The sequence below is a fragment of the Rhinolophus sinicus genome, chromosome X (assembly GCF_036562045.2).
Source record: "Rhinolophus sinicus isolate RSC01 chromosome X, ASM3656204v1, whole genome shotgun sequence".
NCBI classification, from domain to species: Eukaryota; Metazoa; Chordata; class Mammalia; order Chiroptera; family Rhinolophidae; genus Rhinolophus; species Rhinolophus sinicus.
Window position 1 is genome coordinate 39,473,531 of NC_133768.1, and position 53,904 is coordinate 39,527,434.

The 53,904-nt window shown below is 43.9% G+C and overlaps 1 protein-coding gene, 1 long non-coding RNA gene and 1 other non-coding gene across 6 annotated transcripts; all 3 read left to right on the top strand.

Annotated features, from left to right (window-relative positions):
• Window positions 1-5,702: 5,702 nt before the first annotated feature.
• WDR13 (WD repeat domain 13) lies at window positions 5,703-12,499 on the top strand. 4 transcript variants are annotated; one of them, XM_019714307.2, is made up of 10 exons: window positions 5,703-5,843; window positions 6,172-6,251; window positions 6,923-7,129; window positions 7,748-7,857; window positions 7,981-8,111; window positions 8,831-9,138; window positions 9,934-10,114; window positions 10,213-10,354; window positions 11,679-11,797; window positions 12,227-12,499. In XM_019714307.2, the coding sequence occupies exons 3-10, from the start codon at window positions 7,124-7,126 to the stop codon at window positions 12,409-12,411; spliced, it is 1,182 nt and encodes a 393-aa protein (XP_019569866.1). In that variant the 5' UTR covers window positions 5,703-5,843; window positions 6,172-6,251; window positions 6,923-7,123; the 3' UTR covers window positions 12,412-12,499. The 4 variants fall into 4 exon arrangements, with proteins under 4 accessions (XP_019569866.1, XP_019569863.1, XP_074180351.1 ...); XM_019714304.2 differs by having other exon boundaries at window positions 5,706-5,843; window positions 6,061-6,251; window positions 6,889-7,129; XM_074324250.1 differs by having other exon boundaries at window positions 5,706-5,843; window positions 6,061-6,251.
• On the top strand, window positions 8,537-8,610 carry TRNAI-GAU (transfer RNA isoleucine (anticodon GAU)). Its single transcript has one exon. It is a non-coding gene; the product is annotated as a tRNA-Ile (tRNA).
• Window positions 12,500-23,331: 10,832 nt separating the features above from the next.
• LOC109436076 (uncharacterized) lies at window positions 23,332-42,189 on the top strand. Its single transcript, XR_002136047.2, has 5 exons — window positions 23,332-23,619; window positions 29,740-29,891; window positions 37,857-37,913; window positions 39,869-39,990; window positions 41,672-42,189. It is a non-coding gene; the product is annotated as an uncharacterized LOC109436076 (long non-coding RNA).
• Window positions 42,190-53,904: the final 11,715 nt, after the last annotated feature.

The following is a 53,904-nucleotide window of genomic DNA, read 5'->3' on the forward strand; positions in this document are numbered from 1 at the left end:
CCTATTCAATGAGTCAAGATACGGGAAACACGTAGAACAGTGTCTGGTAGTCAGAAGCAGTTAGAAATGTTGGCATTTGTCATGTGTGCCAAATAATAGGGACACAGCAAAGGATATATATGACAAACTTCTTTCCCTCAGGAATCATGTATTGATGGGGTCTACGGACAATAAAGTAGTAAACTGACGCACAATGTAATGTTAGGAAGTGGCAAGCGTTAAGGAAAAGTGATGGGATGTGCTATTTTACACAGCATGGTCAGGGAAGGCAGCTAGGAGGAGGTAACCCTATAACGGAAACCTGCAGATAGAGGGAAAGCAAGTGAGGAGGAGGGTATCTGGTGTTGGGGAGTGGTTCCACCATGGCACTGGCTGCCTTGCATGTCTCCACATAGGCCACATAGGCAAGCTGATCTAAGTATTGGCAGAACTACCGTGTTTCCCCGAAAGAAGCCCTAGCCAGCCAATCAGCTCTAATGCGTCTCTTGCAGCAAAAACTAATATAAGATCTGGTCTTATATTTTACTATATATTATGTAAGACCCGGTCTTATAGTAAAATAAGACCGGGTCTTACATTAATTTTTGCTCCAAAAGACACATTAGAGCTGATGGGCTGACTAGGGCTACTTTTCAGGGAAACACGGTACCTGTGATCCTGGGAACACAGCTTAAGAGGTTTTGGTGAGGTCTGAGGCTTTCTGTCCCTCCCCTCCCCATCTTAGGGATGCAGAACTTAGTGTGGAATTAGCTCCTCTGCAGCAGGGTGGCCTACACGCTGCAGTCCTCTGGCCCTTTTTGTTTCACTGTTATGCACACGAGGGACATGAGCTGGCATCTGTGTCTATTCTTGTTGTCTATGTAAGTAGCAAATACCTGAATCGAATGAGGGCTGTTTCTTTTTTCTTTTTTTTTAATTTATTGGGGTGACAATTGTTAGTAAAATTACATAGATTTCAGGTGTACAATTCTGTATTAACAAGGGCTGTTTCTTTACTGGCCAAATCTGTTCACCTTGCCTCTGGGAAAGGAGAATTACAGGCAGAAGGAAAAGCAAGCAAGTACAAAGGCCCTGAGGTGGGAGTTAGCTTGGTGTGTGTGAGGAATAGCAAGGTCAGTGCAGCAAGAGCAGAGAACCAGGGGGCAGGGGGGCAGGAGGTGAGGTCAGAATGGTGACAGGAGCCTGGTCCTATAGGGCCTCGCTGGCCATGGGGAGGACTTAGGCTTTTTTCCTGGGAGAGCTGGAGCCACAGCAGGGGTCTGAGCAGAGGAGAGCCTTGAGCTGACTTGCGTTGTAACGGGACCGTCTGGCGGCTGTGAGAACAGACCAGGGGGCGAGGGCAGAAACAGTGAGGAGACCACTGCATTGGTCCAGGCAGTGGCGGAAGTGGATGTGGAGAAGAGAGGTCAGATTCTGGATAAATTCTGAAGGTGAAACTGACAGATTTGCTGACAGATCAAATGAGGAGGGTGAAGAACAGAAAAGTATTTCTTATGAATCTGTATTGGAGAAGCTCAGAGGAATTTCGCAGTTGGTGTTAAACAGTGTAGTGGTGAAAAGCAAGGATTCTGGAGCCAGGTGGCCAGGGTGCAAGTCCAACTTCATCACTTACTGTCATTTCATCTCTTTGCCTCCATCTCCCCGTTTGTGACATGGGATAATAACTGTACCAGCTTCACAGGGTTGTTAGGAGGATTAAAGGTTTTCTATGCCTGTAAATGATTGGAACAGTACCTGGCCCAGTGTGCTTGGTGTTAGTAATAGTACTGTAGGGTGAGTTGGCACATTCACCACATGAGTGCACAGGAGAGAGTGTTCAGATCCCAGGAAAAGTTTGTGCAATTTTCAAAGGATGTGCAAGAAAGTTGATGTGGCTGGAACATACCCTGATCGAGGAAGAGCAACAAGGACTGAAGTTGGAGAGGAGGCCTAAGAAACCAGCTTCTCACAGCAGCTGGGAGCTGTTGTGGATTTCAGTCTGGATCTACCAGTGCAGGGCGTTGGAAGAGAGACAAAAGCAGAGATTTATTTGGGATTTATTGCAGGGGGACTCACAGAGAGAGGAGAGAAAGGGATGGCGCACTATTGTCAACACTGCTGGCTGGTTACCAAGTGGTTTCTGGTGTCCAGGATAAGAAACTTAGTCCAGTTCTTCTTCCTGCCTGGATCCAAATGCTAGTTCTAGTATTTTCTGCTTCTGTGGTCATGAGCAGTAAACCCCTTTAGGTTTCACTTTCCTCATCTTCAATGTGGAACTCAATGTTGCACTTACCTCATAAGGGTGGTTATGACTATTACATAAGATGGATGTAGTAAGAGCTCAGTAAATGCAGGCTGTCACCAAAACCAGGTCGGGCTTATCCCAGGAAAGCAAGGGTAGCTTAACATTTGAAGAGCAGTGAGATGTAGTTTAGCGTATTAGCAGAAAAGAAATGGGAAGAACCAAAGGCTGTGCACATTTAACTAGCTTGCTTGGGACTGAGGTACCAAATCCAGGGTCCAGTCTTTTCTGGCCCTAAAGCCCTCCCTAGGTAACAAAGAATTGAGATCTTAAGGGCAGAGCAGCCCCAGTTCTAGCCTGCGAAGTGATTTCTCCGTCTTGGAATTGATCACTGCCTAGCCTCACTGGCATTATCTGGTCATTCAGCGTCCAGAGCTTTGTATCTCTGGCTCCTTTTTGTTCAGGTTCCAATTTAAATCTGTTTCTCCTTCTTCCCCCTTCCCCCACAGCTCAGCAATGCTAAACAAACTACTACTTTAATGATAGTAGGTGCCAGTTTCTAAATGATCTTTATCGTTTATCTTTCCCGCTACAATGGCAGCTCCATCAGTGCGGGACCGTTTGTCTGAGTTCCTGCTGTTGCCCCAGTGCCTGGCGCCTAATGTGGGCTTGATCAATACGTGTTGGAAGGCTGGCTCGCTGTTGCAGCTTGCTGGGGGTGCTCAAGTGGTCTGTGAGGTCTTTCCCCACTGCAGGAATCTTGTTTCTGACTCAGACCATGGAGAATTATCACCATTAAGACTTTGAAGATTGTGAGAACTTTGGTTTCAGAGGCAAATATTTTCCCATCGGAAATGGTAAAATTTAAGTTATGACCTATGTCGCAACCTCCACTTGTCCCATTTAGGAAGAAACTTCAGGGGTGAGATAAGTGAATGAGGACTCAACGTCTGCGGTCCAGTTACACCTGAGCTCCATGTCTTCTTCCATTTCTGTCTCTCGCCTGGATTTTCAGCATATCCTTGTCACCCCAGGCTACCCAGGCTTTCCCTCAGATCATTTGTCCTTAAAGATGGGGCCCCACTCCGGGTTTCATTTCAGCCTGTGCTAGTAATGAAAAGCGAACACAGCCAGTGTGGTTCAGTGCTCGCCTTTGCATTTTTAAACTCTGGGAGCCAAATAGACAGGAGGCACATGAAGGAAGGAGGAATCCAGAACAGACATGGCCCTGCCTGTTTCTGCCACCATTTGAGTTGCTATTGTGATGTGTCATCTTCAAACAGCTCTAGCTTACCTGTCTTTTCTGTCCACATCTGTTTTTGTTTGTTCATTTGGCTAGGACCCTCAACCATCATTCTGATAGTATAATAGCCCTGATCCTGTTAGAGTGAATGGGACTTGTGGACGCTATGGGCTTGAGCTACTTTTCTAGATGTCATGATTGTAATCAAGGTCACTCATGACTTGATACCACGGGCTTGAGACCCTCCTTTCCCCCACCCACTTACCTGCTATTCATTCATGCTGATAAACTCTGCCCCTTTCTCTCCATGCTTTCAACAAACTGAAAATGCCTTCTGTCATCAGCTTGTTGTTCAAAACTCATTTTTAATCCAGTGAGGGTGTGTAAATGCTTAAGAACAAAAATTGAAAAAATGCAGAGCACATAACAAATGCAAGAGGCAGCTGTGGTCATTCTAATTCACATTATTTCTGTACCAGATCTACCTCTGGCAGATGAATCTGTTATTGGGGAAAGTTTTTAAAACAACTAATAGTACTAAAAAATTAGTGGGTATTTTCTCTGTTCCAGATGCTAAACTTTACAAGTATTAAATCACTTAGTCCTCACAATAACACTATGTGGCTGTATTTTCAGATGAGGAAACTGAGTTATAAAAGGGTTAAGTGACTTGCCCAAGAATACATAGCTCCTAGTTGGCAGAGCCTGTGGCAGTGGCCAAGTTAGACTGCCTTCTAAAAAGTACTATACTATCTCTCAAAATAATAGCCAATGTTCGTGCAACAGGTGTTGTGAACACTTGCTATGCATTAATTCATTTATACTTATAACAACCCTGTCATTAGGTTGTTTTAACTGGTATCTTATAGCCTCATAGAAATGAGGGTTTAAAAATAATTTTTAAAATTTTAATATATGAATATTATAAAAACAACAACAAAAGAATCAATGCCAGCCATGAGATAGTAAGTCTCCCTGGCATCTCTGACTCTCCTGTGATTTCTTCCCACCATATTTCTTTGGAAGCTGAGTGGTGGGATGAAAGGGCAGGGCTCTGTCCAGAGAGGGTCCAGGTGAAGAGGAAAGACATTGATCATAGCATCCTTTATGGCAAAATGAACATGGGAAAAAACCCAATGCTGGTCACAAATAGGGGACCAGTTCAATAAAATGTCACTCTTGAACTCCTTGGTCTTCAGATTTCATCATCTTTAAAATGGGGATAGTAATAGTACCCACAACATTCAGTTATTAGGATTAAATGGATTAATACATGTAAATCACCTTGAACAGTGTGCAGCATATTGTCCAATAAATGTTAGTGGTTACACATTTGTGCAGTGAAATAGTTTATTCTTCAGCAATCATGGACTGGAGGGGTATTTAGTATCCTGGAAAGACGCAGATAGCTTAGTTACATAGACAAGGGAGGTGCCAAGTCAATTCCAGTTTTGCTAGGACACAAAAAAAACAGCAATACGTTTTTGGATGTGTCTCCTCATTTCAGGTGACTTTAGAACATTGTTCAGATTATAGTATTTGTTATATACTAGTGTGAAAAGTACATTTGAGGATTGTGTCAGTTGATGTTAAGATCCAATAAGCTACTAAACCTTGTACTTCAGCTTTGTAAGTGTATATCCTGATCACATTAAGATGAATAGATAAGCAGCTTCCGTTGAAGTTGAAATAAGGATGATTCAGATAGGCTCCTGGGATCCAAACCCCAAAACTTGTTGTGCCTAATTATGTCTTCTGCCTTTAGAGACTCATTCCCAGACCAAGCTTTCTGGGAGCACCAAGCCCAAACCGTCCGCCCACACGCCTGCATCCTCCCCACAGAATGTACTCTTCTCTTGGGGGTATCCGGGGGCCCATTAGTCACTCTAAGAATTGGAAAACTTTCTTAGGGGCCTTTGCATGTGTGATTGTTTTGTTCTGTACTTCAAAACTTGCTTGGCCAACATTGTACTGCTAAAAAGCAACTTATATCACTCTTTTAAAAGAAAATCTTTTTTTTTTTTTGAAAGTCGTATTTCTGGTTTTTAGTGAGTGATTCGCATACTCGCCCCTATCCTGTGGCCCTTCGACATTTTTCTTGTGTATACAAAAAGTGCTGTCAGGGACCGGGGTGGATAGACCTTAAGGGGCGGAGCCTCCAGCCTTGTGCGGGAAGCTACTGTCCCTTAGTGCGCTTGCGTGGTTCTTCCACGCTCTGGAGAAGATTCCTATCCATTTGCTCTGCGCTTGGCAGCGCTTCCTGGTGGCAGGCGGCCATCTTGCTTGGAGCCTGAGAAAGGGAGAAGAGAGACAGAAGGAAAGGGCGACACTGGTCTCAGGGCCGCCTCGGGGCCTCAAGAGCCGGAGGCAGCCCCGGAGGTGGTCCCTGATCCCGGACCCTGATCTTGGACCCGAGAGGGGAAGGCGGGGGGCAAGATGGGTGGGGAAGGCCAAGGATTGCTAGGCTGGGGGAGGGGTGTTGCTATGGCGACCAGGGAGGGGCGGAGTCAGGTGTGAATCGCTGCCGTGAGTCATCTGGGCGCTGCCAGGGCAGGGCTGAGGTGACGAGCATGCTAACAGCCGGGTGGGATTTCAGGACATTCTGACGTGGAGAGACTCAGTGTCTGTGGCAACGATCGCCAGGCAGAAGGGACGGAACTAGACCCCTTCACTTGAGACCCTGACATTCCAGGCCCCTGTCCTGCAGGCGCCCGCGGGCGGACACGCCGGAAGAGGAGGCCGGGGAATGGCCGCGGTGTGGCAGCAGGTCTTAGCAGTAGACGCGAGGTGAGGCGTGGGATCGAAGCCCATGGGAGCGGAAGTTACGGTGGTGCATGCGCAATGGTGCTAAGTGAGGGTGGGCGGAGAACTTGCCTTATGCTGCTGCGTGGGCGTGCCGAAGTTGGGCATGCGCAGTAGCAAGGTTTGGGGGCTAACCCGCAAAGGGCTGGCCGGAGAGGGTCTTAAACAGCATGCTGGGAAAATGCAGTCCGATGTGGGCATGCGCAAAGAGGCTGTGTTACTAGAACCTTTGAGAGAGGGTGGTGGAACTCAGGCTGGTGACATGTCTGTTCTCTACCATTGCCCACCAGACTTACCCTACCACCATCATTTCTCCAGTCTGACCCCATCACCACCCTGTCATTGCTCCACATTAACCCCCATCACCATGTCAGACTGACCCCTACCAACTTCAGGAAAGCTACAGACTGCCTCCATTGTCCCCACACTGATCTCATCTCCATGCCGTTATTACTGTAGTAGATTCACCCTCATCACAGTACCAGAGGGACCACCCCCCCCATCACCACTGCTGATCACTTGCCATCCTGACCCCTCACACCTCATTCTGCTTCCCTATCCCCTGAGCTGATTGATTCCCTCTGTCCTGTGCCTGCCGCTCGCCTGCCTGCTGCCATCACAGGTACAACGCATATCGCACACCAACGTTTCCACAGTTTCGGACACAGTATATCCGACGGCGCAGCCAGCTACTGCGGGAGAATGCCAAGGCTGGGCACCCCCCAGCACTGCGTCGGCAGTACCTGAGGCTGCGTGGGCAGCTGTTGGGCCAGCGCTACGGGCCTCTCTCCGAGCCAGGCAGTGCTCGTGCCTATAGCAACAGCATCGTCCGCAGCAGCCGCACTACCCTTGACCGCATGGAGGTGAGTTCCCTCCACGCCGCCTGCCATGCATACTGCTTGCCTCCGTGTATATTCACTCGACAGACTTGTCAAGCCCCTGCTATGTGCGAGGCTCTGTTCCAGGCTCTTAGGATGAGCAGAGGGCAAAAATATATGAGAGAAGTCAATAGACAGTAAACAAGATAAATAGGTCAATAAACAGCAAACCAGATAAACAAGTCAGAAATTACCGTGGCTTATAGTGAGGTGTGCTAAGATGAAAAAACAAAGCAGATGAGGGGGCTAAAACAGTATTGGTATGGGGGACAGAGGGAAGCTATTTCTGTTGGGAATGATGAGGGAAGTCCTCTGAGGAGGGAAAAATTAAGCTGAAACGAATGAAGCAAGAGACTGAACTGAGTAGTTTTCAGGGGGGTGTTCATTTTTTGTTCAGAGAACATTTATTGAATATCTACTGAGCAGGGCAAGGGCAGGAGCAGGAGAACTAATGCCGAGGCCATCACAGTACAGCTGATGGTGGTGGCACTGGACTAGGTGAGAAGGAATCTGGTTCTGGGTATATTTTGAAGGCTCCAGACCTCACAGGTGGTTGAGGGCTGTTTTCACGATGTTCCCACCCCTGACCATTTCTGTTTGCAGGACTTTGAGGATGATCCTCGGGCCCTGGGGGCCCGTGGACACCGACGTTCCGTCAGCCGAGGCTCCTACCAGCTGCAGGCACAGATGAACCGCGCCGTCTATGAGGACAGGTAGTACCAGGGGCAGCTGAGGGCTGGGGGTTTGTGAGGAGGAGAGGAGCCATGCTACGGGGCAATGGCAGGCCAAACACTAGTACCTACCTCCTCTCACCCCCCACTCCTCTTGGGGCCCAGGCCCCCCGGCAGTGTGGTACCCACGTCAGCGGCAGAAGCAAGTCGAGCCATGGCTGGGGACACATCGCTGAGCGAGAACTATGCCTTTGCGGGCATGTACCATGTTTTTGACCAGCACGTGGATGAGGCAGGTGAGCCAGTAGATGGCAGGTCCCATCACTATGCATTTGCCCAAACTGTGACAGCCACCCAGTGCGACCATTTCTGGAATGCAGTGTCCAGCCCACCTCTGGAGGAATTGACATCCATAAAACCTTTCACAAGCCTAAAAGCCCTCTGCAAAGTGGTCTGCATAATGTCAGGTACTTTTTTACCACAAAGGGTCTCAGCAGCTTAAAAGAGCCCTTTAAAAGACTTCTGGGGTTGTCACTCACTTGGATGAATTGAAAGCCTTTGCTGCAGAGAAATTCCCTCGCAAAGGATAGAGTAACTTTTGTAAATTGCCCAGACCTTGGTAATTGTAAAGTGCTTGCTGAGATGTAGGGGCCTTTTCACATTGCAGAAGTCTTTTGCAATCTATAAAGTACTTGCTAAGATATAGGGAGCTTTGTGGGGCGGCTGGTTAGCTCAGTTGGTTAGAGCGTGGTGCTGATAACACCAAAGTTGCCGGTTCGATCCCCGCATTGGCCACTGTGAGCTGTGTCCTCCTTAAAAAAAAACAATACAGGGAGCTTTTGGCAGAGGGCTTTCTGGGGTTCCAGCTCCCTTTCTCAGTCAAGGAAAGCCCTTTGCTGAGGCCACTGTGCCTGGTGCAGTGGGTCCCAACCCCCAGCTCACATGTCAGAACTTGTTATAAACGGAAGCACCTGGTAGGTGTGCTGACTCCCACAAGTGACTCTTGGCATTGCAGTCCCAAGGGTGCGCTTCGCCAATGACGACCGGCACCGCCTGGCCTGTTGCTCACTCGATGGCAGCATCTCACTGTGCCAGCTGGTGCCTGCCCCGCCCTCCGTGCTGCGTGTGCTGCGGGGCCATACCCGTGGTGTCTCCGACTTCGCCTGGTCCCTCTCCAATGACATCCTTGTATCCACCTCACTTGATGCTACCATGCGCATCTGGGCCTCTGAGGACGGCCGCTGCATCCGGGAGATCCCTGACCCCGATGGCTCTGAATTGCTCTGCTGCACCTTCCAGCCCGTCAACAACAACCTCACTGTGGTCAGGCTCCAAGGCCAGGAGGGCTGCCCTGGGGCATCAGCATGGGGGGGGCCTCTAGTCCATTGCCACAGTCCTCCATGGTCAGACTCAGAGGGAAATGAGTCAGAATGGGGTAACACAGTGCTTGGTCTGGGATGGCCTCATAGAAGACTCCAGGGGGGACTGTTCAGGGGGTAGGGTGACAGGTCCGGCGCCCCTTCGGTCCCATCAGCAGTAGTCCTACCATTTGTCAACTGCAGTGGCTGTTGGTTGGGAAGCAGGATTACTAGTTGGAAACCTCGTCTGGTCTCAGTGGCAGTTCTACTGTGGTCTGACCCAAGGATAAAGAGTCAGAGGGTGGGGTGCAGTGAGGGAAGGAAATGCAAAGTCTGGCCTGGCCCTGAGCAGGAAGTAGGGGGAACTGGCCAGGTGGGCCTCTGCTCTGGGATAGTTGCAGCAGCAGCAGCCCCAGTATAGTCAGGGCTCCAGGAGAGACCAGTCAGAGAGCAGACGAGCTGTTCTCATGGGCCTGGGACAAGCCGAAGCTTTGCCCACCACGGGGCGTGGCCAAGGGGAAGCACTATGCATCTGCAACCCCTTTAGTGCCCAGAGCAGCTGTCTACTCTGGTCAGATTGTAAGAGGGGCTGGTTTGGGAGGATTATAAGCCTGGGTCGCCCCTAGTCTACCTCCCATGGCCCCACTGTGATTAGACTCCAGTAGGGAGCAGCAGGTCCCGTCAGCGGCAGCCCAGTGTGGTCAGACTCCAGGGGTGACTGGCTGGGAGCAGGATGACGGTGTGCGGCTGTTGCCTACAGGTGGGGAATGCCAAGCACAACGTGCATGTCGTGAACATCTCCACGGGCAAGAAAGTGAAGGGTGGCTCCAGCAAGCTGACAGGCCGTGTCCTCGCCCTGTCTTTCGATGCCCCCGGCCGGCTGCTCTGGGCCGGCGACGACCATGGCAGTGTTTTCTCCTTCCTCTTCGACATGGCCACAGGTAGGCAGGCCCCAGGTCTGCACCTGGGTACTCACACTCTCGCCCTCTTGACGTGTAGCCCTCACCGTTCCTTCTGCCACCTCGCTCCATTGTCATAGGGAAGCTGACCAAAGCCAAGCGTCTGGTGGTACATGAGGGTAGCCCTGTGACCAGCATCTCCGCCCGCTCCTGGGTCAGCCGTGAGGCCCGGGACCCCTCACTGCTCATCAATGCTTGCCTCAACAAGCTGCTGCTCTACAGGTGGGTCTCCCCTGTCCAGCCACCTGCAGATGGAGGGCCTGCCGGCTCCATCAGACTGGGGTGGGAGCCCTGTCTCCTCCATCAGGTTAACCAGTGAATAGGGAGATCTGGTCTCATCATCATCATCATCATCGTATAATGATGACCTCAATAGTAGCAGTAATAGTAATAGCAGTAGTTAGCACTTAGGTAGCAGTTGCTGGGACCGGTCCCTGTTGAAAGGACCTCATACGTATCACCTCATTTACTCCTCATAACAACCCGTAAGGTGGGTGATGTTATTGTGTACATTTTACAGATCAGCAAACTGAGGCATAAGATAGACTAGGACCCCCTTAGAGCAGTGGCCTGTTTTCCTGCCCCCTTTTCTTTTTCTTTGAGGTAGGGAGTTTACTGTCCCCACTCACATAATGTCATGTTGCCCAAATGCAGTTCTCAGCCTGGGCCACATGCTGGAATGATCTGAAAGGCTTCAGAAGTCACGGTCAGGCTGCACTCCAGGCCATGGATTTCAGAAGCTCTAAGGCAGGCTGGGCATTGGTATATTGAGAAGTTCCCCAAGTGATGGCCAGCCAAGCCTTAAAATGATTGCCCAACAGGATGCTTGCCATTTTACTATTTTATATTTCTTCTCCTTTGAAAAAATGTACACACACACTTACAATTCTTAATTTAAGTGTACTCCTAAGTTTTCTGACAGTTTCCCCAATTCTCTCCCTTCTCTCCTTGCTCCTGCCACCTTGGCTTCCCCCTGCCACAGTCAAGCATATTAACAACTTTGTATGTGCCGTTCCATACTTTGTTCCCTCTCCCATAGTCCTCGGCGCGCACACACACCCACACATTTCTGAGGGAGGGTCATTGTCTTACAGAAGTGGGCTCCTCCTACACCCTTTTCCACATCTCACTTTTCTCACCAGATGATACCTGTGGACATGCTGCAGGTCACCTGCAGCAGCTTTGCTTCATTCCTTTGAATGGCTGTGTGCTACCCACAGCACAGGGGTGCCGTGGCTTGGTCAGCCATTTCCTCTCTTTGCGCCCATCTGAATGCCAGGATCTCTCAGAAACCCTTAGGAAGTGAAACTAGTGAATTACACTGCAGAGGCTCCCCATTTCATATCAACAAACACAGTGTCTGAACTGTCACTAACCCCACCCCCACCCCAGCCCAGGCTTTACAGGTTTATGCAGTCGTCGCAAAACCGGATTTCATGAACCTTGAAAAGAACTCAGGTGCAGGGGTGGGGACATCGACTCACGCACCTGTTCATCCCCGTCCGGGGCTGAGGCTGCGCCCTGACCCCTCTCATCCTCCCCTCAGGGTGGTGGACAATGAGGGGACCCTGCAGCTGAAGAGAAGCTTCCCCATTGAGCAGAGTTCGCATCCGGTGCGCAGCATCTTCTGCCCGCTCATGTCCTTCCGCCAGGGGGCCTGTGTGGGTGAGTCCCATAGGGTTGGGGTGTCCAAGCCTCCAGGGAGGGCGGGCCCCAGGGCTGGTGCTGATCTCACTCAGGTGCCATGACACCTTGATGCCCTGACTTCTTGGGCCTTGCGATCTCTCAGTGCCCTGACAGACCCTCACTTTACACACTGAGCCCCAACCAGTGCAGAAGCCTTACAACATGAGACACAGACCCTCCCCCCAAAAAAGCTCAGAGACCTCACACTCTGGACACAGAACCAAAACACCTGGGTGACTTCCCATCTAGGGATGGTCCCTCCAGGCCCCCGCAAGGCACACTGGGACCTCACACCTTGAACATAAATCCCTCAACACCTGAGTCACCTCAGATAATTCACACCCGGGGCACCCCACTGCCGCCTCCTGTGACACTTCCTGATGGCCCCTCTCTCTCTCACTTGGGCAGTGACAGGCAGTGAGGACATGTGTGTGCACTTCTTTGACGTGGAGCGGGCAGCCAAGGCTGCTGTCAACAAGCTGCAGGGCCACAGCGCCCCTGTGCTGGACGTCAGCTTCAACTGTGATGAGAGCCTTCTGGCTTCCAGTGACGCCAGTGGCATGGTCATCGTCTGGAGGCGGGAGCAGAAGTAGGAGCCCCCCAGCCCTGCCATGGCCACCTTCCCACCTGGCCTGCGCTCCAGCCTTGTGTTTGTAAATAAAGTTCCTGTGGTTGTGTTGATGGCTGGATCCCACGGCTGCTGGGGGCGGGATGGGGGAGAAGGCAGCTCTAGGACCCAAATGGGATGGGGTTCACATACTGATGCATGCATGCACGCATTGATTTATGCACTCACTCAATAACCATTTTCTGAATGTCTGCCATGTCATAGGCACCACTTTTAAGTGTTTTAGAGTCCTGCGTTGGACAGACATTACTGAGGACCTACTCTGTGCCAGGACCTCTTCTAGGCTCTGGGAGTACAGCTGTAACCTAAACTGACAGAAATCCCTGCGTTTATGGGACTCATATTCTAGTGGGAAGCAGGTCAATAATGGGAAAAACTATACAATAGGTCAGCTAAGATGTTCCTGACAGCATGAAATTAAATACCTGAATGAAGTGGGAGAGGGAGCCATACAGAGTGTGTAGGAGAGAACATTCTAGGCAGAGAGAAAAGGCAGTGCAAAGGCACTGAGGCTGGAGTGTGCCAGGATTAGAGGCCAGTGGAGGAGGAGAGGACGAGATGAGGTTGGTCAAGTCTGATCCAGGAGGGCTTTGTGGGCCCTGATGAGGAATTGGGCTTTTTGTCTGAGACGGTGTTGAGCAGAGGAGGGATATGATCCAATTTGGTTGTAAAAGGATCCCTCTGGGCACTGTAAAGAGAACAGACTAGGAGACAAGGGCAGATGTAGAGGACCAGTCACGAGACCCTACCGTAGCAGAGGTGAGCATGATGGGGACTCAACGCCAGGGTGGTGGCAACAGAGGCCTTGAGGTGGCGAGTGTTGGCTTCTACCCCAGGGTTTTATCCTAAGTCTGCAGGGCTCTGCTGCCTCCTCAGGGAGGCCAAGGTGCCCCCCACCCCCAGGGCAGCCCCCAACCCCCAGGCCTGGGCCCCACACTTGTCGATGGGTTGTTGCACACAAGCAAGGAGCAGAGGTGTTCAGGACATGGACCGCACGCAGCTGTGGGAGCGACCATGGGCACTAAGGCTGAGCTAGTGGCTCTTGCTGGGGGTGTGTGTGGAGGGAATGGGGATTTGTTCCATCCCCAGGGAAACCCCAGACCACCCACCGCTCCTCCCATCCCCACCCAGGGCACAAAGCCAAAGTCTGAACAGCTCAGAGACCAGCAAGTGATGTTCAGTATTTGAGGGGATTCCTGAGTGAGGAGAGAAAGCCTGGGGTTTCAATAGGGGGAATAAATAACCAAAATCCCTTGTCAATAACCTGAGTCCCCAGGAAATGCAAAGAGCCTCTCGCTCTAGCTGTTCCCTTCCTCCCATCTCCATAGGCTGCCATGTCCAGAGACATCAGTGGAAAGTGTGGCTACCATCTTGAGACCTCAGGGTCAGTCCATAGTCACAGGAGACTCCAACCTGGCCCAACATTGTTGAACTGCTAACTAACGCCAGCAGTCTTGTTGAGGGAGGGACAGAACCTCCTGTCTTTTCAAGTCACTATTACTTGACAGTGTGGTTACTTGCAGCCAGAAGCATTTCTACCTGGTACAGCAGGTCCTTGAATGCAGCATTGATGAAATGCTGTAGGAACTTTTTTATTTATTTATTTATTTGTTTATTTATTTAAGGGTGTTTTTCCAGGACCCATCAGCTCCAAGTCAAGTAGTTGTCTCAATCTAGTTGTGGAGGGCGCAGCTCACAGTGGCCCATGTGGGGATCGAACCAGCAACCTGGTTAAGAGCACCACGTTCTAACCAACTGAGCTAACCAGCTGCCCCAGAACTTAATTCTTGTTTATATAAATTAGCCTGTGGTAAAAACTGATTTAACTATATGTCAATTTGCTTCAAGTTGCAGAATGTATCGTGGACATTAAGTGAGGACTTACTGTATGTACTTCCACCTGCCCTTAATGTAAATGGTGAGGAGATGGGGACAGCAGAGCTAGACTGTTCATGATCAAGATCATGTATGGGGACAACCAAGATGGCGCAGCAGGTAAACGCTGTGCTTACCTTCTCTCACAACCACATCAAAATTACAACTAATTTACAAAACAACCATTATTGAGAATCACGTAAAATCAAGCTGAACAGAAGCCTTTCAAATAAGGACGTGCAGAAGAGGCCCCCTCCAGACTGGCAGGAAGGTCAGAGACACGGAACAGGCTGGCCCCACACCCGCGTGTGAACATTAAAGATCGGGAGGGCTATTTCAGTTGTGGGGGTCCCTCCCCATCCCCTATAAGGGCAAGAGATCCCAGCCTAATGTTCCAGCGCTGGGGAGAGAAGTCCCCATAATTTATAGCTGTGAAAACCGTGTAGATTGTGACTGAGTGAGACTGAGTGCAGCTGCACTCAGGCGCTCCTCTTAAAGGGACTTACCGACCAACAGAATTGTTAGGCACGGCCGGAGGAATGAGTCATGGGAGACCAAAATTGGTCTATTAGAATTTATTTGGCGTGTTTGAGCTGCGGGAGTCAGGCTAGAAAAGACCATAACCTCCCCGAGCAAAAAGGGGTATGGAGTTCTTAGGAGGGGGTAAACGAGATTGTTCCCCCTTCAATGCTTCAGGGTTTTTTTGTTGTATTGTCTCCAGCAACAAAGCGTTTTGGGGCATGACCAAGCCCTCCTGCTCCACATCCTGGCTCCCAGGCATCCGTCCTACTGCCCAGGCCCACTGATCACAAGCCCCTAGGAGACAAAGTACAAAGCAAGACAGGGTAAGATGGTTTCTACATTCCAGGGGGCTTCTCCAGGCCTAAGGCAAACAGAAGCCGGAGGTGCGAGGTACAAAACAAGACAAGATGGCTTTTAAGATAAGAAGGTTCCTGTTCCTGGCCTAAATATGGCCTAGCAAGAATGACTCGCTCTGAGCTCCAGCGCTGGGTCAGCAGCTGAAAAGGCAGCTGGGACAAATGGTGGGGAATTGAGTTATCTAGCTTGGGACAGTGGCTGGAGAGGTGGCTTTCGGTGGGGGAACTAGTGGAGGCCATTGTTTCCTTGTCATGCTCTCCACCTTCCCGGCCTGCAAACACAGGCGACCGACATATCTGGGTCTCAGCCGTTTATTAGAGACCTGGCCCTGCCCAACTTTCAGGCACACCCAGGCTGTTTTCTGTGGCTTTTCCATGCAGACCACCTGCCTTGCTTGGCTCAAGCTACAGACTTTCCTAGGCTCTCAAAGATTCGCGGAACCCAGACAAGCAGCATCTGGCTTGAGTGTGTCCTGTACCTCTGGCTGAGCAGCCCTAAGCCAGCATTACTGGCAGCCAGCCTTGCTTCGTGGGTTGGCTTCTCAAGGTGCTTCCAAGCACAGCATGGGCAGCAGACATCTGTGGATTTCTTTCTGGCTCCTGCTGGGTGGCTCCAGGTGGGGTACAGGCTGTGACTGAAGCGGATCCCTTCCAAGGTGGGCCTGGGGCTGGCGCCCCCAGTTGCCAGCTTCAAAACAAGCCGGAGCATCACCCAGCTGCCTCTAAGGAAGACACACCCAAGGGAAGGATTGGGCAGGCACCAGAGTCCTGCTGAGGCAGATCCTGCTCAGTAGGGTCAGCCCCTGCGCGACAACCCTTCCACTGTAGTCAAGGCCAGTCCTCACAACCAGTGAGTCCAAGGGTCAGTCCCTCACACTGAGGTGCAGTTATCAACCAAGGCTCAACTACAAGAGCAGGGTACACACAACCCACACAAGGGACACACCTGGAGCATATAGCTCAGGTGACCAGAAAGCCTGTGTCACTGAACCCCACAGCACACCTACTACATAAGGCCATTCTACTGAGACGAAGACCTCTACCTAACACATAGAAACAAACACAAGGAGGCAGCCAAAATGGGGAGGCAAAGGAACATGTCCCAAATAAAAGAACAGAACAAAGCTCCAGAAAAAGAACTAAGTGAAACAGAGATAAGCAATCTATTAGATGCAGAGCTCCAAACACTGGTTATAAGAATGCTCAATGATCTCAGGGAGAACTTCAACAGAGAGATAGGAAGCATAAAAATGGAGATGAAAACCATAAAAAAGAACAAGTCACAAATAAAGAATACAATAATGGAAACGAAGAATATATTACAGGGAATCAACAGTAGATTATATGAAGCAGAGGATCCGACCAGTGATGTAGAAGATAAAGTAGTAGAAACCACGCAACCAGAACAGCAACAAGAGAAAAGAATCCAAAAAATTGAGAGTTTAAGGGGACTCTGGGACAATATCAAGCATACCAACATTCGCATTATAGGGGTACCAGAAGGAGAAGAGAGAAAGCAAGGGATTGAGAACATATTTGAAGAAATAATGACAGAAAACTTTCCTAACCTGGTGAAGGAAATAGACCTACAAGGCCAGGAAACACAGAGAGTCCCAAACAAGATGAACCCAAATAAGCGCACACCAAGACACATTAAAATTAAAATGCCAAAGGTTATATACAAAGTGAGAATCTTAAAAGCAGCAAGAGAAAAGCAGTTTAGTGACCTACAAGGGAGTCCCCATAAGACTGTCAGCTGATTTCTCAACAGAAACTTTGCAGGCAAGAAGAGAGTGGCAGAAAATATTCCAAGTGACAAAAAGCAATGACATATCAACCAAGATTGCTCTACCCAGCAAAGCTGTCATTTAGAATTGAAGGACAGATAAGGAGCTTCCCATACAAGAAAAAGCTGAAGGAGCTCATCACCACCAAACCAGTATCACAAGGAATCTTAGAGGGACTTCTTTAAGATGGGAGAGGGATTAAGGATGGGTGAAAGGGGAAGAGATTAAGAAGTACAAATTAGTTGTTATACAATAGTCATGGGAATGTAGGGTATAGCACAAGGAATGTAGTCCATAATATGGTAATAACTAGGCATGGTACCAGATAGGTACTAGATCTATCAGGGTGATAGATGGGAATGGGTTTGGTGGAGAGGGAAAAGGGTGAAGTCATTAAGAAATCCAAATTGGTAGTTAATACAGTATGGGGAATATAATCAACAATGTTTTAAAGATCTTGTAAGGTACCAGCTGGGCACTGGACTTATCCGGGGGATCACGTCATAGACTGTGTAGATGACTGACCAATGTGCTATACACCTGAAGCTGAAATAGAATATTATTGAAGGTCAACTATAACTAAATATATAGGTATATGTAGTCATGGGATGTGGAGTATAGCATAGGAAAGATAGTCAATGGTATTGTAACAGCTATATAAGAAGTCAGAGGGATAGTAGTGTGGGGGGTGGTTTATCACTTTATGAGGGGTTTAAATGTCTAACTATTACATAGCTTTGTACACCTGAAACTAATAAAAAAAATTAAATTAAAAAAAGATCATGTATGTATGTGTGTCGGAGGTCCTCAAGACCACCCAGACTCAAAGATTTGCTAGGAGGACTCAGTCTCAGCATATGGTTGTATACACGGCTGTGATTTCTTCCAGCAAAAAGATACAGAGATCAATCAGCAAAGGGAAAAGGTCCACAGGATGAAGTCCAGGGGAGACCAGGCACAAGCTTCCAGGGATCCTCTCCCACTGGTGTCACACAGGACTCATTCAATTCCCCCAGTCTTTCATTGTGACAACATGTGCAAAACGTTGCCAAGTGGAAGCTCATGAGAGACTCAGCACCCAGGGTTTTTATTGGAGGCTGATCACATAGGCAGCCCCTGCCTGGCACATACCCAACTTCCAGACTCCCAGAAGGGAAGTAGGTGCGTAGCATAAACCACAGTGCTTGTATGAACAGTTTAGGCACAGTGAGCTACTCTTAACATTTACAGAGTGATGAGAACCCTTTCAAAGTCTAAGTATCCAGATGCCAGCCAAGGGCCAGCCTTGAAGTAGTCCTTTCCAAGGAAAACAGTGCAGGCATACTTTGTTAAGTCTTTTGTGCACAGTTTGCAACACCAAAAGGATGCTCCAATTCAACAAAGGTCAGTGGATGGGCAAGATCATTTGGGAGAACCTCATTTTTCTCTTATACTTTCTTTTCTTCACACTCTCCATGTTCTTTATTGAGTCTGGATTCAAGATGGCTGACCATGGATGTTGTCATATATGATTTTGGAGGTTTCCTCCCTGTCAAATTTTGAGGAGGAAGAGTTGACATTCTGCTTTAAATTCATCTTCATGATACCTTTTCTTGATTTACAGACTAAGGTGAAATAAATAATGAACAAATAAAAAAATAATCTTATTAGTCAAAGTTGGGCCTCTGCAAACTTGTCCATTATCACGGTGCCTCTAGTTTAACCAGATCTGGAACTCTTAACCATTCCGCCATCAATGGCACTCTAGTGTTGCCTCAAATTCAGGCCTCCATTAACTGTTCCATACCCTTTGTCTGACTTTGCACTTGTGTGTTTAACTACTTCATCAAGAGCCTCTCTGATCTGAACTTGAATTGGGCCTTTGTTAATTAATACCCCATCAGTGTACTACTGGTCAATTTTCAAACCAGGGCCTCTGTGTAATATTCCACCAGCTACTGTCTTGTGATCTGACCTTGAATTTGGGATTCTGCTCATTGTGATCAATGCCTTTTAGCTCCATTCCAACCTTGGGGACCTCAGTCCTGACCTTGAATCTGGGCCTCTATTAATTATTTTATCATCAATGCCCTTATGGTGTCAATTCCAATCTGCACTTCTATATTGACAGTTGTACCATTAATGCCATTAAGTCCAGGCCTCTGTTAACTAGCTATTCTACAATCACGTCTCTTTGGTCTAACCTCAAATGTAGTCATCTCTTAACCTTTCTTCCACCAATGCCTTGCTAGTGTGACCTCAAACCCAGGCACTTTTAACTCTACCACTATCAGCATCCATCTAGTCCACCCTCAAACCTGGGCCTCTGTTAGTGCTTCTACCATCAAGACCTATGATTTTACTTTGAACCTGAGTCTTTTTAACTTTTCCACTATCTGTGTCATGGTGGTCTAAACTCCAAACTGTGATTCTACTTACGATTCCACCATCAATAAATCTTTGCCCTTGAATCCAGACCTCAGTTAACTCATTATCAATGCTCCTCTGTTCTGAAACTTGAACTTGAGCCTCTGTTAACTGTTCCACACTCGATGCTCCTCTGGCCTGATTTCAGTGAACTATTCCACTATCTGTACCCCTATGATCTTACCTCCAAACCTGGCCTCTATTTACTATTCCTCTATAACTACCCCTTTGATCTGATCTTGAACCTAGGGCACTGGTAATACTTGTAGCATTGATTCCCTCTGGGCAGACCTCAGATCCATGTGCCTGTTAACTATTCCATCATCACTTCCATTCTCTTCTGACCTGGAACCTGTGCTTCTACAAACTATTCCACCATCAATACCCCTCTGGCCTTATTTGAAACTAAAATTCTGCTGACTATTCTTTGGTTTGACTTTGAACCTGAGTCTCTGGTTAATATCTCACCATCACTGCTTTCCGCTCTGACTGGGCCTTCTTGAACTCTATCAAGGCATCTCTGGTCTGACATCAAATCTAGACTGTTAGTTTTTACTCCATCAAGACCCCCTTTGATCTGAATTCTCACATGGGCGTCTCTTCACTAATTCAACATGACAGCTTCCTCATCCAACCAAAACCCAGAGCTTTTGTTAGCTATTGCATTGCTGGTGCCTCTCTGCCCTGACCTCAAACCTAGACCTCTATAAACTGTTCCACCATCATAGACCCTCTGGTCTGACTGTGACTGGAGATTTCTGTTAACCATTCTAACATCAAGGTCCCCTGATGTGATTTTGAACTATTCCAAGGTCTGTATGTCTCTGGTTTGACCTCCTCTGTTAACAACTCCACCATCAGTACCTTTCTGGTCTGCCTTCAAAACAGGGGTCTCTGTTAAGTATCCTACCATCCCTGCTCCTTTTGCATGATCTTGAACCCAGGCCTTCATTTCATATTCTAACTGAAAGGCCCCTCCAGTCTCAAATCAAACCTAGACCTCTGTTAATTCTTCATCCAAGAATGCCACACTGGTTGCACTTAGACTTCTTTTTAACTATTTAACCTTCAATCCTCTCTGATCTGGCTTTGAATCCAGGTCATTTTAACTCTTAAACCACAATGCTCCACTGGTCTGACCTCAGAGCCGATCCACTATTAGCCACTATAACATCAATGTCCTTCTGGTCTCTTGTCAAACCAGGGTCTCTTTTATTGTTGACAATTCCACCTTCAGTGTCATCCTCATCCCTAATCAAAGCTCTTCCACTATCCTTGCTCTCTCATCTGTTTGATTCTTAACCAGGACTTATTTACTCTTCCCTTATTCAAAGATCTACTGGTCTAATTACCCAACACAGCCATTTCAAAACTATTTCAAAATACTCCTACTCCTCCACTCCAGAGCTGTCCACAAATCCAGTCCTCTGTTAACTACACCGCCATCAACTCCCTCCTGGTTTGACCTCAAACCTGATCCTCTGATAACCGGTCAGTCACCAGTGCCCTGTGGGTCTGTCATTGAACTTGTAAAGTTATCTCTTCCAACATCAGTGCCCTTAGAATCTGAGTGTTCACACCTCATTCACAAACCCCAGGCTCTGGTAACTATCCTAGAATCTATTCCCCTCTTGACTGACCTCAAACCCAGATATTTATTTGATTGTCCCCATCCCTATTTCTCTGTTCTGACCCTAAACCAGGGGCTCTGTAACAATTATACCATGAATGCCTCTCTATTCTGAGTTCCAGCATTTGCTAACTCTTCAAACGTCAATACCTCTCTGTCTAGGTATTCTAACAGAACAATTGTTAACTGATTAAAACCCTGGCCCCTCTTATCTGACCTCAAATCTGGGTCTCTTTATTCTACCACCAGTGATTTTCATTCTATTATTGAACCCTGTGCATTAACTCTTCTGCCATCAATATACCTCTTATCTGACTTTGAGCCATGGTCCCTGTTAACTTTTCCACTGTCAATTCCCCTCGGGTGGTATTACCTTCCACTGGGCCCCTGATAAGGCTACCACTACAAATGTCCCTCTGGCCTGACCTTAAACAAGGGCTTTTGTTAGTAATTTCACCGTTCACACTCCTGGTTTAGAGCACTGACCCAGGCATGTGTCAGTTAAAAATATAACAGTCATGAATTTCTACATTCCACACACCAGACACCAAACCTTTAGCTAAAGGAATAGAAGGCCATCAACTGAATCTTGCCAGTTTATCCATATGGTTAGAACAAGTTTAGCAGTCTCCACACCAGATGTTAAAAAATGAAATAGGCCTATGAATTAGGGTTAGTGGATAATGAATGGAAATAGAGGAAGTAGACACATGGTCTACCTATTTTCCTAACCCTGGACCCTACAAAGGATACTCTCATAGCCTTGGGTGTTCTCTCTTGCAGTGAATGTGAGTGGCCGCAGGTATGCCCCTGAACACTCCTATTACAAAGAGTGATCTTGATCTCATAGATCTTGACTTGACTACCCTAGGTCCATCTCTTTTATTTATTTATTTATTTTGCTTTTTTATTGAGGTATAATTGACATAGTTTATATTAGTTTCGGGTATCCATCAGAGTGATTTGATATTTATATATAGTGTGAAATGATCACCATAATATATCTAGTTAACATCCATCATGTCACATAATTAGAGTATTTTTTCTTGTGATGAGAACTTTTAAGACATACCCTGTCAGTGACTTTCAAATATGCAACACAGTATTATTAACTATAGTTACTATGCTATACATTACATCCCCATGACTTTTTTATTTTATAACTGGAAGTTTGTACCTTTGGCTCCCTTCACCTATTTCATCCCCCTCTCCCATACCCACCTCTGGGAATCCCCAATCTGTTCTCTGTGTCGATGAGCTTGTTTGTTTGTTTGTTTTTTCTGGTAGGTCCATCTTCAGGTGCTTATTCAAAGGGAGAAGTCACTGATGGTCAAATTCTACCTCACAGTCTCATCTGAATAAAAAAGATGTGCACTGCTCAATTACTGAACCACAAGAAACCCTCAAGTTATTAAGAAAAAAACTTATTATAGTGGCCATAATCTCAGAGCGTGATGTAATAATGATTAGAAATAGCACACAATTATTAAAAAAAAAAAGAGGCCACCAAACTCCTCCTACCACACTGAGGTTTTGCTAGGGTCTCTAAGGCGGTTTCCTCCATCTGTTCAGAGCAATCCTCTAGCGTTTCATGACAGGCTTGATTTGGTCAGCTCCCAACACAGCAATATTACTCGTTCTTCCGTCAGAGAGATTATTCAAGTGCCAAGTACCATCGCTTCCTATTCTTCATATTTTCAAGCAAAACAACCTGTTCGACACTATTTTTTACACTGCATGTTATATGTTTCAGGAGCTCCTGGAGGACTGATTTCCCAGATGCAGAAAAGTGCCGTCCATCTGCTGTTTTCTTGGGCTTTTTGACTTTTTTATTCTCTCAGAACCAGATGGAAACATGTTCTGAATAAAAGCCAGCCCTGTGTTTTCATGCTGCACTCCACCTACGTGGTTTGCCAGGCTGAGTTTCACAGAAACTCGTGTGTGCCATCGAAGTTCACACACTTCCTGCACCTTTCACCTTGCGCCACGCCCTCCAATTTTCTCAGGTGAGTTTTATTGACTCTTTCAACTAGTAGTCAGATATCTACATTTGGCTGATGAACAAGGTAGTCATTCCGCTCAGCTGCTTCCCCAGCTCATGTTATTCCTGGTGGATTCAGTGTTAAGGTCCCTGGGAGCACTGGGGCATTTTATTTGGGCCTTTGCTGGACAGCCATGTCACAAGGTGGGTCTGCGAACGCAGAATTTGAGATGGAGTTTGAGGTATAAGATGTTTGTTTATTAGAGGTTGATTCTTGTGCAGGGAGCCAGGAGGAAGCAGGGTTGGGCAGACGGACGGTTGACCTGCAGTGCAGGCCCCACAAAATCTTGGCAGCCCAGCCGGCAGCTCCGGAGCAAGCATTGCCTGGCAGAACACTCCCTGTTGGGAGAAAATACCAGGCTTTGTACTGCTGCCCAGCTCAGTCTCATGTGGGTTGGCCCAGGCAGGGCATGACCTCAGGGAGGTGGCTCTCCAAAGCTGAGGCCCCCTGCTGTGGAGCTGACAGCTACACAACGAGTGCTTCCTTGAAAAGGTTCTGGGTAGTGCCAAGAAAGGCATGAGGAAAGGGGCTATGAAAAGAAACAGATACCACTTGGTAAGTAACTGGGGACCCAGATAAAATCCTAGTTCTTCCTTTATTCAATCCGTGGTCCTGAGCCTGTCACCTCAGACTCACTTAAACGTTTGGGAGTCATTTCATTTATTCTTCTGACATATATTGACTGAATCTTTACAGTGTGCCAGGCACTGTGCCAGGATGTAATAGTGAACAAAACAAGGAGAACATCTGTCCTCAGGAAACCGACATTCCCAATGACCCCGAGAATCCATCCAGTGATTCAGAGTCGTCACGCCTGGCCTCGCTTGTGATGATTGTAACACAGTGAGAGCCATGGTCTCAATGCATATTGAGACAGACGGCAGGCTGGTGTGGAAACTGAGGAAATAATCAACTGGATTCATATGGTAACAGGAAGGAGGGAGCCACAGTGGGTTCTTGGTAGGAGTGCAAAGAGAGACGTGTGGAGTTTTAGACGGGCTATTCTAGCAGCAGGCAAGAACAAAAGTGCAGGAAAAAGGAAATGTTACTGCTGCAGCTCACCCTGCTCCTCACATGGGTCAAATAAGGGAAAATAGCTGAGGCCAGGTGTGGGGACAGAGCCAAGAGTGCAGTTTCCAGGCTCTCGGCCTCACGTGGAAAGGTGCTGGCTCAGGTAGTAGATGGCTGTCAGCTGTACCTGTTAGTCAATTGGCCACTGATATAACTGCCGTGACTGCGCTGGGGAGTGGGAGTTGGTTGGTTGGCAGAAAAGCAGGCAGCAGGTCGCACATCGTGTGAATCCAGCCTCCAGTGAGAATATAGTGGTATGACTCCCCTACCTATGGCTCCGTGGGTGTTCCTTTTTGGCCTCACCATGTCCTGCGTTCTTATGTGGGGAGCGGGAGCTGAGACCCCGCAGGCCTCCCCGCACGACACCAGGCCATACTGCCTATCCAGCTGTGTTAAATGTTCATTTTTGGTTTGTTTGCAGCCAAGTTATTGCCCATCGGTGGTAGCAAGGATTGGGGTTTTGGTTTTATGATCTATTTGGTGAGCTCTGTGAATGAATGAATGAATGAATGAATGAATGAATGAATGAATGAATGAATGAAATGTTGGGCAAGAGACCAAAAGGCAGCTGGTTTGTTAATGGGCACATCTTGCAGCTCTTGACTGAGGGCTAACAATGAACTGAAGATTTAAGCTCTCTGTGTCTGTTTGTCTAAACTTTGAATACTTTAAGTGTGCTATACTTGAAAAGACTCTTCTCTCAGAAACGAACTTAGAGACTTTTAAAGAATCCAGGTTCATATAATTAAGGTAAGGCAATTCACGATTATCTACCCCTTTTCCTCTGTGAAACAGAAGTTAGTTACTTTAGTAAAAAGTTACAATTAATATAAGTGGTTGCAACTACACTGAGAAGCAGTAGTGACAGAGATATACAACTGTGCATGTACTTTTGTTTTACAAGGTACTAAAGTAAAAGCAGTGTTTCACAAACGTTTTGGTCCCCCGCCCCCCTTTGACAGTCTTAGGACTTACTGAAAACCCCAAAGTGCTTTGATTTATGTGAATGGTAGCTTTTGATATTTGCCAGGTTAGAAATTAAGACCGAAAAATTTTAAATATTTGTGAATTCATTTGATGATAGCAATGATAAATGCATTGTGTGTTTAACATAACTAATGTCTTAGTATTATTATGAAATTAGTTCTGGCCTTCTGGGCCCTCTGACATCTGTCCTCAAGTTAAGTGCCAATTTGTCCCAGAATATGAAAGAGAATAATGAAGGACAAAACTTGGAAAGTGAATTTCATTAGCCTTGGTCTCTAATATGTGAGTCTTGGAAGAAGCTGTGTGGTGTGTTCCTATCACAGTTTGTTCAATTTTGATGGACTTGTGTGCTCATCTCCTTGGTTTACTGTTTATTGCCACCGCCCACAGCATGAATGGTTATTTTTTACTTCCTCTCTAATCTGCCTAGACAGCAAAGACTCTGTTTTTCCAGAAAAATTTTCTGTGCTTTATATGGACTTTATTATGTTCTTAATTTTTTTAAAAAAGATTTTATTGGGGAAGGGGAACAGGATTTTATTGGGGAACAGTGTGTACTTCCAGGCCTTTTTTCCAACTCAAGTTGTTGTCCTTTCAATCTCAGTTGTGGAGGGCACAGCTCAGCTCCAGGTCCAGTTGCCATTGCTAGTTGCAGGGGGCACAGCCCACCATCCCTTGTGGGACTCGAGGAGTTGAACCAGCAACCTTGTGGTTGAGAGGACACGCTCCAACCAACTGAGCCATCCGGGAGGCAGCTCAGCTCAAGGTGCCGTGTTCAATCTTAGTTGCAGGGGGTGCTGCCCACCATCCCTTGCGGGACTCGAGGAATTGAACCAGCAACCTTGTGGTTGAGAGCCCACTGGCCTATGTGGGAATCGAACAGGCAGCCTTCGGAGTTAGGAGCATGGAGCTCTAACCGCCTCAGCCACTGGGCCGGCCCTAACATAAATATTTTAGAAATGTATGCTTTATGGGAAGTCACTGGAGATTTGTGCCCTTGCTTTTCATAGTACAGAGGGTGCCAAAAAAATGTGTACACATTTTAAGAAAGGAAAAAACTGTATTAAAATTGTAATACTCAATCTATACCGATAACAAAAGATGAATACAAGTTACGTTTGACTTCTGCAATTAGAAGAGGTGCTCAAAGTGGTTACCATCAGCGTCCAGATACTTCTGATTATGGTAAACTGGTTGAGCAACACTGACCAAAGTGTTGACATCTCTTAAAATGTGTATACATTTTTTTGGCACCCCCGGTATGTTGAAACTTAAAGGAAACACTGACCAAAACTCTTATGAAATATTTCTGTTGAGTTTTACTATATTTGTCAGTCCTGGTGGTACTTTCCCTGGTGATATAAGACAACAGCAGTATAGAATTATCAGCCACAATCTCAGTTATTATTGTAAATGTTTACTTGGTCACAACCTTACTTCTTTAATTTAAATCTAGCATCTTCTAGGCCAGTGTTTCTCAATACACATCAGACTTACCCATAAAGTTTTATCAAAATACAGATGTTCAGAACCTGCTCCAGAACATACAGAATCTCTTTACTTGCTAATCTTGGTATATTGTGTATACTATGTCTTAGAATTATTATATATTGTATCTCAAGATTTTTTTCTTCGTAAAACAATTATTCTTTTTTGTAGATCAGATGTGGTATTTACTGGCTTCTTTGAAAATAGCCTTAATCATTGATCTTAAAGACATTTTGTCTAAAAAAATTTTCCTGGAATGGCTTAAAACCACAAACATTTATTATCTCACAGTTTCTGTTGGTCTGGAATCTGTGTGCAGCTTAGCTGGATAGTTGTGGCTCAGGGTTTCTCATGAGGTTGCATGTGGGGCTATAGTCATCTGAAGGCTAGACTGGAGCTGCAGGGTCCACTGCCAAGAAAGCCACTCACATGGCTGGTGGTTGGTGCTGGCTGCTGGCTGAGGCGTTTCAGTTCTCCTCCATGGGCCCTCTCATCCTCCAGAGCCTCTTTTACATGTGGCCTTTCCAACAGGATAGCCTGTATTTCTTTACTTATTGTCTGGGTTCCAATTGAGAGGGGAGTGCGGAATGCAAGTCTATGTTGGAAGCTGCAGTCTTTTTATAAACTAACCTCAGAGGTGATATCCCATCATTTCTGCCATATTCTATTTGTTAGAAGTGAGTCAGTACACCCAGGCCACACTCAAGGGGAGAGGATTACACAAGGGCATGAATACCAGCAAGTGGGATCATGCGGGACTGTCTTAGAGGCTGCCTGCCACACTGCCTCTAGGTGTGTGGGGTCCTAGACAAACATTTTTTCAAGACCTGTGTCTATATAAACAATTTGAATTAAAAAATATTTTACAGGGTCGGCCCGGTGGCTCAGGCAGTTGGAGCTCCATGCTCCTAACTCCGAAGGCTGCCGGTTCCATTCCCACATAGTCCAGTGGGCTCTCAACCACAAGGTTGCTGGTTCAACTCCTCGAGTCGCACAAGGGATGGTGGGCTCCGCCCCCTGCAACTAAGATTGAACACGGCACCTTGAGCTGAGCTGCCACTGAGCTCCTGGATGGCTCAGTTGGTTGGAGTATATCTTCTCTACCACAAGATGCTGGTTCGACTCCCGCAAGGGATGGTGGACTGCACCCCCTGCAGCTAGCAACCGCAACTGGACCTGGAGCTGAGCTGTGCCCTCCACAGCTAAGACTGAAAGGACAACAACTTGAGTTGGAAAAAAGTACTGGAAGTACACACTATTCCCCAATAAAGTCCTGTTCCCCTTCCCCAATAAAATCTTTAAAAAATATATATTTTACAGAATCATGGGTCCATAGGAGCTGTTGTGATTTATTGATGCACGTTTAGAACAGTGCAGAGTAGTACTTGTGTATTTGTTTACTGTCCAATCAATGCACTTACGGAATCCTCGTAGTTGTCCAGGCTCCATCTCTTCCTGTTCAGGTCCAGGAACCATCTCCTTATGTTCTTTATTGTCAGATGTGCCATTTCTGGCTAATTTTATCTCCCACCTCAAGAAGGTAGCAACACCATTGTTACTCAGAATGCCGTGGCTCTTTAGAACCTGTTTGTACTGGGAAAATATAGATCTTCTTGCCTCTATAGGTCCCTAATACCATTTCTTTAATGCTGGTTATGTCTTACTTGTAACACTGTATCATCCATTGGGCTGCCAATAAATACTGGCTTCTAATGACTCCTCCTTCAGAAGTTGTTATGGTGCTTTGTTGATAAGGTGATAAGGACCACGAAAGCAAGCAAGCCTTATGCAACGTATGCAGGAAAATGTGAAAAATACTTTATTTTCTGGTCATGTGAAATTTCCTGTTTGGAATTTTATAGCATAAATATAGAAAAACACATCTTGTAACTGTGTATTCTCTTGAACTCTTTCAATAATAATCACTGCATTCCTAGAATGAGATCTATTTCGAGTGTGAGTGCATCCCTGCCTTCCACATACCACCAGTGGGGAGGAAAGCAAGGGGCCCAAGGCAAAGTAAGAAGAGAAGTCCCATTTGTACAGAGAGTGTCCATTATTCATCTGGCATAGCTTGAGACGGACCTGGGGGAGCATGATGTCACCACGTGGATGAGCCAAGTGAGCCCATTGGAGGTGTGAAGCGATAGTCACGAAAGTCGTTGGAGCAGGTAGCCATGGACCAGAGGACCCCCTAATACATGGTGCAGAGCCTGTGAAGGAAATGACTCCTAGCTGCCAGCAGCAGAGGGACAGACAGGGTAAAGGCGCCTGTCACCACCTCTGCCACCTTTGGGTGCTCTAGACTAGACGAGGCCCCACAGTTGGAATACTGACAGGTGAGAGCTGATACACAGTCCACACATGCGGCGTAAAGCCAAAGGTTGGCAGTGGCTTGTTCAGACCTAGGGCTTTGAAAATGGCCTGTAAACGACATGAATGAGTCACTCAAAATCAGCATGTCACCACCATACTGATTCCCGTCTCATGAGATCCTGTGAAAGAAAGCCACACCAGCCAGTGGGAGCAATCCACTTGCCAGGTCACCCCCCTGGAGCTAGCCATGGAGCCCCGGGACAGCCCCATATGTACAAGTACCAGAGTTCATCAGGGGATCTGTCTGACCCCATACACAGGACAGAGGGTAAGAGAGAACATCAAAAAGGAGAAGTGGGGATCACTTCTGGCCCCAGCCAGTTCCGGCCACCAGAGGGAGTTTTAGACCACATTGAGGAAGGCACACCAAAGCATGCGGCCCCCTGCAGTTCAGCGCCGGAGCAGGGTTCCTACTTGAACTGCTTGTAGCTTGGGGCAAGGTATACTAAGTTCCATATCATCTTTCATTAGGAACTTATTCAAGAACTGTTATCTTGTAATAGTGTGCTGGGTTTAGAATATGTCTGTGAATTCTTTGATCTTCCTCCATTTAAAAGATGGTGCTTAATTCCCCTCCCCATGAGAGTGGGCTAGACTTAGTGACTCACTTCTAATGAACAGAATTTAGGGATGTGACAGTGTGTAACTGCCAAGACTGGCTCATAAAAGACAACAAAGCTTTCTCTCTCTGTCTCTGTCTCTGTCTCTCCTCCCCTCTCTTCCTCCCTCTTCCCCCCCACACCTCTCTCTTAGACCACGTGCTCTGGGGGAAGCCAGCTGCCATGTCGTGAGGACATATCAAGCAGCCCTATGGAGGGGCCCATGTGGTGAGGAGCCAAGGCTTCCTGCCAACAGCCGTGTCCGTAAGCTTGGAAGCAGACCCTCCTACCCAAATGAGGCTTCAGGTGAGACAACAGCCCCAAACACCCTCCTAGTCGCCACTTGTGCGAGAGCTGGAGCCAGAACCACCCAACTAAGGCGCTCCTGGACTCCTGGCCCTCCAAAAATGTGTAAGATAATAAATGTTTGTGGTTTCAAGCCACGAAGTTTTGGGGATAACTTGTTATACAACAAAAGATAACTAGTACAAACACTATTGGTTAAAACTGTTCAGTAAAACTTAAAAAATCAGGTCTCCAGTTCAAGGGTGGGGTGAAGTGATGAAAACATGGGGACTATATTTAGCCTTCTGAAGTGGAAAGATCTTGTTTAAGTTTGTCAACGGCTACCATATGTATAGAAATTGGACTAATTACAAGTCTGTGTCATTTTAAAAGCCCCCCCAAAGAACTATTCAATAATTCTCAGTAACCATGAGTAATTGGATATATTTAAAATATGAATTGCATTTAAAAACTATAATTAAAAAAGTATAATAAAACTTGCAAAGAGTTTATTCTTGTTTTACTCCCAGCTAATCTGGCTAAGTGGTTGTGTATGTTTTTGTACAGCGGTTGCTTTCCACTGACTCACTTAAAGACTCAGCAGAGCTCTTATGCAGGTTGGTGGAGAAGGTGGAGCCAAGAGATGTCAGGAGCTAGGGTCCCTGCATCAGGGATTGGAGGAGAGCCACCTGCCCATCATCAGGAATACCCACTGTAGGCTTTACTGCTCCTTGGAATCACCTCCCAGGGCTAGGATGAGATGAACATAGCACCTAGAGCGCAAAATTTAAGGAGGTGCTTCAACTGATGAATACATAAATAAAATGTGCTCTATCCCTATGATGGAATAGTATTCAGCCATAAAAAGGAATGAAGTATTAATGTATGCTATAATGTAAATGAATCTCAAAAACATCACTTGATAAGGGATCAAATATATGGTGATGGAAAGAGAACTGACTCTGGGTGATGAACACACAATGTGATATATAGATGATGTATTACAGAACTGTACACCTGAAAGCTATGTAACTTTACTAATAATTGTCACCCCAATAAATTTTAATTTAAAAAAATCACTTGCTATGGAGAACCAGAGGTTGCCAGGGAAGCCCAAGAAGAGCTGGAAAATGAAGACAACACAGAGAAGGCAAAGCTGAGGCATGTGGGCATTCTGAATGTTGGTGGTATTATTATCCGAGCCCTTGGATCCAGCCTTGTCTAAAGTCGAACTACACCTGAACTTCACGGTTGTATGATATAGGTCTGGAATTCAGACAGAATGTGTCAGCAATGATGGCTTGTCTCTGCCCCTCCATATCTGGGGCCTCAGATGGAAGATCAAAGGCCAGGGGCTTGATTATCTAAAGGCTCCCTCATTCGTGTGTGGTGACTAATGGTGGTTGTAGCCTGGGCCTCAGTTCGTCTCTATGTGGGCATCTCCACGCTTCCTCACAGCATGGTCGCTGGGTTCCAAGGCCAAGCATCCTGAAAGAGAGAGGTGGAAGTTGCATCACCTTTCCTGACCTAGTTTTGGAAGTGATGTAGCGTCTCTTCTCCCAAATCCTATTCATTGAGACGGTCACAAGGTCCTCCCCAAGTTCAGATGGAGAAAAAATATATTCTGCTTCTTCATGGGGAGCAACAAGTTTCTGGAAAGGCACGTGGGACCTGAAATATTGCTGTGACCATTTCTGGAGATTATAATCTGCCATGAAATACCGGGCAAGTTGCTTCACCTCTCTGGGCCTGTTTCCTCTAGAGTAACATGAGGATAATAATAGTGTCTATATTGTAGAGAGACAATCACATGAGATAATGCATATAAAATACTTAGCACAGTGCCAGCAGCATAGTAAGTGCTCAGTGAAAATTAGAAGTTATTGTCAATAATCATTGAACAATGAGGCATCTTGATACATCTGAAACAGACTGTTGTGGGTTGAATTATGTCCCCCCAAAAGACATATTTAAGTCCAAACCCCTGGTACCTGTGAATGTGACCTTATTTGGAAATCAGGTCTTTGCAGATCTAATTAAGATGTAAGTTAAGGTGAGGTCATAGAAGATTAGGGTAGGCCCTATATCCACTGTAATGCAGGGAATCATGCGGGGTCTCTGCTCCCGCTCCCCACATGAGAACGCAGGATATGGTGAGGCCAAAAAGGAACACCCACGAAGCCATAGGTAGGGGAGTCATACTACTATATTCTCGCTGGCGGCACTATAGTCTCAATGGAGGCTGGATCCACACTGTCCGCAACCCGCCATCCTAACTGCAATCCGCGCTTGCCAGCCCAGCCGCCATCTTCTTGCTAGCCCCCATTTTTTCTGCTAGCGTAGCCTCAAGCAGTTATATTAGTGGCCAATGGCTCACTGGTTACAGCTGACGGCCAACTAGCCACAGCTGATGGCCATCCAATCACAGTTGATGGTCATTTACTACCTGAGCCAGCACCTTTCCATGTGAGGCCGAGAGCCTGGAAACTACTTTCTGGGGCTCTGTCCCCACATCCACTCACTGGTATCCTTATGAAAAGAGACAGAGACACACACAGGGAGAATGCCATGTAACTGTGGAGGCAGAAGTTAGAGTTATGTGTCTGCAAGCTATGGACCACCAAGGATTGTTGGCAACCACCAGAGGCTGGAAGAGGCAAGAGAGGATCCTCCCCTATAGGTTTCAAAGGGAGTATGGCCCTGCCAACAACTTCGTTTCAGACTTCTAGCCTCTAGAACTGTTAGAGAATAAATTTCTGTTATTTTAAGACAAGAAAAAAATCTCAGCAGACATTTACTGAGAGCCTCTTCTGTGCCAGGCGCTGGGAATACAATGGTGATTAAGGCAAGGACCCTGCCCCGAGTTGCTGGCAGCAATACGGACAGTAAAGCAATGAACAGAGTGGCTTTAGAATGAAGGCATGGTACTCTGTAGGAGAGGCTCTGGGTTGGGTGTCCCCAAGACCACCCCCAGATTTGATGACTTGCTCGGAGGACTCACAGGATTCCATGTAGTCATACAGCTGTGATTTATTACGGTGAAAGGACACAAAACAGAATCAGCAAAGGGAAAAGGCACACAGGCAAAGTCTGGAGGGAACCAGGAAGAAGCTTCTATGACGTTTCATACAGGACACACTTAATTCCTCCAGCAATGAACTGTGGCAACACATTTAAAATATTGTCTACGGGAAAACTTGACTGAGCCAAAGAGTCCAAGATGTATCGGGGGCCAGTCACATAGGCACGCTTTGGCTAGTGTGTACCAAAGTCCTAGAGCGCCAGAAGGAAAGCAGGTGTTCAGCATAAACCACAGTGTTTGTATAAAGTTTAGGTACAGTGAGCCACTCATCATTTAGAGAGCGGTGGGAACCCTCGCAAAATCTGGGTTCCCAGATGCCAGCTGTATTAGCTCAGGCTGTCATACAAGATACCACAGATTGGGTGGTTTAAACGGCAGAAATTTGTTTTCTCACAGTTCTGGAGGCTAGAAATCCAGGATCAAATACCACTAGGATTGGTTTCTGGTGAGGACTCTCTGGTTTATAGATGGCTGCCTTCTCACTGTGTCCTCACGTGGCCTTCCTTCTGTGCATTCATGGACAGAAAGAGATCTGTGGGGTCTCTTCCTCTTATAAGGACAAGTTCTACTGTGCTTCCCCGAAAGTAAGACCAGGACTTATATTAAGTTTTGCTCCAAAAGACACGTTAGGGCTTATTGTCATGCGGGAGTCCCTGCTCGCTGCACCATTTGTCAGGCAGGGCGGCCTGCAGGGTCTCCACACAAGAACGCATGACATGGTGAGGCCAAAAAGGAACACCCACGGAGCCATAGGTAGGGGAGTCATACCACTATGGTCTCACTGGAGGCTGAGCCCACCGGACGCGCGACCTGCCGTCCACCTTTCCGCCAACTGACCGACCAACGACTCTCCTCCACTCACCTTGACTCTGTTCTTCTACTCTCTTCCGCTCTCCTCGGCTCTCCTCGGCTCCTCGGCAATCCTCGGCAGTCCTCGGCTCTCCTCCGTAGCCGCAGCAGTTATACCAGCAGCCAATAGGGCTAACCGGCCACAGCCGACGGCCAGTCAGCCACAGCCGACGGCCATCCACCACCCGAGCCAGCACCCTTCCATGTGAGGCCGAGAGCCTGTAAACTACTTTCTGGGGCTCTGTCCCCACACTTATGTTCAGGGGGAGTCATCCTGAAAAATCATGCTAGGGTTTATTTTTCAGTTAGGTCTTATTTTTGGGGAAACACGGTATTAGATTAGGGCCCCACCCTTATGACCTTATTTAACCTTAATTTCCCCCTTAAAGTCCCCATCCTCAAATATAGTCACTTTGGAGGGTTAGGGCTTTAACATATACTTTTGGGGAAGGGGCTACAATTCAGTCCATAACACTAACCAAGGGCCAACCTTGCAAGCAGGCCTTTCTAAGGACAAGTCTCAGGCCTGCTGTTAACTCTTTCCTGCACAAGCTCTATACCAGATTCTGGAAGTCTTGAAATGGCTGCCAATTACATTGCTTCCTGGGAAGCAGGAGGTCCCATTTGGTGCTTGTGGTCCAGATTAAAATGGTTCTTTCCCCGTTGATTAAGAACCTTCCTGCCACCTTGGCCCTGATGTAGGACTATTTCTCTCTGAGTCCCCAAATGATGTAGGGGACTTGTGAGTGAGTGAGTGCCGGGATCGTGTCTCGTGAAGCCGAAGAATGGAAACATGGACCAGGGAGAGGCAAAGAGTTTTAAAAAGAAGATAGTTTATTGAAAGCAAAGTGTCAGATCTCCCGAGCGGGAGGGGGTCCCAAATGGGGGTGCCCCGTGACTGAGGCAAAAGCTCTTACTTTTATACCTTCCCTTGCTTGGTTGGGGCAGGAGAGCTGGCGCCTTTTTTTTTTTAAGGTATTTATTTATTTTTTTATTGGAGAATATTGGGGAACAATGTGTTTCTCCAGGGCTCATCAGCTCCAAGTCATTGTCCTTCAATCTAATTGTGGAGGGCGCAGCTCAACTCCAAGTCCAGTCGCTGTTTTCAATCTTAGTTGCAGGGGGTGCAGCCCACCATCCCATGCGGGAATTAAACCTGCAACTGTGGGCACAGAGCCAGGAGTGCAGTTTCCAGGCTCTCGGCCTCACGTGGAAAGGTGCTCACTCGGGTAGTTAATGGTCATCAACTGTGATTGGATGGCCATCACCTGTGGCTAGTTGGCCGTCAGCTGTAACCAGTGAGCCATTGGCCACTAATATAACTGCCGTGGCTATGCTAGCAGAAAAATGGGGGCTAGCAAGAAGATGATGGCTGAGCTAGCAAGCGCAGATTGCAGCTAGCACTGTGGATTGCAGCTGGCAAATGAGGTTGGTTGGCAGAGAGAAGTGGACGGCAGGTTGCGGATAGTGTGGCTCCTGCTTCCTGTGTCTCCAACCCAGCCGCCAGCGAGACTATAGTGGTATGACCCCTATCTATGGCTCCGTGGGTGTTCCTTTTTGGTCTCACCATGTCCTGCGTTCTTATGTGGGGAGCAGGACCAGAGACCCCCGCATGACACCCTGCATGACAGCAACCTTGTTGTTAAGGGCTTGCACTCTAACCAACTGAGCCATCCGGCCGCCTCTCCAGAAGCTCAGCGGCAGCTTGTTGTCTTCAATCTAGTTATGGAGGGCGCAGCTCACTGGCCCATGTGGGAATTGAACCGGCAATCCTGTTGTTCGGAGCTCGTGATCTAACCAACTGAGCCATCCAGCCGCCCCAGCTGGCGCCTTTTAATGGAATTTGTCTACTAGGTTTGTTCTGTTAGCCCATCCTGAAGGGATTAGCAAAATAACCTATTCTTATCTATCAGATCTGTTTGTCAGGCCAAAAGTAATTTTATAATTAACCTCAAGGCCTTGTTACATTTTGTCTTGGAGCGAAGGAGTGATTTCAAAACCTGGAGTTTCAGAATATGGCTATCTTTTGTTAATTCCACCATGGACCTCCCTGTCTACCTAAAAACATGCTAATTAACCTGTCTGGGCCCCAGCTGACAAGACCAGAAGTTGAAGGGTTAGCAGGAGGCAGCCGTACATGGAAACAGACTAATAACCCATGCCAATAGAGGCACCATATTGTGTGGCTGTGATCAAAGCCTCTCTTTGGGAAGTGACATGAGAGGGAGGCATGGTGGACATCAGTTGAGTCAATGGGCTTTGGACAATTTGAAGTTCAAGCTGGATTTGACTTCTGGATCCGAAACTCTTATTGGCATGACCTATGCAGCTATTTAATAAATATTTGAAGACTGTTTTAAATGAATGTTTACCCTTGGTGAAATTAATGCTCTAAGTCTTGGTTTCATCATCTGTAAAAGTTATGATGATGATAATATTCTCACCAAATTGTTCAATAGATTGAACAATTTAATGTAATTAAAGTCCTTTTTCATGATGTCTGGCTCAGTTAGTGCTGGAAAAAAAGACAACCAGCATTAAATATAAATGGTCAGGGAACAGAGGACTGAACTAAGGGCCATATGAATGTGGATGATTTCCCACTGATGCTGTTATTCTGGGGCTGCTCTAAGCCATCAGCTTTGGAAGTGATGGAATTCCAAATCACTGGGTGGATGATAAACCGATAAGAATATTCCTGAAGTGCAGGTGTTTAACATCTGGGATTTTGTGGTTACATTGTTCTAGGTTCAAATTCTGGATCTTCCTGTTTTGTCAGGTAAACATCTCTGCATCTTACCTCAAGGATAAGATTATCTTATCTGTGAAGTAGGAATGATACTAATGGCATATGCCTCAATCAGTTTTTGTAATGCTATCACATCAATAAATGTCATCTATTATTAGCAAAAACAAAAAAAAAGAAAAAGAAAAAAAAAAGAATATTCCCGATCTTACCATAGTCTCATGAATCCTTGTAACAAACCTCCAGCACTAATAACGTTATTATATTTGCAGTAGTTGGATTCTTGGAAGCCTAAAGAAAAGGAGTGCACAAATGAACACTAACTGAAAACATGTCATGGCCAGAAAGCTAAGTATGACATTGTTTAAAGTTTAACACTGGAGATCCAGAATGACTCCACGAGCACTTACAGTGCTAAAGGGAACAGTTCATAACAACGCTATAACTGTCATAAATCTGAATGTACTAAATAATAAAATGGCAAGATGCAAAAAGTATAACCTCCAGGAAATGAGAGAAATAGATAATGGGAACACAACAGCAGCAGATTTTAACTTAACCTTTGTCAGCCTAGGATAGACCTAGTAGACACAGCAAAACAGTATAATTAATAAAGCTCTAGCAAGCTTATTTTCTTATCCATGAATACATCTTGTCGGTGACTATGGAACATTAATAATCATTGACCCTTATCGTAGGACACAAAAGTTCAATAAATTCAAAAAAGAAGAATGGATACACACCATATTCTCTGACCATAATGCAATAAACTTTGATTTCTTTTTTTTTTAAATTTATTGGGGTGACAATTGTTAGTAAAATTACATAGATTTCAGGTGTACAATTCTGTATCATATCATCTATAAATCCCATTGTGTGTTCACCACCCAGAGTCAGTTCTCCTTCCATCACCATATATTTGATGATTTCTTTTAAACAAAAACAAAAATCTCAAAACTCCAATAGCTTAGAAAATTTTTTAATATCTCTACTAAGCTACTCTTACATCAATGTATAAATAAACCAAAATTTGCAGACCATCTAGAGTAATAATATTGAAAAAATCTTTCTGTAATGCAAATGTTGCATATCAAAATGTATAAGATATAGCTAAATCTGATCTCAGAGCAAAACCGTAGTTTAAGATAGAATTTACAAGATATAGTTGAAAAGTTCCTAAATATACCCAAAACAAAATCAATAGGAAAATGATAAACTGTGGGAAATATTTTCAATACTTGAGAGACAAAGGGTGTAGTATTGTGATTTATATTTCTCTTACACATTTATATTTGGTCTTTGTCCACAGTTCCTGGCTCACAGTTACCGAAACCCTTGGAATTTCCTGAGTGATGGAGTGATAAAGGTATCTCTTGTTATGTAAAGGAAGTGATTTTGGAAATCTCTAAGGCTGGGGGTTGGTTGCCAGGGGAAACCAACCAAGTGATTAGAGACTTGGAACTTTCCCACCCCTTGGCCTCCGGAGATGGGAGAGGGGCTAGAGAGATTGAGTTCAATCACCAAAGGCCAATGATTTCATTAGTCATGCCTCTGTAATGAAGCCTCCATAAAATTCCCCCCAAAAAGGATGGGGTTTGGAGAGTTTCCGATTTGGTAAACACGAGGAAATTTGGGGAGAGCGGTGCACTCAGAGCATGGAGCCTCTGCCCTTTTCCCATATCTTGCCCTATCTCTTCCATCTGGCTGTACCTGTGTTATATCATTTTACAATAAAGAGGTAATCTAGTAAGTGATGTTTCTCTAAGTTCTGTGAGCCACTTTAACAAATTAATCAAACCCAGGTTGGGGGTTGTGGGAATCTCCAATTTATAGCCAGTCGATCAGAAACATTGCTGATAACCTGGTCTGGTAATTGGTGTCTGAAGTTGGCAGGCGGGGCAGTCTTGGTCTGAGCCCTTAAACCTGTGGAATCGGATGCGATCTCTCCGTAGATAGTGTCAGAATTGAGTTGAATTGTGGGACAACCAGCTTGTGTCAATGAATCGCTTGTTTGATGTGTGAGGAAACCCTCCCTCCCCACAATGGAATTGGGTCCAGAACCCAAAGGAAAGGGTTAATTTCTTTAATTTATAAATCAATAAGAAAAGACAAAAAATGGATAGAAAACAGACAAAAGACATAAATAGAAAGTTCACAAAAAAGAAAGATAAATAGCCAATTAATATGTGAAAATATGCTCAACTTCATTCATAAGAAAGTCTAACCAAACAATGAAATATTATTTTCACTTTTCAGATTGATAAAAATTTATGTTTTCTAATATCCAGTGTAGACAAGGGTATAAGGAAATGTGATAATATACAGTAGGTGGAAGTATAAAATTAAACAAGAGTTTTGGAGGAAGTTTGGCAATATTTATCAAAGTTTTCGATTTATACATGTTTTGATCCAAGAATTCCATTGCTAGGAAGTTATTTTTTAAATATAAAAAGTAGCTAACTACATATTTTTAATGGAAGGATAAAATTTAAAAATATATAAATAGCTGTTTGTTTTTTAAGTCAAAAAGGGAAGATAAAATGGTTTCCTATGGGAAGAGGGAGGGAGGGAAGAAAGGGGTGGAGACAGGGAGAGAAGCTAGATCTGAATATACCATATTATTGTTGTATTTGAAACCATGTAAATATAATAATTATTATGTGATATAATTATATTCTATTTTAAAAGTCTTGTATACCCTAAAGTAAGGAAGTTATGGAAGATTACTGGGGTCACATCAACCAAGCGTAAAAGGCCCTCACTGGCCGAAGATGGAGTGATTTGAGCATCAAAAAGAATAACTGCAATGGATTGAAATACCTGAACTACCCATGAGATCATAATGATGCTAAAAAATGTAATTGGCCACCTTTGGAGGATGCTGGTAAACCAGAACATTATTCTGAAAGCTGGAGAATAAACAGAGAGAGTAACTGACTAGCTAATTGATACTAAAGAATTATTGTTGAATTTTTGAGATACGATAATGATGTATGGCTAACTTGTTCAAAAGAGTTATAGTTTAGAGCCACATCTTGAAATATTTATGGGTGAAATGATATGCTATCTGGGTTTGCTTCAGAATAATCCAGTAGGGAGGGGGAAGTAGGTGGAGACTATAGAGGAAACAAAATTGGTTGTGAATTGATAACTGTTGAAATGGGATAATAAATGCATGGAGATTTATTATATTATTCTCTCTACTTTTCTATATGTTTGAAATTTTCCAGAGTAGAAATATAATTTTATGGAGGCAAAACTATATTGAGAGCCTGACTTTGGCCCACTCTGCTAACCATAATGTCTTAAATTTTTTGTTAGTTTACTTTTGTTTTAGAAAACAAAAAGAGAGGGAAGTCATGAAGTCTTGTCTACCTAAGGGAGAACCAGAACTGCTACAGAGAGAAGGGGACTTACACGCAATGTCTTTAAAAAAAAAATGAGTAAGTTTTTGCCTACAATTCCAGGCCAAATATGGGGTGTGGGCAAATGGGTGACCTAGAATTCTATGTCATTTCTGGGAGAACTGAAAAGAGCTTCTGGAGCCAGATAGCCTGGGTTCAAATCTTGGTTCTGCTGTTTATTTCCTGTGTGACTCTGAGCAAGTTATTCAACCACTCTGTGCCTCAGTTACTTCATCTGTAAAATGGGGATGATAGTACCTACCTCATGGATTGTTGTGAGGATGAATGGACTAATATGTGGAGAGTATTTAAAACACTGAGTGACTGGCACATAGTAAGCACTCAGTAAGTGTTGGCTACTGTGATTATAGTTGTTGTCAGAGTGTATAGTACAAGACAGACTTGATGAGGGATGAGACTGGAGAAGTAGGTAGGCTTACAGGTTACAGGAAGGAGTGTGTCTTCTATTTGGCAGGGAGTCATTGAAGGGTTTTAAGTAACGCTAACAGCTAACACTGCTGAGTGAGGATAGAAACTTCATTTCTCACAAGTGGTTAAAACCTGAATTTCCTACATGTGCAATTAACTATGAAATGGTTCAGGGCAAGTTGAGAACCTCTGACTGTGTTTTGAACTGCTGTTTCCTTAACAGTAAGTGGGTGCCATGGCTTTGGGAATTGGCTCCCACTGGTGACATGACTCAGGATTGTATGAAACTAGGACCTCTAAAACGTCATCGAGTCATATTTCATGCAAGATCTGTGTATACACATTATATAATTAAAGTAGTATGTTGTGTATGTTTAACGCTAGCCCTCGATTAAGGGCACTGTACTTGTAAAAAGCATAATTCCAGTAATCAAATTTTAGTTTTATTTTGGCAAATGAGAAACATACACAAAAGTCTAGAAAGCAGCAAAATGAACATTCCGTACCCATCACCCAGCTCCAACTGTTATGGACTCGTGGCTAATCTTATTTCATCTATATCCCACCCCACCCATAGTGGACCCTCAGATATTGTGAAGCAAATCCCAGACATCATATTATTTCATGTAGAAAATGTCAGTATGTGTTCCCGAAAGATAAGGACTCTTTAGAAAATCTAACCCCAATAACATTTTCTCAGCTAAAAACTAATAATTCCTAAATATTGTTAAATATCACTCAGCCTTCACATTACCTTGAATATATATATTCATAAGGATGCCCCGTGCCTCCATAATTAGGCACATACTGTAGGTCCTCTCTCTCTTTGTGATGCCATCAGTCATTGATAAGCAGTGCCTAGATCCATTTATTCACAAGGGATTACAAAATAGAATGTTCTGATCTCTAATTCCTTCTTCATTCATTAGCCCTGATATATCTATAAAGGAGAATTTCCCCTAGCCAACTTTTTGGCTAGTATAAGAAAAACAGGTTACATGCTTGATTCTTTCCCTGTATTTACCAGTTTTCAGTATAAAGAGTTGTTTTCCAAGCATCTTCCAAAGGTGACTAATGAGCCACCTTTATTTGTGTCGTTGTGAACTTGTGGATTTTAAGCATGTTTATATTCAATGGGGTTCGAGCCATTGAAATTATAATCCTTGTTGATGCTCGAATTGTCCCATCTCTAATCAGCGGGACCATCTTCAGCTTTGTCTTCAGGAGCCTTTTCTCAGGACTCCTGGACTTTCCACTCTAACAAAGCCTTCCTTTCTTTTTGGTATTGCAGGTTCATCCTGTTCTCCCACATGGCTTGATGCTTTGTCAGAGGTTCCTCTTGGGGACAGTGTTGCTCCAGAAATGCCAAGAAGCCTATACTCCCTCACCCCACCCCCATCTACATGCCCTTTTCTTCCACCCTTCGGGTCTGAAAACAATGCCACCTATCCTTCTGGAAAGCTGGCTGCCTGCTGCCTGGTTTACGGGGAAACCTGCTCACTACTGCTGCACTTGCCTTTCTTCTTCGAATCAGAAATCAATCTGAGGTCTAAACTGCAAACTTACACATCATTTCTGGAATTCCATTTCTACTTTACCTAGGCTTTGTGAGTCCGCACTAGTTAACTCCACATTAGGTCCTGCAAATTTCCCGTGTTGTCAGGAAATCCTGGAAGCTAAAGGCCTGGAGGAGGGCATCATCTCACAATAGTGTTTTCTCTAACCTTTAGAAAAGTCATCCATGCTTTTTGCAAGTTTTGAAGAAAAGAAAGAACTATGTTGTAGAAATAAATGGCAACATAAACCCAACATCCTAGCAATGTCTCATTTCTGTACTTTACATTTATGTATTTCTAAATGTTCATGTTTATATTTACATAAATGTATTTTTATAAAATTGGGTTCCCTTGTATTCATCATTTTGGATCATACTTTTTCACTTCTCTATGTACTGTTATATGCAGTTTTCCAGTAACAATAACTTGTGAATATATATTTTATAATTTTAAAATAAAAATGTAATACTTGATTATAGTGAAAAATTCAGAAATACAGTAACAAAATAAATATTTCAAATCTTAACCCAACTTTCTAGAAATATATCCAATATTATCGAATTGATTTGCATAATTTCAGCCTATATCTATTTACAATCATTCAATTACATCTAATATATGAGCATGGATACAGAATGCCCAGCGTTCATCAGTACAATCCATATAACACTCATCACTCATCTTGTAAGATAATATTTAAGTATATGTGTGCATAATTACAAACAATAATACAGTATACATTTTTCCTTTTACACAATTAAGATCACATCATATACAGTGTTCCAGTCCCTCAATTCATTACTTACCCTCAAATTATAACAATATTCCATACAGTTATTCTTAAAGTGCCTGCTATTTATGTTTTTATAGATTTTTAAAAAACTACTGTTTATTCTGATTGAAAAGCTAATATATTCTTTTGCAAAGTTTAGAAAAATTTTAAATGATAAATAAACTTATTTACTTTTATCCCTCATAAAATTACATGTATAAAAATTTAGGTGCATTTCATTTTATGTATATATAATATTTATATTTCACATAAAAGTGGAATTGTTTTCTATACAGTTTTATATATAATATTTCCGCATTAGTCATGTTATGATCATTACATGTTTTTATTCCAAAAATTATCCAAAAAATGGAAGTCTAAACAGGCTAATCCTATTCCTCAGACCTAATGACTCCTTAATTTAATAAGCAATATGATTTAATTTAAATAGTGTTAGGTTGGTGCAAAAGTAATTGTGGTTTAAAAGGTTAAAAATAATTGCAGGAGCAGCAGGTTGTCTTATCTTAGAGCGTGGTGCTCTTAACAACAAGGTTGCCAGTTCGATCCCCACAAGGGCCACTGTGAGCTGCGCCCTCCACAACTAGACTGAAACAACTACTTGACTTGGAGCTGATGGGTCCTGGAAAAACACACTTAAATTGAAAAGTTTAAAAAAAATAATTGCAAAAACCGCAATTACATTTGTACAAACCTAATAGTATAAACTCAAATTTTAATCTACCCATAGATAGATGTAAATATTTTTATAACAAAATATCAAATATAAGTACATTTGTTTCACTTCCTGGATTGATTTATGGGCTTTTAGTCCCTTTTTTCCCTCAATGGCTTGGATATTACATTTTCTTTTCCTATTTTAATGTTCATATAGAATTCTTAACAAACTGAAACTATATTTTCCTACCAATAACTAAACTGGATCAATATCTCTGTCGTCTTCTTTTTAAGAGCTCAATGTATCACTTTAACAAGAACAGATTCGTTGTCACCACATGACACTCTTCTTCCTCCCATCTCTCATGTTAATATTTTTGGTAATTTAATTTCTAGCTTATCAAAAGTGTAAACTATGTAATTATTATCTTTTTTGATAGTTAATGTTTATTTGTGTATACCAGTATTCTATACCAATTTCTTTGCTTACTTTTGTCCTTTGAATCCAATTACTTTCTTTTGTTATTTTTCTGTTAGTTGGATCCATCCTTTAGTATATTTTTCACCTAGGGTCTCTGGGCATTGATCATTGAATCCCTTATTTGTCTGATCACAACTATATTTTGTCCTCATTCTTGAAGGTTAACTAGGTACTGACATAGATCTAGATTTAAAGATATTTTTGAAGATATGACTCCAGTCATACAACAAGGATTGATTGTCTACTGTGTGCCAGGCACTGTTCTGGGGACTGAATCTATCAGAGGAAAATCAATAAACAAACAGCTCTTACTTTCTCCACCCAATCGAAAGAGAAGTGAGATATCACCTTGACCCTTATTCTTGCAAATTTGATCTATTTTTTTTCTGGGAATGAATCTCAGTGTACAGACTCTAGTGTGCAAGAAATATACTAGAATTAACTTCTGTTTCTTTTCTTATTTTATTCCCATCCCTCCACCCCACTCCCCTTTGGCAATGATCAGCTTGTTCTCTATATCTATGGGTCAGTTTCTGTTTTGTTTTATTTATTCATTTGTTTTTTTAGATTCCATAAGTTAAACCATATGGTATTTGTTTTTCTCTGTCTGACTTATTTCACTTGGTATAATACCCTCTAGATCCATCCATGTTGTTGTAAATGGCAAGATTTCATTTTTATTGCTGAATAATATTTCATTATAGACAGAGGGTGCCAATAAGTATATATACATTTTAAGAAAGGAAAAACACTGTATTATTAATATATACAGATAACAAAAGATGAATACAAGTCACGTTTGACTTCTGCAATTACAAGAGGTGCTCAAAGTGGTTACCATCAGCGTCCAGACATTTCTGATTACAGCAAAACTACTGCTTGAGCAACGTTGACAAAAGTGTTAACAGCGCTTAAAATGTATACATTTTTTTGACACCCCCGGTATATACCACATCTTCTTTATTCCTTTATCTATCAGTGGACACCTAGGTTGCTTCCATATCTTGGCTATTGTAAATAATGCTGCAATGAACATAAGGTTACATATATCTTTTCAAATTAGTGTTGGATTTCTTTGGATAAATACCTAGAAGTGGAATTGCTGGATCATATGGCAGCTCTATTTTTAAATTTTTGACAAATCTCCATGCAGTTTTCCAGAGTGACTGCACCAATTTGCAATCACACCAACAGTGCACAAGGGTTCCCTTTTTTCTACATCCTCAACAATAACTGTTATTTGTTGATTTGTTGATAATAGCCATTCTGACCAGTGTGAGGTGATATCTCATTGTGGTTTTAATTTGTATTTCTCTGATGATTAGTGATGTCGCGCGTCTTTTCATATGTCTGTTGGCCATGTGTATGTCCTCTTTGGAGAAATGTCTGTTCAGGTCCTCTGCCCATTTTTTTTTTAATTGGATTTTTTTGGTGTTAATTTGTATGAGTTACTTATACATTTTGGGTATTTAACCCCTTATCGGATGTATCATTTCTGATTATCTTCTCCCATTCAGTAGGTTGTCTTTTCATTTTGTCGATGGTTTCCTTCACTGTGTAAAAAACATTTTTAGTTTGATGTAGTCCCATTTGTTTATTTTTTCTTTTGTTGCCCTTGCCTGAGGAGATATATCCAAAAAGAAGTTGCTAAGAGTGATGTTAAAAAATTTACTGCCTGTGTTTTCTTCTAGGAGTTTTATGGTTTCAGGTCTTACATTTAAGTCTTAAAAGTTTGATAGTTTTATGTTTGACGTATAGATCTATGATCCTCTTTTAGTTAATTTTTGTATAAAGTGTGAGGTTTCTGTCAAGATTCATTTCTTTGCATATGGATGCCCAATTGTTCCAACACCATTTGTTGAAGACTATCCTGCCTCCAGTGAATTTTTTTTTGCAACTTTGTAAAAAATCAAATGTTGGTATTTGTGTAAATCCATTTCTGAACTCTCTATTCTGCTCCATTGATCTATGTGTCTGTTCCTTTGCCAATACCACACTGTCTTGAGTACTGTAGATTTACTGTAATTCTAAAAATTGAGCCGTGTGATTCCTCTAACTTTATTTCTCCTTTTCAAAGTTCTTTTAGCTGTTAGCTAAATTGATGTTAACTATAGTTTTGGGGTTTGTTTGTTTGTTTGTTTTTGCTTTTTTGTAAATGCCCTTATCAGGTTGAGGAAATTCACTTCTATTCCTAGTTTATTGACTGTTTTCATCACAAAATGGTGTGGATTTTGTCAAATGCCTTTTCAACATCCATTGACATGATCCTGTGGTTTTCTTGGTCCTAATTCTCCATAATTCTCTGTATCCGTGTCCCTGTTCCAGGTGACTTTACAGTTCTTCCCATTGAGAGGTTGAGTCTATTTCTACACCCCTGAAGCTAAGCTGGCCTTAGGACTTTCTTTGGCCCACAGGACAGTAGTAAATGTGATTCAAGCAGAGGCTTGAGTCGAGCTTACATATACTGCTCTTGGGAAACCTAAGCCTCAGCCAGCCTGCCAGAGGCAAGACAGCAGTAGCCCCTCTTAGAGCTACCAGCCTGCCAACTGCCAGATATGTGAGCAAGGCCATCCTGTACCCCCCAGTCCCAGCTGAGCAGGCCCACACCACAGCCTCCCAGCTGGCCTACAGAATCATGAGAAATAATGTAATGTTTATTGTAAGTCACTAGGCTGTTTGGTATGTGACAAAAGCCAGCTAATACACAATTCTTTAAATCATTTATATAACACCAACATAAAAATTGAAAAAGCTTATATATATGTATTAAGGAGGGTGCAGCTCACAGTGGCCCATGCAGGGATCAAACTGGCAACCTTGGTGCTACCAGCACCGCGCTCTAACCAACTGAGCTAACCAGCCACCCCCTGAAAAATATATTTTTAAGTAACCTCTTGCTATCATTCAAGCATTATCAAAAAATATTTTTGCATAGAGCTTCTTATTTGATGTGAAGGAAAAGTTAGTTTCATTAGTTTCAGGAACAAGGCAAGGATATCTGCTCTTGCCATTTCTATTCATCTATTCTACATTGTAGTGGAGGTGTTAGCCAGGACAATCAGAAAAACAAACAAACAAACAAACAAACAAACAAACACCCCAGGAGATGGAGGATTCAAGGCATGCATCCTGGAAAGGAAGAGGTAAAACTGGCTTTATTCATAGACAACATGATCTTATATATAGAAAATCCCATCCTAAATAATGTGTTGAAAAAAAGGACTAAAGTACTACAACTTATAAGTGATTTAAGGAAGGTTTCAGGATCAACATACAAAATCAATTGCAGTTCTGTATACTAGCAATGAATAATCCAAAAGTAAAGTTAAGGAAACAATGCACTGACAATTGTATCCAAAAGCATAAAATCTTTAGGGATAAATTTAACAAGAGAAATTCAAGATATGTGCACTAAAAACTTAAAACATTGGGGCCGGCCCGGTGGCTCAGGTGGTTAGAGCTCCATGCTCCTAACTCCGAAGGCTGCCGGTTTGATTCCCTCATGGGCCAGTGGGCTCTCAACCACAAGGTTGCCAGTTCAATTCCTCGAATCCCGCAAGGGATGGTGGGCTCCGCCCCCTGCAACTAAGATTGAACAGGGCACTTTGAGCTGAGCTGCCTCCCGGATGGCTCAGTTGGTTGGAGCGCGTCCTCTCAACCACAAGATTGCCAGTTCGACTCCCACAAGGGATGGTGGGCTGTGCCCCCTGGAACTAGCAACGGCAACTGGAGCTGAGCTGTGCCCTCCACAACTAAGATTGAAAGGACAACAACTTGACTTGGAAAAAAGTCCTGGAAGTACACACTATTCCCCAATAAAAAGTCCTGTTCCCCTAAAAACTTAAAACATTGCTGAGAAATTTTAAAAGACATAATAAATGGAGAAAAAAGTCAAATTCATGAGACTCAATATTGTTAAGATGGCAATTCTCCTAAAATGGACCTATAGATCCAGTGAAATCCCTAAGAAAATCCCAGAAGGCTTTGTTGTAGAAATTGACAAGCTAAACCTAAAATCATATGGAAGTGCAAAGGACCTAGAATAGCCAAAACAATTCTGAAAAAGAACAAAGTGGGAGGACTACACGAATTCAAAATTTACTATATTCCCCAAACTGTCTTTTCTAGCCCCATGGCAATATTGCAGTTGCCAATTTGTGCTTTCTAATCTCCGTCCCCTTCTCCCTCATCCCCACCCCTGTCCCATCTAGCAACCATCAGTTTTTCCTCTATATTTCTGAGACTATTTCTGTTTACTTTGCTCATTTATTCAGTTCTTTAGTTTCCACATGTAAATGAGGTCTTATGGTATTTGTCTTTCTCTGACTGACTTATTTCACTTAGCGTAATGTTCTCTAGGTCCGTCCATATCATTGCAAATGGTAGGATTTCATTCTTCTTTATAGCCGAGTAATACTTCATTGCATAAATGTACCACAGTTTTTGTGGGGTTTTTAAAAAGATTTTATTGGGGAAGGGGAAACAGGACTTTATTGGGGAGGATGTGTATTTCTAGGACTTTTTATTGGGGAACTGTAGTGTGTTTTTCCCAGGACTCATCAGCTCCATCCAAGTTAAGTTGTTGTGCTTTCAATCTTAGTTGTGGAGGGTGCAGCTCAGCTCCAGGTCCAGTTGCTGTTGCTAGTTGCAGGGGGCGCAACCCATCATCCCTTGCAGGAGTCGAACCAGCAACCTTGTGGTTGAGAGCCCGTGCTCTAACCAACTGAGCCACGCATCCGCCCCTACCACAGTTTCTTAATCCAGTCATCTACCAATGGGCATTTCATGTTTCCAAGTCTTGGCACATGTCTCATTAGGGAGACCATTTCATGGATGGTGTAGATGCCTGACCACTGCACTGTACACTTGAAGCTGAAACTGAATAATATTGTATGTCAACTGTAATTTTATATATATATATAATCACGGGATATGGAGTACAGCATAGAGAATAGACTCAATGAAATTGTAATAGATATATATGATGTCAGAGGGGCAATAGATTGGGGGAGGGGCTTATCACTTTGTGAGGGGTGAAATGTCTATTACATTGTTTTGTATACCTGAAACTAATAAAAGAAAAAGGAAAAAAAAAACTTACTATAACCCAACAATAATCAAGACAGTGTGGTATTGGCATGAAGATAGGCATATACATTGAGGGAATAAAGTCTAGAAATAGCCCCTACATTTATGGTCAATTGATTTTGACAAAGGTACTAAGATTATTCAATGGGGGAAAAGACAGTCTTTCCAACAAATGGTGCTGGGACTGTTGGATATCCCTACGCAAAAAGTAAATTTAGACTGTTATCTCAAGGAAACGACTAGAAGCAATCTTGGAGGAATGAAGGGAAGAAGAAATGGGAGCCAGGTACCCAACACACTGGAGTGTCCTGGGGGCAGCAGGAGCTGAGAGGACGTCTAAGAAAGTAAATGTCCTGTGTTTCATGTTAACATTGTCTGTGTGGCCCAGGGTTATCATCCTTCTTCTGTGGCCCCACAAACACATACGTAGAACCAGAAAAGTACAGGAATTTTGGAAATGTGATATTTGCTGCCAAGAAGTAAATAATATATAATGTAACAGTATAAGAAACTGATGATGATGATGACAAAAAAATGTAGGAAAATTTGAACTCTTGGCTAAGGGGGCCTTGTTTAATTAACTACATGGGACTTAATCGCAACTGCCTGCGTCAAAATTTTGTTCTTTGGCGGCCTCATTCTTTGCATGCTACCCTTTCTTAATCCTGTTTCCAAAATGTATGTGTCTCTGGTTAGAGCGTGTTCAAGGGAAATAGCTTTGTATGCCTGTATTGGGTCACCCTGATTCTGCTCTTCCTCTTATACCACTGTGCCCTTCTTCAGTGATAAATTTCTGGAGAGAAGAGGCCACGCCTCTTTCATTGCCCTTACACATTGCCTGGCAAACTGCTACATGCAACAAGGTAATATATATATATATATATTTTTTTTTTTTTTTTGAAAATCAATTTCTAATCCCTTTGGAATCACTGGAGAACTGCAGCCAAGCAAAGGTGGTAGAACTCAGTGGCTGATTAAGGCCTAAAAGGTATGAGTTTCTACTGTGAAGAATTCAAACACACATGTCAACTGCTTAGTAAAGGAATTCATTAAAAGGATGAATATTCAGCAAGATCCCAATGTTTTCCCCTTTGACTGCAATCAAACATTGACTTTGGTTATTCACCCAGAAGGTGGCAGTAGGAGTCTCTTCTTAGCTCACCGTTGCCAAGGGGGAAGAAGGGGAACAGTGGGGGCAAGGGAGCAGCAGGGGGCAAGAGGAGAAGGAGGAGCTGGGGGGCAGGGGGAGGCAGGTGAAGCAGCGGGGAGCAGGGGGGCAGGGGGAGGCAGGTGAAGCAGCGGGGAGCAGGGGGGCAGGGGGAGGCAGGTGAAGCAGCGGGGAGCAGGGGGCCAGGGGGAAAGGGGGGGCAGGGGAGCAGCAGGGGGCAGGGGGAGCTGGAAGGAAGGGGAAACAGGGGGGCTCCTCCCCACCGGTGGCCCAATTAGAAAGCCAGTGATTTAACACAAGGCCGAGAAGACTCACAGGGTCAGGCCTGGGGTTCTCTTTGTTCCACCTCTTTTCCCATGCAGAGAACTGAAAGAGAAAAAAATGCTGAATGACAAGAATTAATGGTGTCACACAAATACCATCAAAGACAATTTAAGAATTGCTCTTCTCTGTTCGAAATGAATGAAGAAGACAGAAGAGTGGTGGTTCCTTTTTTACCATTAACTACTCTAAAGTTGGAACGAGTGGTGGACAGTGTTTTTTACTGCATAGTCATTCAGCTCACAAATGTACAGTTCAGAGATATTTTTGAGGCAAGTTTGGTACAAATTACATAGTTTCGATTAATCATCACCATAACCTTAGTTATAATTATAACCTTGTTTGTAATCTCCAAATGCCAATATGCCTACAATGACTATAGAACTGTTGTTTTGAATCTTTTTAAAATTACACTTTTTAGAGCAGTTTTAGGTACACAGCAAAATTGAGCAGAAATTGTGCAGGGTTCCCATCTACTCCCTGACCCCACACCCACAGCCTCACCCACTACCAACACCTTGCCAGCATTTGTGCTGCCAGTGTTCTGGATTCTGGTCATTCTAATAAGTGGTAGCTTATTGTTTTTTAATTTGCATTTTCCTGATGACATATGATGTAGAGAATCTTTTCATATGTTTATTTTCCATCTCCCTATCTTTGGTGAGATGTCTGTTCAGGCCCATTTTTTAATCAGATTGTTCATTTTCTCTTTAAAACATTTTATTACTATATTTTAAACTGAGATGTAATTGACATATAACTATTAGTTTTAGGTGTACAACATACTAATTTGATATATTTGATACACTGAAAAATTATTACCATAAGTTTAATTAACTTGCTTTCTTATTGTTGAGTTTTCAAGTATTTTTTGAAATTTTAGATAACAGCCCTTTATCAGATATGTCTTTTGTAAATATTTTCTCCCAATCTGTGGTTTGTCTTTTCATTATTTTGATCATCTTTTCAAAAAGAAAAGGAAATTAGCAACTTCTAAACCTTTCTTTTCAGTTGAAACAAAATTCCTGCAGTAGTAATATGTGGCGGTGAAGAGTGGGGCTCCAGAGTCAGTCAGCTTGGGTTTGAATACTAGTTCTGCAGCTTCCTAGCTATGCAAATTATTTAATGTCTCCGTGCCACACTTTCCTCATCTTTATTTTTTTCTATTTATTTATTTAGACATTCAATATTATCTTACATTAATTTCAGGTGTACACATAGTGGTTAGACATTTATATAATTTAAGAAGTGATCCCCCTGACTAATGACTAGTCTAGTACCCACCTGGCATTATACATACCATGTTCCCCCGAAAATAAGACCTAGCCGGACAATCAGCTCTAATGTGTCATTTGGAGCAAAAATTAATATAAGACCGAGTATTATATTATATTATATTATATTATATTATATTATATTATAAATAAGACCAGGTCTTATATTAATTTTTGCTCCGGCTAGGTCTTATTTTCAGGGAAACAAGGTAGTTATTAGTGTATTATTGACTACATTCCCTATGCTTTACTTTATGTCCCCATGACTATTTTGTAACAACCAATTTGTATTTCTTAATCCCTTCACCTTTTTCACCCTGCCCCTAAACCCCTTGCCATCTAGCACCCCAGTAAGTCTAGCACCCATCTGACACTATACATAGTTATTATAGTATTATTGACTATATTCCTTATGCTGTACCCTGCACCCCCATAACTCCTTTGTAACAACCAATTTGTACTTCTTAATCCCTTCCCCTTTCTCATTCATTCCCAACCCCCCTCGCATCTGGCAACTGCCTCCTCATCTTTAAAATGGGGATTATAATAGTGTTTACCTCATAGGGTTGCTGTGAAGATTAAATCAATTAACATAAATATAAGAGGTTTAAAGCGGGCCCTGAAACCTTTGTGTATTATAAAATTATTTAGTAATAATTTCAATATTTAAATTATTTGATTAGAACAAAAGCTACAGTTTGTAGAGTTTCAGAGATGTGAGTGAAAAGCAATGGTGGAAATCTCTAGGTTGAAGGGCATGCTGATTGAGGTCATTCTCCACTGAACAGCACGAGTTCTGTTTTGGAAACCGCATCAAAGCTACTTTGGTTTTTGCAAAGCATTTTCCATCCATTTTGAACAGAAGGCCACAACACTCATGGAGAATTGGATCTATTAGCAATTAGGGAGATAGAGAGAAATCTGCCATGCTAACTTGCTGTGGGAAAAGTGAGAATGAAGTAAGCTGAGTTGAGACGTCTAGAGGACTCTGCACAAATCACTTTACTCTTCTATGATGGAGTTATATATTAACCATGTTTTCTTTTTCTGTATTTTTTCTGTATTTTATAGCTTATGTATTTTATGCTTTGACATTTGGGAGCCTTGCTAATCCTGGAGAGACTGCCCCTTCCAAGGCTAGCTAATTCCTTAAGACAGCAAACAACTAGATCTCGAGCCCGCCTTTTATGCAAACCAACAAATCACAAATCCATACCTTCAATGCCTCTTTTATCTGACTTTCCTGCATTTTTGAACAACTACGGACACTAAATATGTATCAATCTTTTCCTATATCTATGTATACTAAGAATTTCATAACAACTGATCCAAAGGGGATTTTTCTCCTTATACTCTAGTTCTCTAGTTGCAATGTTGAAGCAATGTGCCAAATTTGCTTTTATTTTCCCTAATTAAAGACATGATATTACCTATCCTTATTAGCAAAGAACAAAAGATACATTACAGAAGGAAAAGAAAAATGAAAAATAGGATAGTCCTTTTCCTTTCAGGATTACAAAAAGAACACAAAGCATTAAACTCCATACATTTCCAATATCCTGAAACACAGAAACCTTTCCTCAAAGTTCTAATGATGTATCATAGAATTGTACACTAGAAATTATATAATGTATTAACCAATGTCACCCCAATCAATTTAATTCAATTTTTTAAAAGTTCTAATTCTACTCCCTCTAAACTTTCCTCTAGCTTATCCACCTGCCCTCAGACTGCACAGCAGGTGGAGAGCTGTGCTATTTGGCCTCCAGCTGAAGTGAATGTGGCTGAGGTAAACTACAGATGCTTGCAGCCGTGAAATCTGAAACTATTAAATCAGGAAACTCTGAAGTAGGCTCTGGGACAAACTATTGCTGTACACATTTATAAGGAAGCAATACATTATCTACCACACACATATATACCTTTTTCCATCTTTTGGTCTGATCTGCCCCGAGCACTGTGGAGGGAGCATAGAAATATGAGTCACTCACTATTATTGTCCTCAAACTGCTTCCAGCCTTCTTGGGAGTTCAGCCCTGTACTGTCCAAAGAGGGAAGTGGCTGAGCAAGGACCTGAGCTGGGAGTCTGGAGGGAAGGGAATGTGTGACCGAGGAGGGCAGGTTCCATGGAGGACCCAGGCTTGAGAAAGTGAGAGCAGGGAGAAGGGTACAAGCGGTAAGCAAAATGC

What these genes read in the sequence shown, in the direction of transcription:
- WDR13 (XM_019714304.2), top strand. Translation starts at nt 6,211, where the DNA reads ATGGCCGCGGTGTGGCAGCAGGTCTTAGCAGTAGACGCGAG. An exon ending in CTACCCTTGACCGCATGGAG is followed by an intron (nt 7,130 to 7,747) that starts GTGAGTTCCCTC and finishes TTCTGTTTGCAG; the next exon opens with GACTTTGAGGATGATCCTCG. An exon ending in TCAACAACAACCTCACTGTG is followed by an intron (nt 9,139 to 9,933) that starts GTCAGGCTCCAA and finishes TGTTGCCTACAG; the next exon opens with GTGGGGAATGCCAAGCACAA.